The 71,225-nt window shown below is 33.3% G+C and overlaps 7 protein-coding genes across 10 annotated transcripts; 4 read left to right on the top strand and 3 right to left on the bottom strand.

Annotated features, from left to right (window-relative positions):
• The first annotated feature begins 1,770 nt into the window (after positions 1–1,770).
• LOC122604202 lies at positions 1,771–10,500 on the top strand. The gene is made up of 7 exons (XM_043777097.1): positions 1,771–4,437; positions 4,510–5,019; positions 5,467–6,057; positions 6,610–7,284; positions 7,393–8,166; positions 8,272–8,332; positions 10,172–10,500. The coding sequence occupies exons 1-6, from the start codon at positions 1,771–1,773 to the stop codon at positions 8,299–8,301; spliced, it is 5,247 nt and encodes a 1,748-aa protein (XP_043633032.1). The 3' UTR covers positions 8,302–8,332; positions 10,172–10,500.
• A 3,619-nt stretch (positions 10,501–14,119) lies between these two features.
• LOC122606142 lies at positions 14,120–19,347 on the top strand. Of its 4 annotated transcripts, none has more exons than XR_006324810.1 (7): positions 14,120–14,260; positions 14,614–14,714; positions 15,309–15,386; positions 15,496–15,567; positions 15,820–15,917; positions 16,742–17,774; positions 18,802–19,347. XR_006324810.1 is itself a non-coding variant. In XM_043779103.1 (6 exons), the coding sequence occupies exons 1-6, from the start codon at positions 14,237–14,239 to the stop codon at positions 17,266–17,268; spliced, it is 900 nt and encodes a 299-aa protein (XP_043635038.1). In that variant the 5' UTR covers positions 14,120–14,236; the 3' UTR covers positions 17,269–17,949. The 4 variants fall into 4 exon arrangements, 2 of the variants coding, with proteins under 2 accessions (XP_043635038.1, XP_043635040.1); XR_006324809.1 differs by lacking the exon at positions 18,802–19,347 and adding an exon at positions 18,414–18,758; XM_043779103.1 differs by lacking the exon at positions 18,802–19,347 and having other exon boundaries at positions 16,742–17,949.
• A 119-nt stretch (positions 19,348–19,466) lies between these two features.
• On the bottom strand, positions 19,467–24,134 carry LOC122604201 (wall-associated receptor kinase-like 21). Its single transcript, XM_043777096.1, has 7 exons — positions 24,029–24,134; positions 22,318–22,914; positions 21,397–21,849; positions 20,930–21,045; positions 20,351–20,611; positions 19,646–19,846; positions 19,467–19,520 (listed from the first exon to the last, which is right to left on the bottom strand). The coding sequence occupies exons 1-7, from the start codon at positions 24,132–24,134 to the stop codon at positions 19,467–19,469; spliced, it is 1,788 nt and encodes a 595-aa protein (XP_043633031.1).
• A 10,680-nt stretch (positions 24,135–34,814) lies between these two features.
• On the bottom strand, positions 34,815–38,949 carry LOC122605145 (F-box protein PP2-B11-like). The gene is made up of 3 exons (XM_043778027.1): positions 38,438–38,949; positions 35,532–35,650; positions 34,815–35,445 (listed from the first exon to the last, which is right to left on the bottom strand). Exons 1-3 carry the CDS (start codon positions 38,756–38,758, stop codon positions 34,947–34,949), a joined length of 939 nt encoding a protein of 312 aa, XP_043633962.1. The 5' UTR covers positions 38,759–38,949; the 3' UTR covers positions 34,815–34,946.
• An 11,788-nt stretch (positions 38,950–50,737) lies between these two features.
• On the top strand, positions 50,738–53,761 carry LOC122604200 (probable serine/threonine-protein kinase PBL26). The gene is made up of 5 exons (XM_043777095.1): positions 50,738–50,903; positions 51,415–51,746; positions 51,850–52,039; positions 52,136–52,521; positions 52,653–53,761. The coding sequence occupies exons 1-5, from the start codon at positions 50,753–50,755 to the stop codon at positions 53,724–53,726; spliced, it is 2,133 nt and encodes a 710-aa protein (XP_043633030.1). The 5' UTR covers positions 50,738–50,752; the 3' UTR covers positions 53,727–53,761.
• Positions 53,762–56,845: 3,084 nt separating this feature from the next.
• LOC122604199 (inactive protein kinase SELMODRAFT_444075-like) lies at positions 56,846–61,031 on the top strand. Its single transcript, XM_043777094.1, has 10 exons — positions 56,846–57,041; positions 57,140–57,285; positions 57,957–58,051; positions 58,160–58,605; positions 58,832–59,422; positions 59,766–59,929; positions 60,008–60,084; positions 60,203–60,350; positions 60,476–60,628; positions 60,735–61,031. The coding sequence occupies exons 1-10, from the start codon at positions 56,846–56,848 to the stop codon at positions 61,029–61,031; spliced, it is 2,313 nt and encodes a 770-aa protein (XP_043633029.1).
• A 2,430-nt stretch (positions 61,032–63,461) lies between these two features.
• Positions 63,462–69,898, bottom strand: LOC122603508 (tryptophan--tRNA ligase, cytoplasmic). The gene is made up of 12 exons (XM_043776229.1): positions 69,613–69,898; positions 68,346–68,465; positions 67,686–67,871; positions 66,808–66,859; positions 66,623–66,688; positions 66,204–66,290; positions 65,564–65,656; positions 65,366–65,446; positions 65,082–65,153; positions 64,530–64,598; positions 64,327–64,437; positions 63,462–63,727 (listed from the first exon to the last, which is right to left on the bottom strand). Exons 1-12 carry the CDS (start codon positions 69,822–69,824, stop codon positions 63,677–63,679), a joined length of 1,200 nt encoding a protein of 399 aa, XP_043632164.1. The 5' UTR covers positions 69,825–69,898; the 3' UTR covers positions 63,462–63,676.
• Positions 69,899–71,225: the final 1,327 nt, after the last annotated feature.

The following is a 71,225-nucleotide window of genomic DNA, read 5'->3' as shown; positions in this document are numbered from 1 at the left end:
GCGATGGTACTGTCCTATTGGTCCATATTACATCTCGCATCACTATTTAGATTTTGTCATGTCAAATTCCGCCTGAGTCTTTTTTTTTCCAGTTTATTTGCTTTAGTGTTCTCAGCTAATATATTGCACGATGTGTTGTTCTATGGTCCATCTTACACCTCGCATCACTATTCATATTTTTTAATATCGGATCCCGTTTCAGATCTTTTTTCTTTCATTTTTTTTTTGTTTTTTTCACATTTTGTTTCTTTTAGGTTCTCAACTTATATATGAAAAATTTGATTCAGCATTTTGTTTTACTTCATTGATGATTTTGGTTTTCTTGCAAAAAAAAACAGACAAACTAAATGTATGAGTTTGATATTGCAAAAGTGTTTGATATTTTTTTTTTCATTTTTAGTTTTTGGTTATCTTTATATATGTATTCGATGATGCAAACTTTTCAACGCGTTTGTAGTATTACTCTTAAATAATTATCTATGTTTTATATCTATTGACTAAATGTTTTTTTATTTAAACTGCTATAAGTTCAACGCAAATACACTACCATAACGAACTGTATTAACACGAAAGTTTGAGCCCTGAAGCGTGGGACCAATCCCAAGTGCCCACTAGCTCAGAATTCAGATGATAATAATAAATTAATCAATATAATCACACAAAGCTATAACCTTTATTAGTTTACTATATAAATATTGAAAATATAGAAATCCTTTTAAATATTAGCTTAAATATCTTCTTAAAACATTTTAAAAAATGACATGTGTATTCATTATTTATTTTTTTTTAATTTTGTCTCATGTTATTATCTCATAATTAAAAGAAAATTAAGGTTATTTGGTTAAAAAAATTAATCATTTCACAACTTTATCATTAGAGTTTAAATATTATAAAATAAATATTAGAGTTTAAATATTATAAAATAAATATTAAAGTAAAAGTAACAAGAGAAAATCTTAACCTAATAAAACAAACAAGGGTCAAAATCTTGTCGACCTCAATGAGATGGATCAATATCATACAAATGTGACGGCAATGAACCGGATCTTGTCCCTAAGCCGCCCGGTTCACTTTCTCCTTATGCCTTTGCCGCCGCCGGTTTTAAGCTCTGCGAGCCGGAATCTCATTCTTTTCCCCCATGACCTCCCGCCGCGGAATTATCATAACTTATTGAGTCGACAATTCCACGTTTAAATTTAAAATAAATATATAAATCTTGGCTGATGATGACGTTGTTGGTGATGAAGAACATTTTCTTTTTCGGATCCTGTTGTAACACCCGTATACGACCCGGTTAGTTTGTCTTTTCATTACACATTATTGTTAGATTCAATCATAGGCTATTATTATTTTTCACAAGACATTTGTTGGAATTTTGAAGTTTTGAATTTTGGGTTTTTTTTAATGACATTTTGAAGTGATTTGTTGATAAGTTAAAGAAAGTAGTGTAACGAGAATATGCAAAAACTAAAATAAAAAACATTGATGGATGAATAGATGTAGGCAGATCTTCTGCTGGTTTTGAGCCCCAGTATCTCAACGGGACGGGAGGTAATAATGTAGGCAAACCTTATCCTTAAGAGAGACTGCTTCGGGCTTCCGGGTTCTATCTAAGTAGTCATGTGTCAATTACTATAGTAAACGACGCTAACTAATTATTATACACTGCTCAACCAACAGACTTGTAACTAATTATCTTCTGATTTCTTATTAATTTCTTCTAAATAATCTAGGCTGCAGAGAAAAGAAAACAAATTTACAGCTTTTGGAATGGAGTTTGTATCTCCATTTATCACTCCTGTTGTTGAATCGTTGCTGGTTCCTGTTAAGAGACACTTGGGATTCTTTTTTTCCTCCACAAAGTATGATAGGGATATGCGTACCAGATTAAGGGAATTGAATTCCACGGCAATTGATATGAAGAAAAGAATGGAAGAAAATGATGCAAGAAATTTAGTTGTACCTTACCTTGTTCCGAGTTGGTTGGAACGAGCTGAAGGGATTGATAGGGAAGTCGATGGTATTTCAGAGGATGGAAATGGATGTTTACATATGAAGAGAAGATACAAAACTGGCAAACGGTGCTCCAATTTCATCAAGCGTATCGACCGCCTTATGAGAGAAAAATCAAACATGGAATGGACTAATGAGCAAATACCTCTTGGTATGGTTAGTTCTGCCACTCCTCAAGTACTGCAAGATGTTACCCAAAACATTTTCAAGTCTAGACAATTGATTTTTCAAAGGGCATTGCAATTGCTTGAACCAGATAATCCGACCCAGATGGTGGCTTTATGTGGTATGGGTGGTATAGGCAAGACTACAATGATGGAAGAACTGAAGAAGGTTGTAGAGAATATGAAACTGTTTGATCGGGTTCAAAGGGTGGTTATGGGGAAAAGCACTGATCCAATTACATTTCAAGAAGCTATTGCACAGTATACAGGTGGAAATTTGTTAGAATCAACTAAAGAAGCAAGGGCTGACCGTCTCAAGGAAATATTTTTGGGGATGTCCCAAGATGGCAAGAAAAAGATTTTGATCATATTGGACGATCTTTGGAACATTGTTGACCTCAATGATATTGGACTAGCGAGTCCTTTGCCAAAGGGCTTCAAGTTATTTCTCACATCACGAGATGAAAGGCTTTGCAGTCAGATGGGTGTTGAAACTAGCTCAATTTTGAGAATGGTTAGTTTAGAAGAAGTAGAAGCAAAACAATTATTCTGGGATACCACGGGACTTTCAGATGGTGCTGTTGATCATCAGCTAATTAAGCTAGGAGAAGATATTGTGAAGAGGTGTGGTGGGTTGCCGATGGCCATAAAAACCATTGCCTTGGCTCTTAGAGGTGAGGTAAAGGATGCATGGAGAGTTACACTCATAGGATTACATCGGCATGACCTTCAAGACCTTTACGCTGTTGTATATCACATATTTGAGATAAGCTACAACTTTCTCAAAAAAGATGATGATAAGGAAATTTTCCTTCTTAGTGGCTTATATCCTGATGACTTTGATATTCCGTTGGAGGACTTGATGAGGTATGGATGGGGATTGAAGTTATTTAATAAAGTGTATAGTTTAGCTGAAGCAAGACAGCGGACTAACACTTCTGTTCACAACCTCATACGTGCAAATTTGTTGATTGAAAGTGATCTAATAGGATGTGTCAAAATGCACGATCTTGCACGTTCTTTCGTCTTATCGAATATTTCAAAATTCAAGCAAGCTTCCGTTGTTAATCATAGTGACCTGTCGGAATGGCCTACAGAAGATACATGGGAGTCTTGCGAAAGAATTTTATTGAAGTGCAAAGGCATGTCTGAATTTCCCCGATGCTTTGATTACCCCGACCTTAAACTTTTGAAGCTAATGATGAATGAGAAAGAGCCTCTCATGTTTCCAGAAGATTTCTATACCAAGATGAAAAATCTTCAAGTCATTTCATATCGTAGTATTCTATATCCACAGCTTCCAATATCACTTCAATGTTCAACTAGCCTTCGTATGCTATGTCTCCGTTCATGCTCGTTGATGGGTGATCTATCTTATCTTGGCAATCTTAGTAATTTGGAAATACTCAGCTTTGCTTACTGTCGCATCAAGATATTACCATCTGCCATGGGAAAATTGAGAAAGCTAAAATTACTAGATTTGATTGGATGTGTTGAGCTTTGTATTGGTGATGGTGTCTTTCAAAACTTAGACAAACTTGAAGAGCTTTATATGAGAAATCTGAGCTACAAAGTTATCAGCTTCACAGAAGACAACTGTGAAGGACTGGAGATGCTTAAACTCATTGCATTAGAGATCGAATTCTTTGAGAATATGATTCTGCCGAATAACGTGTCTTTTAAGAAACTTGAAAGGTTCAGAATATCTATAGGTTGTCAGTTGGATACTATATATGACAATGATGTGTATTCATATGAAAATACATTGAGACTAGTTGCTAGCTGCGAAGAGGTTCGTGCATTTGAAATAAGTGAGTTGTTTGAGAAAACAGAGAAGCTTCATTTGCAAGTGGAAGATATAAATCATATTGAAGATGTTTTGATGCATCCTTCTCAATATTCTTTTTGCAATTTAAAACATCTTTCTTTTGAAAAGTGCACAAACTTGAGTTACCTCTTCACTGTTAATGTGGCAAGTACTTTGACTAATCTTGAGAGACTTAAAGTTTCGTCCTGTCGTGTTCTGGGATTCTTGATACATGATGAGAATAATGGAGCCCAGGTGATTACATTTCATAAGTTAAAGCATTTGGTGTTGGAAGAGTTGCCCTCGTTTGTAGGTTTGTGTGACAATATTAATATTGTGATGAATTTACCACAACTGTTGGAGCTGAGACTTGCTTACCTTCCCAACTTTACTTGCATCTTTGCTTCGAGCAATGATATTTCTGCAACAACAATCCCACTGTTGAATAAAGAGGTATTTAACTACGTTTATTTCGATCTTAACATTTAATGTTTTGATCAGTTAATATAATTAGTTTTTTTACAGGTTGTGAGTCCAAAGTTAGAGGAATTGGAAATTTGTGGGATGAAGAAGTTGAAGGATATATGGGTGTGTGAGAAGGAATATGATAGAACTCCAGTGCTGAAAGAGATTGAAGTGGATGAATGTGATGATATTAAGAATCTTTTTCCAAATAATTCTATGCCATTGTTGAGTCATTTAGAAAAGATTCTAGTTCAAAATTGTGGTTCTATTCAAGCGTTATTCTACATAGACTTGGAATGTATTGGGCAAGTTAATAGCAGCTTGAAAAGCATTCGAGCGTCAGGTCTCCGAAAACTAAGGGAGGTGTGGAGGATAAAAGATGAAGATAACTCTGGTCTCCTCATTCGTAGTTTTCATGCCATGGAATTCATACAAATCAACCAGTGTGAGAACTTCAGAAATATAGTCACACCCAAGACCATCAAATTTGATATGGCAGCAATCATTGACATCACCATTGATTTGTCTGGAGAAAAATGGGGCACAAACTATAAATCGGTTGACAAAGAGGTATGGATTTTATTTCTTATATGAAGAAAAGAGATGATGGTAAAAACCTGAATACGTGAGTACGTAAATCATCTAAATTACATTGTAAAGCATTTGAGGGTAGGGTCTTAATATTTGAAATTTTCAAAAACTGTGATATTACTATACTACATACCATCGGTAACCTTCAAATTATTTTTGTGATTATCATTAAATATTCCACCAACAAAAAAATACAATTTTTAGATATAGCTGTGTGTTGGCCGCCGACCACTATCACCCTAAGTGCATGTACTAACTCATATATATGAATATTATCTGTAAATTTGATTTACACTAGACTTTAAATGCTTTTGAGAAACCATTAAAAATCGCGCATTTTACGGATACTATTTTATTTCATTCAATTACTTTTAGCAGATGAAAGTTGCTAATTACGTTTGTTTAAATTTGTCATATATATTGCAGAATGAGATATTAGAAGTGGACGATAATCCTATAGTTGCAGTTCCATCCTTTTCCATCCACACTTTACATCACCTATCCAACATTAAGTTGTGTAAGTATAAACAAATGGAGGTAATCTTTGATATTGAGATTCCAAGTGTAGGCATAGTAACACCGAACAATGATGAACAACCATTGCTACTTCCCCGCCTTACGAATATGACGTTGATTGGTATGAATAGTATGACTCATTTGTGGAAATGCAATTGGAGTAAGTTTTTAATGTTGCAAAACTACCAGCAAAAATTATCATTTCAGAATCTCACAACCATATACATGGAGAAATGTAAAACCATTGAGTACTTATTTTCCCCTCTCATGGCGAAACTGCTTTCCAACCTAAAGAAAGTCGACATACATAATTGTGGAAGAATCCAAGAAGTTGTCTCAAACAGAGATGATAAAAAAAGTACCACATCTACATCTACCTCTACACCCGTCATTTTGTTCCCTCATCTTGATTGTCTCACTCTTTATAACCTGGAAAGACTCAAGCATATTGGTGGTGGCATTCCCAAGGGTACAACTCATGTCTGGAATGATAATTTTGTGGTAAGCTTAGCTTTCAATTTGTTAAACAAGTGTTTTTTTAGAACTTTTTTCAGCTTTTGTTTTTTGAAGTTTAGGTTTGTAGAAGAATAGTGCGTGTAAGAGATCTTACGATTATTACATATGGACTTATAGTATAGTTCCAGAAAATTCAGGTTCAAACATAGTAGTGAACTAGTTATTTTAAATAACTAAAAAATAATTATTCATTTATTTTAACTAAAAGCAAGTAAATGAGAGGTTTTTATACATAAAAAAAAGTAACTAAAAACTAATTATGATTTCGTAAATTCGTCTATTTGACTTGTAAGAAATATATTAAAAAGCTCATCTACTTGAATTTTAGATCATTCAGTAGTTTATCTTGCGTATAGTTGAAATCAAGTTTATTTAATTGAAAACACTTCGGTGACTTTTATGAGGCAGCCACCTTAACAAAAACTCTTAATCGTTTAGCTTAATCACTCTATTTGTACGTAACAAGGTAAAAGTGTATGTTGAGTTAATTATCTTTGTTATTCAACTAATTTATTGTGAGTTTTAAATTCGTTGCAGTTTTCTGTTTCATGGTCCTTAGGCCAGTACTGTAGAGAGATAAAGATAAGGAGTTGTCAAGCTTTGTCAACTGTGATTCCATATTATGCAGCCAAACAACTGCTAAAGATTGAAGTGTTGGAAATTGATGAGTGCAGCTCTATGATGGAGGTATTTGAAACTAAAGAGTTGAAAGATAGTCTTACTTTTTCCCAAGGAAGTGGTGATAGGGATGATACTCCACTAGCAGCAATCCCTAGACTAAAAGGTATCACAATGCATAAAATGCCCAACCTAAAGATATTGGATCTCGAAACATGTCATCGATTGGTCGATATATTCACATTTTCCACACTTGCAAGCCTCAGGGTACTTGAAAAGTTGAACATAAGAGATTGCAGAGAACTGAAAGTAATTGTGAGGGAAGAACATGGAGAGCAAACAACGACATCGAAGGTTGTAACTTTTCCCTGTCTAAAATCAATAAAACTAACCAGGTTACCAAACCTTAAAGGTTTCTTCTTCGGGATGAATGAATTCCAAATGCCATTATTGGATGAAGTTTATATCAAAAGATGTCCCCAAATGATGGTATTTACATCCCTTCCACTAAGAGCTCCGAAGCTCAAGTACATAGACATAAATGCTGGCAAATATACGTCTACCTTTTTTTTGACGACCACCACTTTACCTCAGGTACATTTTCAGTTTTTATTTTTCACCATCTGATTAAGAGATGAGCTCCCTTGTACCTCTGATATATATGTATGTCTTGTGTTTTCTCTCTTCTTTTTGGCTATGCAGACCCCATCCCAGAGTTTAGACAACACAAACTCATCGACTCCTATTTCAGAAGAGTCTATGTTATACTCTCAGAGTTTGATCGAAATGGATGCAAACGATGACTGGGAACGCAAAGTAATTTTCTCATATGATGAGCTGCCACAACTGCTAAATCTTCAAAAGTTGAATGCAAGTCATTGTGAATCAGTACTGGAGGTATTTGATAATGGAACAGGAGTAAGATGTTCTAATTCATCACAAACTGCTGTAAAGCTTCCAAAGCTAAGAGATGTAAGCCTATGGGAGCTAAATAGTCTGAAGTCTATTTGGAGGAGTAATGGTCAGACAATATTGGAGTTTCCAAACCTGACTAAACTGTCTATCCATGATTGCAAACAGTTTGAACATGTTTTTACACGTTCGATGGTTGGTAGTGTATTGCAACTAAAAGAGCTAAGTATAAGTGTGTGTCCGGGTATGGAAGTAATCGTTAAGGAAGACCAAGAGGAAGAAGAAGGTTGTGATGGCAAAGTGAATGAGATGATCAGGTTACCTCGTCTAAAGGAGTTAAGACTTGAAAATCTTGCAAGTCTCAAGGGGTTTTGCTTAGGGAATGTGGATTTTTTATTGCCATCACTGAATAGCATGGAATTCGGGGGATGCAAATCTCTAACGATGTTCACGAAAGGAGGTTTGTTTGTTCCCGAGTTAAAACTCATAAAGACAAGTTTAGGCTATATTAATCTTGCAGAGGAACAAGACATCAACTCCTTTATAATCACCAAAAGACAAGAGGTAACTAATTAATTACTATTAGATATTTTATTATTGGGTGTTTTTTGTTTCAGATATATTTGAAAAAAAAATACTCCCTTAATTTTTATTTTTCTGAACCTTCAGGGATTTCATTTTGGATACCGAGAATATTAGTGTGGAACCAGGACAGCATAGAGAATTCAAGGTGAGTTCAATTTAGGGGTTGTGTAATCTATAATACATTATAAAATTTGTCCATGTTTTGTTGAATTATTTAAATTTTAGATATGTGAAGCTCAATGTATCAGTATAACTTATATCTTATTTAGTATATTGTAACTTATCTTTTTAAAACTCAAGTGTTAACATACCACATATGTTTTAGGAAAAATATATATATTTTTTCATAAGTTGAAATAGATATAAAATAACTATTTTATTAATTTTTTATTTTATTTTCTCAACTATGAAGTTGTATAGTGATGCACCTTAGCTAACACCCCATATTAAATCATAAAAAGAAGGTGTGAATTTAGATGGACAACCTACATTCGGGCGAAAGGTTGGGAAGTGTTCTAGGGTGTGTCCGGGGTCCAAAGCATGTCATGGATGCGTTTTAATTAACTTATATCTCCTCATTTTAAGAATTTTCCCCGTCTAAACTTACACCTATAATGAGTGTTAGATTGATTTTTATTAAACAAAAAAAACATGGACATTCTGGTCAAGAGTTCATAGGCATTCCAGTTACACATTCAGGTTACATAATAATACAAATCAAAGATTTAATCTGCCATTTTGACTTCTTTGTAAAAAACATCTTAGTCTTCATCTTCATTATAATAATAATATTATTATAGACTTCACCAATCTTCCTTCAATGATAAAAGCCTGCTCCGTTTCTGAAACCCACCATTTTCCTTGGCCTTCACTCTACCATCTGCACTTGAGGCTAATGGGCTTTTGGTGTTTAGATGCTTGATTGATGTTATTTAGTGAGGGGGCATATTGGCGAGTCAGGTGGTTTGTGTAGCTGGTTTAAATAAAAACCCGTACTCTTTGTACGAGTTGAAATGGGTTGGCTGCTTTGCTTGACCCGAAACTCTTTTAGTCCAAAACTGTTATTTGATATTATGAATAATTAGTGTTTTATAAGAAAACCTGTATAATATATTTCAATAATTAGTGCGTCTTTTAAAATCGGTACTCTTTGTACGACTTATTTCTTAAGCTTCTCAACTAAAACATAACTCTAGTCATCAATTTATAGGTCAATGCAGCATTGCCATTTTTGTTTTTTTTATAGCTTTACCATCTGTTAGTAGAGATAGACTAGCGTCTATTATCGAGCAAAATGACTTGTCTAAGAAGCTAGTTTCATTGAGCCAATTCAGAGTTTAAACTTTTGAATAGTCTACTTTCATCTCTCTTTTCAGAACAAGATTAATGATCACTGCCATCTTCAGTATCATATGATAGTTTCATTGAGCAAAATCTTTTTGTTCGTTTTTTTTTTGTTGGGTAAAAGGTTATCCCTGGTTTAAATTTTATATATCACCAAAAAGATAACGTTCTGGCATCTTATCTAATGAGATGACAATTACAACCTTGCATAAGCAAGAACTATTTTGTTTATGTCAGTTACAACTGAAGTGATTTATATTTCAGATTTGATTATATATAAAACCATTGATATACACAATGATCCAATTTTTTAATAAAATAATTCTAAAGGGTAGAATCATTTTTAGCTTTTACTATACTTTGAGCAACTTTTCAAGCCGCTTAACCTGTTTTGTTTTACTCATTTAAATTGTTAGTTATACGTAATTGACCTGTTATCAACCAAATATAGCTCACATTAGCCCTTTTTTCAGGTATCACAAAATTATTAGTTCTCATCTGTTTCTTTTCTGAAAAATCTTAGTTACGAAGTATATATAGTTCGTCATCCAATCTTCGATGGGTAATAAATAGCGGTCATATGTCTGTTCCTCCCACCTCTGTTCGTGTTAATTGAATCCACATGTTTGATTTGCAACAGGAGGGCATCATCAGTATTCAGTTTAAACGGAAACACGGTATTGAATTGGATCCATGTTGCTTGCTAGTTTCGTACAGCTACAGGAAAATGAATGACATAGCTAGGGCCGGCTGGCAGGGTTCAAACCTTCAGAAACTGACTAGGTTGGCCTGACATGCATACAGCTTTTGTTGTTATTGTTTTTCATTATCGAGTTTTATAAATGGGAAAAGTGAGACTACTTTATAAATACATGAATACATCAATACAAACATTATCGAGTTTCATTATAATAGAATATTTTACGAGGTTTATGCGTTTCAATTGAATCTTGGACAAGTTTCGACCCACTTTGACTATCTATATCGGGAAGGGTTACTTACTCTTATTAAATCCGTTATGGAAAGTCTCCAACTTATTATTTCTCTTTGTTCAAAGTCCCGGCTAAAGTTGTGAACGGTTTAGTTTATGACCAATTGGATTTTGACGTACCACTACCAGAGGAGATTGCTATGATCGTTACTGTATTCGTATCGAAGAGATGCGACAAAGTGTTCGGATCACTGTGCAAAGCCATTATTAGAAGGTTCCTTTGGGATGGTTCGTTGAGGAGCAAAGAGATCCACTGGGTCTCGTGGGAAAGAATTTGGAAATCAATTGTTGGCTTGATTAGTAAGGTCAATGTCGGTTGAGTGGAAATAAACCAATTGTTCAAGGGGATTCTTGGTAACGGAACTGATATAAGATTTTGTATTGATTGTTGGGCTTTTGATGTTCCTCTTAAAGTGCGATTTCCATTACTCTTTAGTTTAGAGAAAGAAAAAAAGTGTAAAGTCAGTGATAAATTCTGTCCTGTCACTAAACGTTTTGGCAGTGGGAGCTGGAAGCATGATTTGGTCTCGGTTGAGGAGATGGACGAGTGGGGCGCTCTGGTCAGGACTATGGTAGGGATTGAGATGAAAAATGAACATGATAAATGGCTGTGGATGGGGGAAATAGACTCTCAGTTAAAGGTGTCAAAGAATTTCTGAATTTCTTCGAAGCGGGGATGACTATAGTAATAGGTTTGTGTTTAAGTACCCTAAATGGGTCACCAAGAGATGCAACATCTTTATGTGGCGGGTGTCTTTGGATCATGTTCCAACAATGGCTGCACTCAGGATCAGGAATTGTGGTTTCAACAACTTGGATTGTGTTTTATGTCATGGATGGGAAGACACAATCGAACATATCTTATGCTCGTGTGACTTAGCCATGGCAATCTGGTACCGGATAAGCATATGGTGTAAGGTGTGTCCTCTGTTGGTTTAGAAAAGAAGGCGAGGAAGGAATTTAAAGGCATTGCTTTCATTACTTGCTAGTACTTATGGAGAACAAGGAAGGAGAAAAGGTTTGAAGAACTGACGTTTTGCATTGAGAAAGTGTTTCAAGATTTTAAAGCGACGAGTTATCTGTGGTTCAAGAATAGGACAAGGGGGTGTTCTACAAGTTGGTCCTATTGAAATTATTTTAATTTTTGAATGTAAATATATAGTGCCTTATATTGTACTTGGCCGGCTTTCACCCTTTTTTGGATGAATCGGTAGTTTGATGTGAATAAAAGTTACTTTAAAAAAAAAAATACTTAAACCATTAAAAAACAAAATCAGTACATTTACCTATCCATCGTCGGAAATCATCATCCCTGGCCAAATGTATAAACAAGATCCATATTAATTTGAGATGTTATCATTAAAGATGAGTCTCTAGGCTTAAACAATTGACCCTCTAAAAAGGACATATAATCGAAATAAAAATGTTTACCTTTCGATTGCTGGAAACTATACCACACCTATCATGTTCCAGATTTCAGTATTAAATTGTTAATCTTAAGGTGAGGTTATACCATGTAGTGATGTAGATAAATGGACATGTATATGTTTAAGAAAAACTTACGCAGTGAAAAATCCGATTCAATCCCACATGTTAGTCAACTTTTATTGGGTTTTCACAAAACTGAAGGGCTAAGCTTGATTGCATTTCTTTTGCTGCTAGTTGGTCCAAATCATTGAGTTTCACCTTCGATTTGGTGAACTTAGATATTTCGCCAGCTATTTGGTCAAATTTTGCATGTTTGCCAAAACATAAGGTTTATGATAGTTTCACTAACAAGTTTTCTTTTTTCACCATATGCGAAAACATTTTTGTTAATTTATCATCATCCAATTATGAGTCAAACTAACAATTTCCTTTTTACTCTAATTTCATCAATCATTATCATTTATCTCTTAATATATGTCGTAAAGGTACAAGGAAGGAAGACATCATTTAAACACTTAACGTCACTGTTTAAATATTTTTGTTGCAAAACTTTGAAATCAATAACTATTTATTCTAACTCGGATTGCTTATTTCTAAATTTGTGCATAATTTTTCAAGATCGATGCAATTTCTAAAAAAAAAAAAAGGAAAAAATGAAATTATGTCGCTTTGACTTATACATGTTGTGTTTCTCAATAATTTAACTAGAAATATTAGTTGATATTTGGATTTCTTTATTATAAAAAAATTCAATATAAGATCATAAAATAGAACGAAAATAAAAACAATCTTTTCTAGAAAAATTCAAAAAAAACCACAAACCTCGACTGGGGAACAATGTTGCACTAGTTAATACTTATCGTATGGCGTAAATCAAACAAAAAATAACAAAAGGGAAGAAATAAACTTAAGTTAATTACAAAGATCGCCTTTATGATTTTTCAAAAATTATAGGTTTCATTTTTACTTTTTATAAATTATAATTTTGATCTCTAACTTTAGATCCCCATCAACAATTTTGGGTCAAAAAACGTTGGCTTTTTGATCAAATGTGTTGACTTTTAGATTAAAATTGTGATTATTAGACCAAAACTATTGACGTGACTTCAAAATGAGTTGGTCAAACTACAGGACGATCTTTGTAATTAGATAAATTTACACTTTTAGTCCCTAAACTTGACACGTTTTTCACTTTCAGTCACTAAACTTCAAAAATTGTAATTTTTTTTTTTACTTTTGGTCATTGCGTCAATTTTGTACATTTTCTCCGTTAACTTGCTCAGATTTGCTAGTTTTTTTTTTATATATCTTTTCGTCCTTTCCATTTATTCCATTATTAAAAGTGATAATCGGCCTAACTTTAGGTCTTAGATATTATTTTTTTCGATTAGTGAAAATACATATTCATTTGTGAGGGGTTTTGAAACAATATTTTTTATGTTTACAATTTATTACTTTATTGATTATAAAATAGTGTGATAAGATAAAATAATTGATTTTCTTTTTGAATGACGATGAAATAATTGTTAGTTGAAAATTTTATTTATAAAGTTAGATTTTTTTAGTGCTTTGTTTGAATTTTTTAGTCTTTTTATATTTCTACTTTAATCGTAAATATTTTTGTTTGTGTTATATAAATTTATTTAATTTCCTTAATTCATTTTATTAACTATTGCTAAACTATAATAAAAATAAGATATTGTAACGGTTATCAAGAGTAACGTGTTCTAGATTTTTTTTTCTCTGAATAATCAATAGCGCCTTATGATTTAATCGTAAATATTTTTGTTTGTGTCATATAAGTTTTAATAAATCATGTAAATGGATTGAATTTTGAATATGCTTTTCATCGATTATCACTTTTAATAATAAAATAAATGAAAAGGAAGAAAATGGAAAAAAAAACTAACGAATCTAGGCAAATTAATGGAGGAAAGGTAACAAGGTAGGCGCGGTGACCAAAAGTGAAAAAAAAGTGGAAAATTTAGTGTATAATTTGTAATTTTTAAAGTTCAGTTACTGAAAGTAAAAACGTGTTAAGTTAAGGGACTAAAAGTATAATTTACCCTAATTCAATAAACTCAATAAACCTTCGACAAAACCTTTGACTGAATGAATTGGTCAAGCAGTCAACCTAACATATCCAAAGAAATCAAATCCTACGCAACCAATTACAGAAAAAAACACGTTTGAACTAAAACTTTCAATTCACCACGAATTAGGGTTTCACCAAAGAAAAAAGGGAATACAATTTCTAACCCCAATTTTGCTGCTTTCAAATTCAGCATGAGTCTCACTCAATTCTCAATGGTAATGTTTTTTCCTTATTAATTCACATAATTTACAATCATTATATGCCTTATAATATATCATATGTATACATATATACTATACATATATATTCTTATCTTATATAGATATGTATGTATGCTCATATCATAGTTATACATTAATTAATTTTGTCTTTATTTTTTTTATTTTTTATAAAAGTTTAAAAATTTATATACTATAAGCAACTGTATGAATGATGACATTTGGAAGAATCAAGTGATAAGATTCGGAAAGAGATTGAATGGAATCCACGTGTCAAATTCTAAATGCTTTAGATTGATTTTAGGCGTATGAGTTAGGTTGATTTATCGTTTTTCCTTTATAATATGCAGGTTGAAGAATTGGCATTTCTTGTAAAGGACAATCTTCCATGTAAGCATCTTGTTCTTTCTATGGAAGATATGTTTGTCGATTTCCTTAACGATCCATCGAGGTATTCTTTTTTCGCTTTCATTTTATGTCATATTTCAGACACAAATGTAAAAGTGTATTTAGGAAGTAAACAATGCAGAAAAGACTAATAAAGCAATCGACTTTAACTTCTCTTGTAAGTTTATATATGTCGATATAAGTTACCTGTTGGAGTAGCCTGTCGGATGGATATATTAATAAGTGGAAGAATGTTAATAGGAAGGAGAGTGTTGATTAAGGGATGAATTATGTCTGTATACATGATTTTTCTGCATAAGATTTATATACTTTTGTTAAATGTCTGTTTTGAAAATGTTTTTGGAGGATTTAACATGTTTAGCTACTAGTTTTTTTATCAGAAAATGCCCACTTCTGTTTTGAAGTTTGCGAGTAGCTTTCTTACTCTAGAAAGCTAATTCTAGATGCATGGACTGATATGTTATAAACTTCAAACAATAAGATTCCTTGACATTTTTTGTTATCTTTTATAATCTTGTTATTGTCAATGGTGGTTTATGTATACTAATTCCTGCGTAATCTTAGATTCTTATCAATTGTTCTATACTTATTTGGTATTAAACGGGACTATTAGAATTTATGTTCTGCTATGTTACAGCCTAGAAGATGTGCTGGAACTGGAGCCAATGAATCCCTACAATCGTCTTCTTGTACACCGCCTTGCTGACATATTTGGGTATCAACTTTTTGGCAATTTTCTATCTTCCATCGCCATAGCTCCCTTTCACAAAAAAATTTCCGCCTGTCTTAAAGTAACAAACTCTTTTTTTTTTTCTTTATGCAAGATTTTCTCATCATTCTATTGGTGAAGGAGATGAGCGGCATCTCGTGCTAAAACGTTGCGAGGACACATCAGTGTATGTGTAGTTATTTTGATGTTGTTTGTCCATAGATATGTCAAATAAATATTTCAACTTTTGTTATTCTATTATGAAGCTAAATTGATGACCAGTTGTCAAATAAATAATTTCAACCTTTGTTATCTGTTATCAAGTTAAACTGATGACCAGTTATGAAGATCTGGGAGTATATTTTTTTGCTATTGGGTATTATCTAAAATATGTTTTAGATTTTGATCAAGACTTATTTTATTCTTTCTTAAATTTCAGACCCTCCATTCTCGTTGCGGATATGTTATGGGAGCATGTCGACTACCAGTCTCCAATAACTTCACAGATTTTATCACGAAGAGAAGATGTATCCGCTGGTATTCTCTTTTTTTTTTTGCAAGTCAAGTATGTGATGGGATTATATATTTTGCTTCCATTTGTGGTAAAAGTCCAGGTCAGGGCTAGATACGGTGTCATAATAGTCCAGTTGGGTGGGGTGGGTTATGGGTGAAAATATGTATTGTTGGTACATGCTAAAAATAGTCAGAATGGGTTTGCCAGGAGCTCTTTATGCCTGAATTTTGATTAACCATGCGAGAGTAAAATAACTATAATATAATTCTATAATAAAATGATTATGGGGTTCTTTTTGTTACAATTACAATTTGGCCTACTTTTGACTTGTTTCACCCATTCAACCCATTTGACCTTTTTTTTTTGTTTTTATATGGCTATGCGTTCAATATATGTTAGCAATAAAATGTAGCCCAATTTACTCCAAATTGGAATATTGGATTGAAATTGCCTGCTCTAGGGTTTCTAATGCGTCAAAGTTGGTCTTTTTGGGCCGGCTTAACCTGACCCCACTTTAAATATTTATTTTGATAAATAACATCTGACGTACGATTACAGAAACTGTTGTTAAGATATTGATACGTTTATTATTTATATAAAGCAATTTATGAGTGACTAATTACTGTTCCGCAGTGTATGACCTTTTTTGCAAGAAAATATACACAAAACCGGTCTACATAGCAGTTAATAAAATGGGTTGAGTCTTACCCTTTTGCATTATTAACATCGGGGTTTCATCAGCCATTAGATATTTGTTTTTATATTAGTGAATGCAATACTGATGTTTCTCTTCTTAACGATTCTCAAATGTCTAGATATTGAAAATTGATTAATGTGATTTTCCCAGGGACGAAGATAGAAACATTATCTGCTCAACTCTCTTTAAAGGACAGAGAGGAAGCTTACATGGCAGCTCGAAAACGGATTTTTTCAACAGATGATGACATGGAATTGCCTGCAAAAGAGCGTCCTCGAAATAATCCAGTAGTTGCTCGTCGCATGATTGCCCATGCACTTGGCCAAAAAATCAAACAATCTAATCTAGATATAGGTGTCACAGATGCCATGGTGTGCCAGGAACCTGCGAATGAAGCAAAAGGTCAAAATATTAGTTCAAGCTTGAAAACTCATGCAAAGTCAAATAGTCAACAACATATCAGTGGAAACGAGGCTAACAAGACATATTCTAATAAGAAGATGCTTCCAAACCTAGGTGTTGAAGCATCAAGCACTGCAAATGCTCCTAAGTGTAATCTTAAAGAGGAACATATTGTAGCTGCAAAGCGTATGTTCGCTAACGCCTTAAGAATGCATCCAGGAAAAGAAATTGTTCTTTCAAAATGTGGTCAAACGAAGCAAATGGACAAGTCTTAGGGGTAGTTTGTTTTTACATGACGAGAACTTGAGGCTGAAATCTGAATCTGAAAATTGATTATGAATGCTCTGTGTGAATCTTTTGTGGCCCTCACATTTCTATTTCAACAAGCAAAATACAGATGGAATTTTTCGTTGTTTCAACCATTTCTGTTCTTAGAAGATGCATTACCTGAATAGAACCACAGTTTGACTGCGGTACGTCTCTTCATTAATAGTAAGTTTCCATGAGAAGAAGCTGAAGTTGTGGGGTTCATCTCTGGGTGTTCTGTAGGTGTGGGTTGGAAGTTTTTCAATGGTCATGTCTCATCTGTGGTGCCTCTGGATCGTAGAATGCTCACTTGCTCAGGTTATGAAGTATGCGTGCTTGATTTCCAATGGAACTATACTGCTATTGGGCACTTATACCAGAAAGTTATGTCAGATCTGTATCAACAAGTTTCACCATTTTCATCCCCGAACATTCAGGAATTACCACTGCAGGGTCATGTGTAATTATGTTGCAGGTATGTAGTTTTTAACTTCATTTCTGTATTTTAAGCCAAACTTTTACACTGTTACGGTGAATGAAGATGAAACTACCGCACATTGTGTACAATATTTGCATGTGTAGAATTTCCTTGGGTGTTTTAGTGCCATATATAGTATCTGTGATGCCACAAGTAATGTTTATTTGTTTGAGATCGGCTTTGGTAGTGATTTTGTTCATATGTTTCACGATTTGAAGTAAAAAGTTTTTTTGTTATATTCAAATATACTGTTGCAATGCAGTTTGTGCTGCTTTCGTTCTTTTTATACAACAGTGTTTAAAATACTTATACCTTTCACATTAATTATGTATTCTACATTTCTACCATCAGAAAACTTTTGATGCTATTGCTTAACATCTTAATGGATGGAAACTACGTGACCTAACAACCAATTATGGCTAGTCACCTTTGGGAAAATAGGGTATTCAGTGCCATGTATGGATAGTAAATATCTCTATTGGTTTTATAGAGAGGCCAGTTCACTTTTCTTCTTTATTTTTAGTTATACAATATTTAGAAAAGAAAAGCGTTTGGTCTTGCTTTGGAAATTATTTTGAAGAGTAACTAAAAGTATCAATATTTGCTAATAACTTTGTTAACTTAAACGCTGTGCAGCCTTTGATTCATAGGTGCCGAAAGGGGATAGAGTATTACCAAATTCATAGGTGCCGAAAGGGGATAGAGTATTACCAATATTTTGTAGTTATTACATTCTTCTTTTATTACATTTGTCATGTCATAAACCATGCTGTTATTATTTAACTACCCTAAAGCAATCTGACCAAGTAAAAAAGAATTTGCAATAAGCTGCGTGTTTTGTTATGGTTTTTATCAAAGTGTGACATTAAAGATTGGAATTGGATAAATGGCTGCTGCAGAGTTCCTTACCTGGACTACCAAATTACTTGTTTAAAAATGAGTTATTTGCAAGCTAATCATTACATTGCATATTCAAATATTAACATTCAGGTTTGGATCACATCTGATACAGCCGTTTATGTAGGTAAGTAAAAACAAAATTGCAAGTCTGCTTCTTCGTTGTTTCTCAATCCATTTAGGTATGCACTAAAACATGATCCTGGATCGTACTCATACATTATGTACAATAAAGATGTCTGTAGACCAAAAAAACTTTTATTCTTAGTGAGCACCCAGGAGATATTTCTGTAAAGCATACTTGGAAACAGAAGAACATTGGAACAATAGTCTTGATTTCTGCTAGAAGTATGTTCAAACGTCATAGACCAGTATTTCAGAGGGGAAGCACCTGCACATCAAGCGTTTTCGCCTGCTGTGTTGCTGTGAACGACTTCATCTCCCTTTTGGCCCTCTGTTTAGGATTAAAGAAGAGGTTAAGGGGTCTTTTTCAAACAAGAGAAAAGGAGAGGTTAAGTGGTCATCTGGTTCCGAATATGGATTAGATGTAGCAGTATGGGTTGGTCATGGTTGGCTAATGTGTTAAAATTTATTCATGTTGTGCAGAAAGAATTTTTGTTCAAATACTTGATTATATTTTACTTTATATATTATCAATAATTGGTCCATCAAATATGATCACAACAAAAAAGAAGGGTAATATTTCAAAAATAGTATGAACTTCAGATTATACTGATTAGGAAGTTTAACCCTGGTAATACCCTTTGGGAGTTTGGGTCACTTTTGGTAACTTCAACCCATTTGACCCTTATCCTTGTTACCTAGTTTTTCTAAGAGCATCTGCCCCTGAAATAAAGCATAATGTGAATCTATCCATTTATAAGTAATTGGTCAAACTTGCTACTTACTACCAAGTATTAGAATAGTTTTATGAAACCAGGTTACTCAAAAAAGGCTCTATTGAATCTTACCATATCCGCTAAAGTGTTTTGCCATGCTTTGTCCATCTCCCCAAACACAACATCTATTGTTGGCCGACCTTTGCTTGATTTGGCTACGCATAGCACTGCAACCTGTAGTATGGATTCAAAGTCTACAGTGTTTAAGTTCCCATTTAGTCTTGGATCTTCGATATCTGTGAGTGGGCGTCTTCCCATGCTCACATCCTTTGCCTACAAAGATTCAGAAAAGTTGGTATAGAACTGAAAACATGACAAACATGCAGGAAAATAGGCATAACTAGGCCTAGTATAAATAATTTCATATGGATGATCAACAATATTGTTACATTGTCTCCGATTTTCATTTTTGGTTTACAAATCAGCTTTCGAGTGGGGCAGTTTAAAAATTGTAATCAATTTCACAAGCTGCTCTCATGAAATTGGCCAGCCAATGTTTTGGCTTCCTTTGAATTCTGTAGATTCTTGTAATTATCTTTTCTTCCGCTTCTACTGTGAATAACATTGAATCCTGGATTTCTGATCAATGTGTGCTATCTAAATGACCTACTGTATTACTAGATCAGTATTTGCACAGAAAAGAATCTGTTGTTCAAAGTGTGTGTTTTCCTATGATTTGCTAAAGTGTATCTGGTCTTAAATGGTTTGTCTTGCATCACAAGGTCTGTTTCATGAATAACGTTTCGAGAACACCTACATATAGAAAGAGCGGTGTACCTTTCTTGTCAGTTGGTCTCTGGCTTCAAGATCGAGTTCAATGACTTTTTGACCTGAAAGAAGTTGAAGGGCAACAATGCCAAAACTGTAGATATCACTAGCACAAGTCAATTTGGCGTTGCTCATGTATTCAGGGTCCATATAGCCAATGGTTCCCCTAACATCTGTGAAAACTTTACTCTCTTCCATCCCTAGAACTTTTGCCAATCCAAAGTCAGAGAGCTTTGGTTCCATGTTCTCCGTAAGGAGAATGTTGGTGAGCTACAAAGGAAACAACTCACTTGATCAACTTCAGGTCACAGTTTGACATATATGGACATGCATTTGGAAGTAATTATGTGACATTGAATAGTCATAACAGATGATTCACTGTAATTGGACATTGTGAGGATGATAGTCTGCGGGTGTTGTACTGCTTTAAGTTTTAAGAATCACTATTGACAGTGTGGAGTCATAAGAATTCAAATTGCCAAGTGATAGATATGTAATTAGGGTCTATTGTGCGTATAAGTAGTTCTACTCTAATCTTCCAGAACTCTAATCTTCCATTTAGCAGGTCAGTCAAACTCTTAAAACTACCTTAATATCTCTGTGAACGATGCATCCATCTATGTAATGATGGAGAAATCGAATAGCAAGTGCACAATCTCTTAAAATCTTTACTCTTTTCTCCCAGGTTAAAACGCTGTCCCTTCCTGCAAGATTTGCATAGGAATCACAGTACATAAGGGTCCATGTTCGTGTATGAATGGGTAAATTAGAATAAATTAAAAAATTTGGGTAATGGTTTATCTCTAATGGGGAAAATGGGGTGGTAATAACTGCCTAAAAGGAGACAGGTCAAACTCAAATGGGTTTATCGAAAGTGGTCACAACTGCATTTTCAAAGTTAAATATTCTCTAAACTATTTATGTATATATACACATACCGAAGGTCCTTTCCACTGGACAAAAAATTTACCCAATTTGACCTGCTGCCCAACCCGTCCATTTTGTCACCTCTAATTGTGGGTACTAGTCTACTAGATGAGGTAAGAGATAGTTACTCAAGAGATGTTGGGCAAGATTTCCTGAAGGACAATACTCATACACCAAATACTGTTCACCATCTTCAACACAGCATCCGAACAAACATACAAGATTGGGATGGCGAATCCTAGAAAGACCTTCAACTTCCCTAGTGAAAGAGTCAGCGTTATTTTTATTACTTATTTGCTTGATAGCAACGGCTTGTCCACTTGGTAGAATCCCTTTATAAACCTCACCAGCACTTCCACGACCAAGGCATTTCTTTTCATCTGAGAAGTTCAAGGCGTGCTCTATTTCGGCCTTGGAGAAACTATACAAGCCAGACCAAGCTGTGGGAGTCTCTTTGGTGTAAGATTGATCAGATTTGTTTTCTTTCATTCTCTTTCTTGTGACGTATTTCACCAGCACAATCACGAGAATAAGCCCCATGCTAGCCAGAATGATCCCTAATAGCGTCTGAAATATGGAATCTGGTAGAACATACATAATAGTGTAAACCTATTTGGAAACTTGCAGTAAAAAAAAGTGTTAAATGCATAATGAGGTAACCAACTTTGGTTCTGTTTATATTTCATGCACATGTTGATATCCCAACTGCTATTATGTCTTAAATTGATAATCATTGAAATTTGTCATCATCTTTTTATTGATCAACCCTAATAAATATACTCTTAGCTTGGCTCACGAGTCGTAGGATACATAAATTATGAAGATAACTTACGTTTGACTTTGATGTAACCTGGATCTGTGACAAACAAAGACAACAAACAAACCCGAAATCAATAACAGATAGTTAGACTAGCTACAAATAAATTAAGGTGCATATCTTTGGTAACACCAGTATCAACTATTATTGACTTCAAGAAGCAGAACATCTGAGTGTTATTTATGATGCTTAAGGTATAAAGATTTGATCATTATAAAAAAAAAACTGTTACCATGCACATCCAAAACATGCAAACACTCGTAAAAATCATCAACAGCAGCAAAGGAGCTCTCGTTCCATAACTCAGAGGCAAGAGCAGTCACGACAGAAACTCCACAAACCTCACCATCTGTTTCAGTCCTATTTGTTTCGAATCCCTTCACCAATGAATTTTTAGCCTTCAACACCTTACGGCTGCATTCCCTACAGTGCTCATCATAAGAATCGTTAGATTGCTCAAATTTGCTGCATATTGCACTTGCTTCATTAAACTCTGGATACTTCTTCAAATCGTCTATGGTAAGCGCTGAACAAGAGGTGTATTCTTTGTAGAAGTTTTTGAAGTTACATTCACCAAAAGTCACAGATTTCTCTTGTTCTTGAAAGTTGTTATTACAATTTGACCATTGATTGGATTCGAGAAAGATTGAAAGGTTTGATGAATTAGTTGATATTAATCTTGCAAGAGATTTGGAGATTCGGGTTAGAGCAGGTTGACAACATAAGGTTGTGGTGAGAATTCCCCATGATCTGAGTTTGAGCTGGCTTTGACCGTCTATGCAATTTCCACTTGGTTGATAAGGCAGTGATGTGAAGTTCAATGGACATCCTGCAACAAGCAACAAATTTGAACATTGTAGTATAATCAATAACATGAGTGTATAATTTGTCAAAAGTCATTATTAGAAACATATTTGTTCCAATTAATACTAAGGTATTGGTTTATGTAAAAAAACTATCAAGTAAAACAGATAAAACGGTCATTATTCCTTTTTAACTGATAATCGTTATGCATTATGTTTTGGTACCAGTAAATCTTTGTGCATTGGTTTTATATACTTTTGCTATATTAATCTCCATGTATCAGTTTTATCATTTTCAATTGTTTTAGTTTATAGTTGATACATGATACATATATAAGTAATAAGTAATATAGATTATTTCCTATATATATGGTTCCTTTCGTAAGACATTTCGAAGTTGACACAACTCGGTTGAAACTGACAATAACAAGATAAAACAAAACACAATCGAATTATACTAGATCCGGCTCTATATTTTATTGTGACATAGTTTTACGTCAAGTTCTAGGTTAAGGATTTATTTTATCACCAAAAAAATTTGGTTTCAAATGCCACAAGCTTTTGTTGTTTTTCTACTAAAAAAACATTTATATATATATATATTTCTTTTTATAGTTTGGAACTTAAATATAACAAGTAATACAATCACTTCCTGTGAATCTAGCCTTATATCAGAGAGAATCATATACTGTCTTAACAACATGTTAGTTGTTGGTAGTTAATTTTTCTAAAGTTGGATCTGAACTCAAGACCTCTATAGAGACAAAATTTATCACCTTTTTCTTGAACCACTAGACCAAGGGTCCATCAACAAAACCATTTTAGTTTAAATAAACATATGCTATTCCAAGTGCATGTAAGGAGGAAGGTGAAATTTTTTTCAATACAAATAAGCAGCTTGTACATGTAATAACTTAATTAGAAAAGATCAATAAAATGATTTTTTAACTTTTGATAAATAATACAGATCCCATCATCCTGCCCAAAAAACATGACTTCATATCAAAGTAATTTTATTTTGGATGGTTATTAGAGAAGATTAGATAGTCTATAGCTTAAGCCTTGAATGAAGAAGAATATTAACTTAAAAGTATATATTTAGGCACATAGATGATATATATGAAGTTGAAAAAGGTGTACCTTGTTCATCTCCTTGTGTAGGTGAAACATAAAGTTGAAACAAGAACATTGATATATACAAGGTGAGGAAAGAGGACCTCTTCATACATTTCCATGTATTTTCCATCATGAGAGAAAAACAAATTTCTTTCAAGATGCATGGTTCAAATGGTTGTATATATAGAGGTGAAAGGGACCGGATATTCCTGATATTTAATTACTAAAATCTTTTATGAAAAAATAGCTTATATTCAAAAACATGTCATTAAAAAAAAAAAAATTTGTTATGAAGTTTATTTTATAATTAAGACGTGTCAAAGTTCTACTAAAATGATGTTGAGTTTTTTTTAACGGCAAATTTTACATTCTCCACCAACCAAAGGCGAGAGCTTGTTTCAGGGGCCTAGAAGAAGGACAAACCCGATTTTCGGTCGAGACATATTAGGAGTCATAAAATTTTAAAAATTATGTATTATATATTATATATTGGAGAGAGCTGATCAACCAAATTGTTATTAAGAATGTTATAAAAGTTTCACAAATCATAAGTTAACTAACCGCTAATAAAGTATATATTTCAAATATTATGATTTTTTTAAGTACAAAGAATATATAGTTTTATTTTTCTAACATTAGTTATAATTTATAAAAAAATATTAGTTTATATGTTTAAATTCGTTAGGAATTAAGGCATTTTTGTCTCTGTTCGACCAGATACTTAACTTTCAAGGGCCGTCACTGGCTTGTTCAAACTAGAGTAGTTGTGTTGAAATAATACAAGATCATTTAAACATGTTTATTATTTTAGTTATTTATGTTTGTTGGTTGAGTTATGCAGGTACAAGAGAAGTTGAGGGACTATTCTGGACAATAGAAGGAAGAAGATGTGTTTAGTGTTCAAGTCTAGAAGAAGAAGGTGTATTTGGAAAGTTGGTAATATATATTGAGCCATAACTCCAGATTAGAGAAATACTTCACATATTGATCGATCAATTTTTTCTGCTGCTGATATTTTTCTTTTCCATATTCATATTTCTGTATATATAGATCAATATATATCATTGATCTATTTTCTCATATCTATAATATCTAATCATAACCTATATGATTGGATAATTGTAATAATAAACTAATTCTTATTTCTCATCTATAATAATAAATCTCATCATATAATTTCTGGTGAATTAATTGTTTATCTGGTTGTTGATTCAAAATCGTTCATGGTATCAGAGCCAGGTTATCATCTAGTAGTGATTATTGACCGTGTTTTCTCTTTAGATCTAGGGCGGATTCCATTTGGAACCCTAGATTCTAATTTTTGGGGGTTTTCTTGTTCTAATTGATTCGGTTAGGGTTTTCTTAACAAGTATTCGATTAAATTCTTCCGCTGCTTAAATCTGGTGGTTACCCTAATTTCTAGGGTTTTTCTGTTCAGATCCTGATTATACTCTTGACTAAGTGAATCAAGAGATAATTAGGGTTCCACTACCATCAGCTCATAGCACTGTATTGTATTCTTGTTCCTTTTCAATTTTATTATCTGTTTCTGAATCTGCTTATATTTTCTTCTCAAATTAATTTTATATATATATCAAATTTTTCATTATCTTAATTCTCATAAAAACAATTGTGTTAATACTTGACCTGCCTCCATACGAAAGGTTAGGAATCCTGTCACTGACACTCTTGTGAGATTAAGATCTATTTTCTACACATTTTGTTGAGAAGAAATTATTTGTTAATTCTTATTTTTCTGTTGTGTTGTTATCTGGATAAATTGTTTGTTGTTGATTTACTTGCTATTTGTTTGTGTGTGTTATAATCTGTGGTTTATTTTGATTTGATTTGTTTTCTGTGTCTTTGTGATTAAAATTGATTAATAATGGTGAATACTCCACCTGGTTCTGTTCATACTGGTAATACTCCTCCTAATACACCACCTAAACATTCTAGAAATAGTTCAACTGATTCTGAATTTGATGATGTAACAAGAATAAGTAAACTTGATTTTGGAGATCCTCTTTACTTGCATGCTAGTGATACTGTAAGCACACCTTTGATTGGTTTTAAATTGTTAGGAACAGAAAACTATAAGGTATGGGCTTGTGCAATTGAATTGGCTTTGGAAACAAAAAATAAAACTGGTTTTATTGATGGTACATGTATTAAGTCTAAAGATGATCCAATACTTGCTAAATAGTGGGATAGGTGTAATGCAGTTGTATTGAATTGGATTCTTGGTTGTGTGTCTCAAGAGTTATATCTAGGACAAATACTTTCAAAAAAAGCTGCAATTGTATGGGAAGAATTGAAAGAAATCTATGATAAGATTGATGGTTCTGCTGTGTTTAATTTGCACCATAAAATTAACTCTTTATCTCAAAATGGTTCTGGATTGTCTGAGTATTATCATAAGCTTACTTCATTGTGGAAACAATATGATGCAATTGTTAAATTACCTGCTTGTAGTTGTGCTGCTGCTAAAGATATACAAAGTCATACTAATTTAATGAGACTTATGCAGTTCTTAATGGGTTTAGATGAATCTTATATGTCTATTAGAAGTAACATTTTAACCAGAGATCCTTTACCTTCTGTGAAAACTGCATTTGCAATTATATCTAGGGAAGAATCTCATAGAGGAGGTATATCTGATAAATCTGTGCATGGTAATGCTTCTGCTTTTGTTGCTAAAAGTAATTTTAATAGAAATAATAATAAAAGTTCTGGTTATAATAAGACTGTTGATAATAATTTTGAAGCCAGGAGAACTTTTGATAATAATGCTAGGACTTTTAGGCCACCTAATCCTAATTTACAATGTACTCACTGTCATAAAATTGGTCATACTATTGAAAGATGCTTTCAACTTGCTAATAAAAGATCAAATCAGTTGGGAAATAGAGTGGTTAATAATAATTCTAATATGCATTCTCAAGTTGCTAATTCTGATTCTTCTTCTTCTGATAATGTTCCCACTTTATCTCATGATCAAATTTCTAAGTTGCTTTCTTTACTTGAGTGCAAGTCTTCTGTTTCTTCTTCATCTTCTTCCATTCCTGCTTCTTCTGGTCTACATGCTAATATGGCAGGTAGTAGTATCTGGTCTAATCTTGTGTTTAATTTTAATAATTTTTTACTTAAAGCTATTATGTCTTGGATTGTTGATTCAGGAGCTAATCAACATATGACATACACTTCAAAAAATCTGACAAATGTGATTGATATTTCTGATTTGCAACTTAAAATAGGATATCCTAATGGAACTTGTGCTCTTGTAGAAAAAATTGGAAATTTACATCTTAAAAATGGTGTTGTGTTATTTGATGTGTTGGTAGTTCCTGAATATAATGTAAACTTGTTGTCTGTTCATAAGGTGTGTAGAGATAATAAAATTTCAATAGGGTTTGATGAGTCACATTGTTATTTCCAGGATTTGATACAAAAGAAGTTACTCGGGACTGGTAGTGAACAGGGTGGTTTGTATTTGTATGATGATTTGCCTGTGTGTTCTAATGTGGTATGTAATTCTACTAATCTTCCTTATGAGTCCAAACTGTTGTGGCATATGAGAATGGGACATCCTGCTGAACAAGCCTTGACAGTTTTTAGTAAAAAATTCAACTTACAAAATTCTTCTTTAGGTCCTTGTGATACTTGTCACAAGGCCAAACAAACTAGAGTTCCTTTTCCTCTCAGTGATCATAAGTCAAAAAGATTTGGTGATTTAGTACATTGTGATGTTTAGGGTCCTTATAAAGTAACAAGTAAAGAAGGATACAAGTATTTTTTGACTTTAGTTGATGATTTTTCTAGAGCTGTTTGGACTTTTTTAATGAAATCTAAATCTGAAGTTTATGATCACTTGTTTAAATTTATTCAACTTATTAAAACTCGATTTTCTGTTACAATAAAGGTTTTAAGAAGTGATAATGGGACAAAGTTTGTAAATAATAAAACTGCTACTTTGCTTACAAATGAAGGAATTATACATCAAACTTCTATGGCTTATACTCCACAACAGAATGGTATAGCTGAAAGGAAACATAGACACCTTCTTAATGTTGCTAGGTCTCTTATGTTTCAGGGGGGAATTCCTATATCTCTATGGAGTGAATATGTTTTAACTGCTACTTATCTTATTAATAGGACACCTTCCTCTGTTCTTCATGGCAAAACTCCTTATGAGAAAATCTTTGGTTTTGAACCTTCTTTAAAACATTTAAGGGTTTTTGGTTGTTTATGTTTTGCTTCTGTGTTAAATAACTTGGATAAGTTTTCATCTAGGGCTGAAAAATGTGTGTTTGTTGGTTATGTCAATTCAAAAAAGGGATATAAGTTGTATAGTCTTGAAAAAAGAGATTTTATATACACAAGAGATGTAAAATTTTATGAAAATTTCTTTCCTTTTAAAATGATTTCTGATAAAACTAAAACTGTTTTAACTCGTCCAAACATAAATCAACTCAATTTCTTTGATAACTTTGATCATGAGGATAATGCTGTGAATATAAGTCCCAATGATGAAAAGGAAGGTGAGAAACATAACTCTTTTGATGAAGGCATCCAACATTTAGCAGCTGGCAGTCCAACAATGGCTACCATAAATGATTTTTCATTAAGTGGCAGTCCAACAGTGACTACCAGAGATGCTAATAAGGATGCAACTTCAAATGAGAATATGAATGATAATAATAACTCTGAGGGCATTTCTGATACAGATGAAATTGGTTTAAAAAGATCTAATAGACAATCCTATCTTCCTAAAAGACTTGAAGATTTTCAAATTGAGGGTAAAGTGAAATATCCTCTTAAAAAAGTTGTGCATTATGCTCATCTTAAACCTGATATACATTGTTTTGCAACTAATCTAAATAAAAGTATAGAACCAAGGTCTTATTATGAAGCTGTTAAGGATAAGAATTGGGTAAATGCTATGAATGAAGAGATAGAAGCTTTAAATAGAAATAATACTTGGGAATTAACTACTCTTCCTAATGATAGAAATACAATTGGTTGCAAATGGATATTTAAAATAAAGTATAAGGCCAATGGGGAAATAGAAAGGTATAAAGCTAGGTTGGTAGCAAAAGGGTATAGTCAAGAAGCTGGTATAGATTTTGATGAAACTTTTTCACCTGTGGTGAAAATGGTTACTGTTAGATGTATGCTTAGTATTGTAGTTTCTAATAAATGGCCTTTATATCAACTAGATGTGAATAATGCTTTTCTATATGGTGATTTGTGTGAAGATATTTATATGGATGTTCCTCAAGGATATCCTAATAATAATCATGTTGTTTGTAAATTGAAAAAATCTTTGTATGGATTAAAGCAAGCACCTAGACAATGGATTTCTAAACTGTCTAGTGCATTGTTTGAATGTGGTTTTGTGCAAAGTAAATCTGATTATTCTTTGTTTACAAGAAATGTAAATGATAAGTTTGTGGCTCTTCTTGTGTATGTTGATGATATTGTTATCACTGGAAATTGTGAAACTGAAATTAGTATTGTTAAGGAATTCTTGAGTTCTAAATTCAAAATAAAAGATCTTGGTAGGCTAAAGTATTTTCTTGGTATTGAGGTTTTGGAAACTGATAATGGTTTATGTTTGTCTCAAAGAAAATATTGCTTGGAACTCTTAAATGATTTTGGTATGCTTGGAAGTAAACCAATGAAAACTCCATTAGAGGTTAATCTTACTATTAAACCTTGCACTGATAAAACAAAACTTCTTGATAATATTGTTGTGTATCAAAAACTTATTGGAAAGCTAATATATCTTACACTCACAAGACCAGATATAAGCTATTCTGTGCAGTATCTTTCTCAGTTTATGCATGCTCCTTCAAAGGACCATTTCAATCTTGGTCTGAGAATCTTGAGATACTTAAAAAAGTCTCCAGGTAAAGGCTTATTGATTACTTCAGGTAATACTCTGTCTCTAAAAGGTTTTGTTGATTCTGACTGGGCGAGATGTGTAACCTTTAGAAGGTCTGTTACTGGTTTTTCTGTGTTTTTTGGCAATAATCTGGTATCTTGGAAAAGTAAAAAACAAAATGTCGTTGCCAAATCCTCTGCTGAAGCAGAATATAGGGCTTTGGCAGCAATAACTTGTGAAATTATTTGGCTTTCTAAACTTTTAAGTGATTTTAACATTAAGTGTTCTATTCCTGTTGAAGTGCATTGTGATAGCAAAGCTGCTATTCAAATTGCAGCAAACCCTGTGTTTCATGAGAAAACCAAGCATTTTGAAATTGATTTGTATTTCATAAGGGAAAAAATCACTTCTGGGTTGTTAAAAACTGTTAAGATACAGTCTGATGATAATGTGGCTGATATCTTCACTAAAAGCTTAAGCATACATCAACACAATTTTTTAAGCAAAAAGTTGGGCTTGTTTGACATGTTTAACAGTGATCTTGAGGGGGGATGTTGAAATAATACAAGATCATTTAAACATGTTTATTATTTTAGTTATTTATGTTTGTTGGTTGAGTTATGCAGGTACAAGAGAAGTTGAGGGACTATTCTGGACAATAGAAGGAAGAAGATGTGTTTAGTGTTCAAGTCTAGAAGAAGAAGGTGTATTTGGAAAGTTGGTAATATATATTGAGCCATAACTCCAGATTAGAGAAATACTTCACATATTGATCGATCAATTTTTTCTGCTGCTGATATTTTTCTTTTCCATATTCATATTTCTGTATATATAGATCAATATATATCATTGATCTATTTTCTCATATCTGTAATATCTAATCATAACCTATATGATTGGATAATTGTAATAATAAACTAATTCTTATTTCTCATCTATAATAATAAATCTCATCATATAATTTCTGGTGAATTAATTTTTTATCTAGTTGTTGATTCAAAATCGTTCAAGTTGGTTGTTTACTTGTTTAAAACGAACTTCACTACATCCAACGCCGAGTAAGACTAAACCACTAAAATCCCCCATATATACACCATAAATGGTATTGGATCCTTAACGGGATTCGAGCTCCTGCCTTCCACGTAAAACCTGGTGATGCAACGAGCTGAGATACTTGCTAGCATATTTTCTAGAATGATGATGTTTTGGGTTCCAAGAGATTTCAATTTGACTTTATGACCCATACTTGAGCAAACTCATATGGATAAAAATCATGGTTCCATGATATTAACATTTTAGAAGTCTCAAATTACCCCAAGAACCCTTAAACTTGATCATAATTGAATTGGTTTAATTGTGACTGGAATATTTTTGATGCGGAATTGAATGACACAACGTAGGAAATCATGTAAATGTATCGGGTGTTATTAGTATCACAGCCATTGCCGAGCTATTCAGGGTGTAACCCTGGTTACCTATATGTTAAAACTTAATTGAAATGTTGGGTTGTAAGTGATAGCTAGCATGAAAGGATATATAATATATTGATGTATATATTATGAAAAATGATATTTGTACCACACAACTTGATTAATTTACCACAAAATATAAATATTACAGCATACTATATAAACTGTTAATGCATTATTGTAATAAATTAATCAAGTTATGTGGTATCAGTATCATTTCCCATATATATATATAGGGTGGCTTTCCGGTGAGAACATGTTTAAAATAAGAACAGTGAAAACAATTTCTGATTATTAGATGAAAAAATTAAGGGCTAAGATGATTAAGGGTATTTTTGAAATATCTAATGAAATTAATGGTTAATATGTCTTTTTACATGTATTTTAAAGGACATAATAGTAACTTTTTATAAGGAAAAAAAATCAAAAAGAAAAAAATGCATACCGAGATAAAACCACGTTCAAGGCTGTTTTCAATTTGCAAAAGAAGTTACGCACTCCACCACGTTCATGGTTTTATTCCAAAAGAAGTTTCAATTTGCACCCACTTTTGGGTTAAAATTGCATCCGATATACAGATTGAATATAACATTAAAATGCATCCTCTTTGAATGGGAATTCTGCATCCATTTTTAAGATGGCATGTGCATTCAATGTCTTTAAGAGAAGTTTTGCATCCTTTTTTTAATTTATAGCTCGGTTGTGCATCAATTTTCTAAAATGACTTGTGGATCCATTTATAACAAGATTTGGATGCATAAAAATAATTTGGATGCATTGAAATGGAATGCATAAAATTAATCTAACTTGGATGCATAAAAATGATTTGAATGCATAAAAACTAACATGACTTGGATGCATAAAATTTAGTTCACTTTGCTATATAAAAATGACTTGGATGCATAAAACTAATTTGACTTGGATTCGTTAATGACAAATGTCGGAAACAAATACAGGTGATGTTAAATAAACAAAGGCAAATATTCTTAAGAACTTTTGGAAATTAAATACGGAGTAATAAAGAAAGTAACGTATGGGGCTTGGTTTGATGAAATGGAAATTAATTAATTAATATGAAAGGATGTATAATTATGATATGGAAATTAATTATTAATTAATATGAAAATGGATGTACAATTATGATATGGAAACTCTAAACTAAAAACTAATTTGAATCACGGATTCACGGTTATTGTTTTTATGGGAATAAAAGAAAAAATACTAACAATTTTTCTATATTATCCTTTTTAATGGTTGATGATTTGGAAGTATCATATTGGTTCTTCATGTTCTTCTTTTTAATATGTTCTTGTTAGATGGTCTCCCTATATATATACGAGATGGGTATCCGTGCAATGCAGCGGCGGTGGCGGCAACCGATGGTGTTAGTGGCGGTGGTGGTAACAATATGGTTATTAATCTAAAAGTAATTGACGTAAATGGTAGTGTAATTATTTTATGGTTAAGGGATGTATCTTTTGTAAATAACTTTATTAAGAATATTATAGAGATATTAGGTAGAATTATTGAAATTTATTAACAAAGGAGATAGATAGTTTGGATAAATATGAGTATAAAATATTTTAGGGATATATTGGGTAGATTTAGTGTGTGAGTTAGGAATGTGTTAAAACGTAAGGATATTCTAAATATTTTAAAGGTAGAGGGTTGAAAAGAAGGAAGGATAATTTGTTCATTAGTATAGTATAGTATATATATATATATATATATATATTTGAAATATTTTGTAAGATTTCGTTAAGCTTATAAATAGCTTAGCAAGTTCAGCTTCAATAAATTTATTTCTTTTTAGGGGAAATGTTAGGTAAAACATACAGTTGTTATCTTAGGTAAAACAGAAGAGATTATGTAAAATTCAAGAGGGTTATGTAAAATTCAGGGGGGCTACGTATGTTTATCAAATTCAAAGGTTTAATTTGTAATTTTTTTTAAAGTGACAATACCTAAGCTTAGGACAGGTAAAGTCTGCACTACAGATCATTTTCCCTTTTTTTAACTAATCACAAAGTTAGTTATCCACTTATAACTTAGTCTGAAAATATATTTATGAGGTACGTTTGATATTTGATATATATGTTGACCGAAGTTGACCTAAACTACTTGTCCACCATAGTTTCGGCTTCTAGAATATGGCATTCTTGGGCTTTCTGTTTAATTGTAATTTTCTGTTCGATTGTAAGAAAGGCCCAATTTTTTGGGACTTCTCTATTGGCCTATTGATCTGTATACATAGTAAATGAGTAACATAGTAGGATTGTAGGAATAATATTTATGCCCAAAAAAAGGAAAGAAAATATAACTAATTATGACAGTATTTCAAAATATTTTTTTGAATTTGTCATTTGACTTTCTAAGAGACAAAAATGCCCTTTTTTTAATTACACCATTAGTGAGTTACTAGACATATACTACTATTGTATCATGAAAAAAAAACTAAAAAATTGATAGAGGGAACTGATTGAAATAAAAACAAATAATAGTGTGAAAAAATAAAGTTACTGCCATTATGGATGATAATGAGGTGATCACATTTCACATATATACAACCTATGATGAACGGGGACGCTTGATTGGTCAGGGTACCTGTCCCGGGGACGTTTAGGGGACGGGGACGGCTAGGAATCGGCATGGGGATGTATCAGATTTCGGGGACGGCGGGGGAAGGGTTATGGGGACGTTTTTCTAGCCCATTTAGGGTTTAGTGTTTGTATTCTGTTCAAATTAGAACCGGCCCATAAACAACTCTAACCGACCTGTGGACTTATGATTGATTTGATTGTTGATAATTATTATTTTTGGAACATGTAGTATGTTTTGAGTTTACACTTTACATCAATATCAATCTATTTTGAGTTTTCTTTAATATATTTTTTATGTTTTATATTTTTTATTGTCGTATACTTGCCGTCCCCGTATTTTTTAATTTTTTATTTTTGTCGTTTCCCGTACCCATATCGTCCCCGTACTTCGTCGCCGTACCCGTCTCGGTGCAACCTAGCATACAACTTATATGAACCAGACAGTGTAGAATCACCATAAGTGCTATCGATATCGGAAAATAAAAAACCACAGGTGACCTACAGACAGGTACTTATAAACGTCAAAGAAAGATCAAGTTGAATTCGGAACATGTGTCAAGGGTGTTTCCAGACTAGCTCATTTTGAGCAACTCTATGAACAGAACATAATGCGCTCGATAGCAGTCTACGACCATACTTCTTGTAAGGTTATCTTATCTCTAGGCTTGTTTGTGTTCATCTAGATGCAAAAATGAACTCTAAGCTCCATCACTTCTTTCATGCCGGTTGAAATAAGCATCATACTAGACTACTTGATCGCATTGATCCCAAGAATGATTCAAGGAATTGAATAGCAAAAGCAAAGAAAATATGTAAAAACAGATGATAAAAAAGAAGTTGCAAGTAAACACATGTTCTGCTAGGGTCAATAAAGTTTCATTCACTATCAAAGATACAGAACAGAAGATATCATTTTGTTTTATAAACGATCAACTCTTAGTACAAAACTAGAAGCATCACGTGCTTATTGTAGACAAAAGATTTATCATCTAACTTGCCTTTGGCCTAATCTCAATCCCTTGAACGATTAGACCACCTTTCCAATTTCCTCCTTTCACCTCCATCATGGTCATCTCGAGCTCCCCTACCTCCCCCTTCCGATTGAAAAACTCGCCCAATTCAATCTCGAGCCACCCATCTTGCCTGAGTTTGGGGCCATTTAAAGGAGGATCAGATTGATTTCTCACACGTCTAAAACGACCAAACATCCCCATACGTCTTCCTGGTTGTTGCTCATGGTCATCTCTTTGCCTCAGGCGGACTGCAGGGTCAAGATAAACTGTCTTGGTTTGGCCCTCGGTTTGACTCTCAACACCACCTAACCCAATATAAACTTCAGCAGGATAGTGTTCAAAGCCATAAGTGTTGGGTGTCGATTTGTAAACAAAGTAAGCTGCATAACGAGTGTCAATGGACAACATGGAAGTATTAATGGTACCATGAACTTCAAGCCAACAAACACTCTTAAGTTCAGCGACCTCAGCAAACCTGGCATTAGAGACCAATCTATAGTTTTAATAAACTTGTGTTGACCAGCAACAGAAAGTCAAATCTTAAATAGAGGAAGAAATAACCTTGATTCAGGAATTGAAATCCATCTCCAGTACCTAGGGGTGTCACCCCAAACGATTGAGAGGTCTCGCGCAGCCAACATGTAACATTTTTTCCCACTCAATTTATCCAACGAGAAGCTCTGCACAGACGTACCAGACTCAGATTCATGTAAAACACAGAGCTGGAAATTTTATCTTAAAACTTTACAGCTAATAATGGTTCGCATTGATGTTCTAGATGCAGAAATACATGTTAACACTGGTTATTAAGTGTACATTGCCAAAGAATCACATGAGTTCTATGCGGTGTGCGCTCTGAGTACCAAAAACGGTACATGGGACCAGAGGGTTCCCACCCATTTACCCTTTTATTTTAACATTCTGTTCATTCAACACTTCAAAATAAAAAATTTGTAAACGTAGAAAGTTGTCTTATGGGAAGGGCTTGAAGCCTTGAACATAATGCAAAAATTTCCATCTAGTGACGAATTTATGTAATAAATAATACATTTTACCATCTAACCACAACTTTAAGTAATTGATAATAAATAATCACATTTACGTAAACACCAGATATGGCATAATACTCATTTTCAATTACACCCAGACAGTTCAAAAGTACTTAAACACAAGTGTAAATGGCATTGTTCCTTCCTAGAAAATATGGTGATCAGGGAAGTCAAGAGCAGATGATGTAATAGGGTATCAAAATATCCCCTGGAGTAACATTATGCAATATTAAATACAAGCACATAATTTACTTTTATAAAATGTTGTCTATTATACCTCTCCAAACACAATTTAAATGTCTCAACAATTTACAAGAAATGTAACATAAATGATGAAAAGACATCAATAGTGACTACTAGAATTTTGACAACACAAAACCGAAGTGTAACTATTCAAGTAAAGCTGTAAGAGAACCCTACGTGAATAAATGTAACGCTAGGAAGGTGTTGTCATTAAACCATCAACCTAAATCAGCTGATCTTGCTTCCTTTATATTAATCCATCATGCATCCAGTTAATTAATAGTGTATGCTTCCTCTTTACCTATGATACTATCTTCAATATATCATGCAATATCTAACAACATGCAAGATTCTGTTATAAAAACATTATAGCCCAACTCATCTGCTTAATCATTCAAAGAAAGACGAGTGACGCCCAAATGAAAGTTAATAAAGGGGGACATAGTAGATCTCTCATAAACTCGCTTAATCCCCAATTTAAACCCATTACAGAACCTCAACCGTTGTGTGAAATGTAATAGAAATGTTATCTAGAAACTCGCTCCAAGTATATTTGGTTGATTATACATTCCAAAAGCATAAAAGATGAATTAAACACATCCACAAGTAGCAACCATTGCTACATCACTCCCTTAACTCGGAGATAACTTTTAACTACACAGTATATATTTCATTTCACTAATAAAACAAATCCCATTCGTATACTTGCAACATGGCTAGTGCCATACCGATATTCATCACTTTTTACAATATTCAATAAACTTCTATTTTATATAATTGAAATAATACTCCTTTATGTTGTACTTCAAATTAGCTAAAAACTATCAGGGATGTAGATTTAGGGCCCATTTCTTTTTTTGTCAGTAAGTGTTGTGTATTAAGTGACTGAATGTATAAATGATGTCTGTATGTATCAAGTCAAAAATAGGTAACTGACAATTATTTTTATTTATTAAGACAAAAAAAAACATGAAATTTGACTAAATGTATTAAGTTCTTAAGTATTAAGTCTATTAAGTAAAAAAGAAATGGGGCCTTAGCCCTTAGGATTTAACTTGTCCACTAGAACAAAACCTTCTTTAGTACAAGCATATTCTTAAAATATTCCTTGGTTTTCATCTATATTATGTAAACGTTTAATTAACACATTGGAGATGCAACACAAGAGAAACACTAGATATTCGCTCTTTTAATTTATATTGTAATATATTAATAATCATGTCAAATGACAAACTCCATACGTAAAGCACATCATGTATCTGTCCAAATGCAAACCCCACAATTAGCATATAAACAAAGGCAAGCACAAAGTGCTTTTAGTTGACACCAAACTTTATTTTAGAAAGTCAAACAAGTTGCTTTGTATCGTCCTACCAAAAATTGCAAATTCATTTTAATAAAAATAACATAATATTCAATGCTATTGTGTGTATATATATGTATCCCGCCTTTAATAACATGTAAACCACTATCCGTGGCACCAGTTGTGATAGCGTAACAATTAAACTACCGCATCATCAAAAAATAGAAATAAACTAACGACATGGCAGATGATAGGGGATATTATATAACTACCACATCATCAGGTATACACGTAACCAAATACACACAATGTACCAATTATATAAACCAACTCACTTAGGTGGGTTGACAACTGGTTTCTTTAAGGGCTACCACATGATCAGAAGTACCAATTATACAAATCAACTCACTTAGGTGGGTTGATAACTGGTTTGTCCAAGCGTGGGGCAGGGGGAGTTCTAGTCTCCAAGGTCTTCTCAGGGGTTTAAATGGGGATTTGCTCGTTGAATGGCGGTCTAGCAAACCCAGTTAAGACAATGTATGCTACACTACAGATATTTACGAGTAATTCACACATTTCGAAATAAATATATATAAATGATATGGCATCTTATTAACCACCACATCATCAAAAATACAAGTAAAATTACATGGCAGATTACATGACATCTTATATAACTTCCACATCATAAAAAACACTGGGAACCAGATGCATATAACAACAAATGTAAGGCATCTTACATAACTGCCACATCATCAAAAAAAATACACGTGTAAACTAACAGGTAAGGTAACTACACAATAAACAAAAAGTTCTAAAGATTACAATTAAATAAAAAAAATTTGGGATAAATAAAATTAATTAAAACTAACCTTATTACCACCATCAATAATAACAGGATGATCACATAACCATAGATATAACTCTTTTTTGGAACCGAACCGAACCGCCGAATCCGACACAATCTTATGATAATCTTCTGGAAGAAACTTCTCCCAAAGAACATCCCACTGAGCAGCGGATCTAAAAACCGAACTCACCAACGACAACCGACAAACATCTTTCGGTGTAAAAAGTGCCAACGCGTTTGCTACAAATCCTTCAGGCAATGCCTCAAAGAAATTATTATTATCATCATTATTATCATGATGGTGGTCATGTTGTTGTTCTAAATTTAATAACCCGTTACCCATCTTTAATTTCTTTTGGAATCTTGAGTGAAACTGTGTGTATGTAAATATGTATTTGTATATGTATATGTGAAGAAGATGTATATATAGAGAGAGTTATAAAAAAGATGGTTGTTAAGATTTGAAAGGGGCAGAGAGAGGGATAGCTTAGCGGTGAAGAATTTTTTGTTTTTATATTTTTGGATGATGGGTGTGAAGAAGTAAAAGGAAAAGGTGTTTTTTTTTATAGATGTCAAGATGTGTGAAAAGGTGTCTGTCTGTCGATAGAAAGCGGTTGTGAGAGAGTTTGTAGGATAAGAAGTGGATGATATTCTTTTTAATGTGGTGGAGGATGTTACTATTGGTTTAATTAAAATTTAAGTTATCTTACCCACATGTCTTAGTTTAATTTTTTCGAAGTTTAAGATCTACCAATATATATATTTTTTTTTTGAAAAGTAACTTTTGTATTCATATATACCCGGCAAGACACCGGCGGTCTAATATACAACTATTTACAAGAGTATGAAATTACCCCAATTACTTCAAGAGAACATTTGTTTTTCATTCTACTTTTATATCACAAAAAAACGAGTGATCTTATGTTCTGAATAATTCCTACCGTACTCGTTCTAATGTTCTCAAATTTTCTTTCGTTTCTCGCTTTTGAAATGCACCAACAACTAATCATGATCAATCCCTTCAGAGCTTTCTTTTCCTTTTTATTCTTTCTTGAAGTCGTGTGAAATTCCAATAGGTCTTTGATGTCGAAAATGAAAAAAGGTGCGGTTTTGCACCATCGACTGATAAAGTGCCAAACACGGGCAGCCGTTTCACATTTGCAAAAGAGGTGTTCCACAGTTTCGTCTTCTTCTCCACAAAGAACACAGACCGTTTCCATAGCAAAACAATTGCGAGCTTTCAGCGCAACCATGGTAGGTATTCGATCCATTGATACTCTCTACATAAATACATTACATTTCTTAGGAATCCAATTGATCCAATCAAAGACATACCTATTGCTAAAGTCGAAGACATACCTATTGCTAAAGTCCCTCTCACCCAGTAGAAAGTCTTTAACATTACGAGCAGTCAATGTGTTATCAATACCTCCCAACCATGCCCACTAATCCGGTTTGTTGACAGTCACTATCCCCTTTGAGTATGCTGATAAGACTAACCAGTTCACTAATTTCAGCCGGTTCAGAAGGCGTTTTCACCCAGTTCCATGACTCTGTCCATCCGCCGTCCCCCGCATTAAATCTTTCAACGACCCTAGCTTTTTTATCTCTTTCTAACTTGAACAATAGAGGAAATCTGAAGCGAAGTGGCTCGTTACAGACCCAGTTGTCGAGAACACAAATATCCTTACCATTGCCAACCTCTCCTTTAAAGAGGTTTACAATACCCACATTGTTAACTTCTACCGCAGTGACACCTTTAATGATGTTCTTCCAAGTTCCCGGCAAATATTCGTTCACCGGGAAACTGTTCCAACTTTTCTTCGTGTTATGCAAGCTCTCAATAACATTCCTCCATAGGCTGTTCGGTTCATTTTTGAACCTCCACAACCACTTAGATAATAGAGCAATATTTGTGTCTCTTAATCTACAAATACCCAAACCACCCATACTTTTAGGCGAGGCTACCTTCTCTCAAGAAACCCAATGAATTTTCCTTCCCGAGCCTGTACTTCCCCATAAGAATTTTCTCATTAGAGATTCCAAAACATCAATAACTTTTCCTGGAGCATAAAATATTGAGAAGGAGTAAGATGGAAGGCTTTCCATTACCGATTTAAGGAGAGTAATTCTTCCAACTAACGATAAGCTAGAGGCCTTCCATCGCGATAACCTGTTCTCAAATGTGTCTATCATGAAATAAATAAGGACCATTGGATAAGTTTCAATTTTAATTTTAAACCATTAGATTAAAATCATTGACTTTTAATTTGGTCAAATACAACATTAGCACTTACACTTTAGATCATTAGTCAAAATATATCCCTCTTATATGTATATTTTAAAAAGTTGTTAATTTAAATACAAAGATTTATAAAATTTGATAGTTCGTACTTGACCATTAAATTTTAACATATCCTAATAATAGTAACAATAATATAATATGTTAATATGTGATGGATACTTCCTACTTTGACGACAAAATATATGTTGATTTGTCGAGTTTCTCCAAATGCATATTTATATTTTCTATATAAAAATCCATGTCATAAATTTATTATCACTATTATGTTTTTCTACGATAATATAATTAAAGTATCTACCTTTTTTCCCCAGTATTCACATTGTATAATTATGGAAGCTTTTATTATACAAAATATATTTTTTCGAACATTCAGTTGGATACGAAATCAGGAAAACATCAGTGTATAATGTTGAAACTTTGTACGTACTCTATAATACAAGGGGTTGATCATGATCCGTTTCAATTATTCACATAGAAAAACCTGAAGGTGTACCATCTCTAAGGATCAAACTCAATACTATGGTAAAATCTGAAGTGTCTTTAACCAGTTGGCTGCCCAATATGACTATAATAGTATATCTATAACAAGGTTCTAAATTCATTCCTAAATAAATAAGAATCATTGGATAAATTTTATCTTTGATTTAAAATCATTAGATCAAATTTAATTATTTCATTTTTATTAAATGACAATATTAACACTTATACCTTATATGATTAGACAAAAAAACCCCTTAAATCATAAAGTGTAAATAGTTATTATAATAACAAATTAAACAAGTAGCCGTAAATAGTTATTATTACATGTAATAACATTAAATAAATTATTATATTTGGATTTTTTTTAACGATAATTATTATATTTGGATCTATTTTATATGTATTATAGAAACTTTTAAAATATAAATGTGTTTTTGTACCACATTTATACTATGGAAACTTTTAGATTTTCATAAAAATGTTATTAACTAAAATTTAATATAGCTTGCCAGTTTTATTTTATATATTTGGACAAATAATAAAGCATAAATATTTTAATAATTAACACAAACACATCGATCCATCTATATATGGTTGCAGTTAAGGTGCATTAAATAGTTGTATAGTTAATACAAAATTTCGGAGTGAGCTTTCGATATAAAGGGTACAAACTTTTTATAAATGTTAAATGAAGCCCAAAGGGTTGCGTTTAGTATTTTCCTATTTAACTTAATTAATCTATTACATGTAATGTAATTATATTTTATTATAATCATTTTGTGCGGTCATGAGGGTATGTTATCAAACAATGTCGCGCTCAATCATATATATATATATACTATAATATTTAATCCTTTATAAAAAGAACTATCCTTTTTCCCTTTTCAACTTTCTATCTTTAAAACATCCAAAATACCTTAACTTTTAACATATTCTCAACTCACACACTACATCTATCCAAAACATCTCTAAAATATTTTCCAACCCTCTATTCAAACTACCTCTTTCCTTAATTCACTAATTTAAATATTTAATATTCCTATATTATTCTATTTAAGACACACTTCCCTTAACCCATCAAATAACTACATTACCTCATTTTACATCAATTACTTTTACATTAATAACTGGATGAACTTCAAATATCGAATTACACTTTTTGGATTAGATTAATGATGTTATAAATTAAGATAAAACAATGGGGTTAGTGGTCGATTGATAAATTTTTTGACCTGGGGATCCACTTGGGTTCGAGTCCCACCTAACACATTTGTAAAGGTTGATTAATAGGAAGTCTTATTTTTGATTTCTTGATTTAAATTATTGGGTTAAAAGTGTAAATTTGTGATGGAAAACCAAAAAGTATAAATTAGATTTAAAGGGGTAGAGGAAAGTTAGTTTGAGAACCATAAAAAAAAAAGAAAGCGAGAACCAATCCTGGCCATTGATTTTGATCTTGATGATATTTAATTTTCTCTCTCCTCATTTTTACCCAATTCATTCAAATGGTTTTATCTCACAAACCGTACATCGTTAAACGAAAAAAAAGCATGGGTAGTCTTAAAATTTCGTGCTCTTTCATTAGAGATGCGACTTGATATACTTTTGACAAACTTTTAAATTTCGATTTTTATTTAATTTTTTTTTAGCGATAATCCTACACATGTGTAGGACGTCCTACACATGTGCAGGACATGTGTAGAGTATACATCATACACATCCTACACATGTGTAGGTTATACATCCTACACATGTGTAGGTATGTCCTACACATGTGCAGGTGAAAAAAAAAATTCGAAAAAAAAAAAATTTCGAAATTTAAAAGTTTGTCAAAAGTATATCAAGTCGCATCTCTAATGAAAAAGGACGAAATTTTAAAACTACCCATGGTTTTTTTTTCGTCTAACGATGCACGGTTTGTGAGATAAAACATTTTGAAAAATTTGGATGAAAGTGATGAGAGAGAAAAAAGAAGATGAGATGTGTGGCCCAGATTAGTTCTCGCGTTTTTTTTTTTTATGGTTCTCAAAATAACCCATCCCTAAAGGGGTATTTTTATATAATCATGAAAAGTATAAGTATTAATATTGTCAATTAAGAAAGATAAAATAATTGAATTTGATCTAATGACTCTAAATTAAAGATGGAATTCATCCAAGGGTCCAAAATACATATTGTACTTTAAAGTTAGTAATGCAACATTATTGCGATTTATATGGTGCTTTATTAGATGGATACATACGATAGTTTAAAGTTGGTTATCTAATATTTGATTTTGTGTAAAGAAAAAAGATTATGTTTTTTTTATAATTATATTTGTTACATTAAATAAAAATGTTTCATCAATATTTAATTTTACATCGTCATTATACAAAAATATATAAAATATACATCTACCGAACTATTTACGATAAAAATTATTTTCTAATAACAATATTATTGTTCTAAAACCATCAAAGTACGTGTAGCTAGGTCGGTTATTATATTTCAACACTTCTTAATCTTTAGCTACTAATTATAATATTATGAAAATTTATCATGTTTATCTCGCGTATTACGCGGGAAAATAATCTAGTTTTTAAATAAAACATCTTGAATATATATTATCAATCAATAATTTTAGTATTAATATTTTGCTGTGATAAGAAAAAAATGTTAATATTTTTAAAAGTCGGTTGAGCTAAATTAATCAAAACTCATTTGTTCATCTTTTTTAAGATAGAAAAAGTTGAGCCGGCCAACCAATTTTGTAATTCAACTTGTTTTAACATAAACCAGGTTTATCTTTATAAGTTACTTTTATATATATTAACTAGTGTTCAGGCTCGTCCAATGGACGGGTAGTCTCAAAATATATTAATCACAGCTAAAAATTGGAATTCAAATATATTAAATACATATACCGAAATCAATTTGAAAATTTGCTAGCTGAATAGCCACTCTATCGGTCAAAATACTCCTAAAATTTTCTGCCCATTCACCATTGACCGAGCCATGTATGATAGTGTCCTACAAATAGCAAAAAAAAAAAACCCATCGAAAAACTGGTAATTTCTCCTAGTGTGTTTATGTGTATTTAATCTAAATTTAAAAAATAAACTCCAAACAAATTAATCATAAGAATCAAATAAATATCTTTGTATACAGATCCAGGAAAATTATTCAGGATAAAAAAAGAACCCAACCAAGGACATTCCAAACGTGGATTAAATGATTTTATCGGCTAATGCAAGAAAAATAGGGAAACAAATTTTTGATAAAAAAAAAAGTCGAGCCAAAAACCTTGGAAAGTCATTTCTTGTTGTGTTAAATCCTAAACATAACGTGGTTCAAAGGGTTTTATCTAAAGGTATTATTTAAAATTGATATCATGTTTTTCATAAGATCCGAAGTATATCTGTCATACACAAACTAAGATGATGAATTGTTCCACCATGCTAAATAATCATACTAAAACATTCAACACCATCTCAATATGTAACATTTCCCCCTGATAGAATAACAGCGGCTAAAAAATTATACCATTAATGAGCTAGTTTCAAAATAGATTCAAAATAATCATAGTCGATATATTAAAGTAATCATAATCTTACTCTTAGCAAAATTTGACTTTTTATCTAAAAGCTTATAGAAAGATATAATCGTAAATCTTAAGTATACACCATTAATGAGCTACTTTCAAAACGATATCAAAATAATCAAAGTCAGTATATTAAAGTAATCAAAACCCTACTCATAGCAAATTTAGACTTTATATCTAAAAGGTTATAAAAAGATATAAGGGAAAAATGAATATAAGGTTATCCGACATCCAAGCTTAGGTGTAGAACCCCTCACATACAAATTTTTTAATATTTCTTGATTAATGAATGAATGCTTGGGCCCCATGAAATTTTACGGATTAAAAAAACAATATGTGAGTGTTTCACACCTAACCTTAGGTACCTAACAGCCTTATATTCCCATCCCCCAAGATATAATCGTAAATCCTAAGAGTTAATATAGGTTACAAATACAAAGTTTAATATATAATATTTAGATTAGTTAAGTCATATATCACAACTTAATCAATACGAAAACTAAAGAAGAAACATACGAAAATTAACTCCATATAAATATTGATTCCAGTTTATCTTTTGTTTTTCAACTTTAGTTAAATAAAAAATTTACAGTTTCTTATATTCTAAAAGTGTAAACTATATAATTTGAAAAATACATACCAATTCATCAACAAAGACCATCTCGAACGTTTTGATTTTTTTCAGGTTGTTCCACTCCGAAAAAGTATTGGTGATGGAAAATCAAAAATTGTAAGTTTAATATTTTTAGATTGGGTTAAAAAGTGTAAATTAGTGATGGAAGACCAAAAAGTGTAAATTGATTGTTTTAGATTGGGTTAAAGTGTAAATTGATGATAGAAGACTAAAAAGTGTAAATTAATTTAGATTGGTATTAAAAAATTAGAGGATTAATAAGGATGGAAGATTATGCTAAAGGAGGGGGATTAAGGGTGTCAAGTGTACCCCCAACCCCTCTTTTAGTTATATTATTATAGATAACTAGTTTTCAGGCTTATCCGATGATCGATAATGTCAAATTATATATCAAAAATAAGGGTTGTGATCATTTTAAAACTAAAATTTTCGTGAAAACTAGAAAAAAAAAACTGGTCAAAACACACTGTGATCCGAATCTAACACAATGTATTTTTTTTTTATTTTAAAAAGCACATTGTGTTAAGTTCATATCACAGTGTGTTTGAACAATTTTCTGATATTTCATGCGCTATAAAAACACATTGTGGTATGAAACTTAACTCAATGTGTTTTTAGATTACACAATACACATTGTGTTAGATTCAGATCACAATGTTTTGATCAGTATTTTAGTTTTCACATAAATTTTAGTTTTCAAATAAACATTTCGCTCAAAAGTAAATATTAAAATAATAAATAATAGAACAGGTGATTATTAAAAAATAAAAAACCTTGTAAAGATGAAAAAACAAACTTAAAAATAAAATTCAAATACATTAAATAAAACTTGAAGCAATACAAATAAGCAATGACCATCAACAATATAATATAATGATTAAATTTAACAAAAAATTTAAAAAAAAAACATATATCAACTCATCAACAAAACCATCTCAAGTGTTTTGATATTCTTCATATTGTTCTAATCCGACGTAGTCTATACATGCACAACACGGAGTCTTAGATGATGATTAATATCAGAGCCGTCTCTGAGAGTTTACAGACGTAGGACAAGCCTGTAAAAAGGCCCTTAAGTTAAACGAAATTAGACGCAACGACTTATGTTATATAAACTATTTTTATTAAATGACAAAAAAAAGTTATAGTATATTAAAAAACATAAGAAAAGTTATTTTTAAATTACATAATATGTGAAAAATAATTTAAAAAAAGAAAAGATTAAAAGGGAGCTTTAATAAAATCCACATGCCATTATTTTATAGTTTTAGGATGATTATTAAGATAATCTTCAAAACTATATATTATTTTACAGATTATATCTAACAGAACAAAAAAATATAATACAGGTTAATTAAATATATTCATATATATTAAGTTGGATAACACTTATACATTAGACACATCAAATTAAAAGATATAATACTATAATACTCTTATTCTACATTAGAGTAGCTTGCGGGTTGCGGCTACATTCCAAGATTGAAAAATATAACTTTATTTATCCGTAAAAGATATGTAAGCGCGTTTTTTGTGTAAGTTAAATTATAAGGTTAAATTTTCAGTTAATTGTTGGGATTTCTAATGAGCTAACATATATAATTTTTTTTATATAATACAAAAAAAAAATGGGCCGCTAAAAGATCGGGTCTCGGCCCGTCATCCACTTTGTCCCGCAACACCGGCCATGATTAATATGTGTTGAGTTCAAATTTACAACATGAACCAATCTAGTACAAAATAAATTTAAAAGAATAGCGAGCAAAATAAATTAATGAGCAAACATGAACAAAATAAATTTAAAAGAATAAAACCTTATTTTGTCTTTTATTGTGGAAATATTTGGCCATGCGCAATTTTACTAGTACACGACTATACATAAGCTATAACAATGAAATCAAATTGAATTGAATGTGACAAATAGGTTAGATCATTTCTTTTTGTTAACAGGCTAATCCAACGCAGCTTATTTTGCAAGTCTGGAGTCATAGCGGGTGAACTTTCGTAGCCACCAGTGGGTTTATGTAAAAGATACAAACTATATGTGTAACATTCGTGAAATTTGACCCGTTTGACTCTTATTAAACGTGATTTAACGTGATTATTTGATTATCGAACCATTGACCTAAACGTGTTGAATGACTAATTGTTTTAGTAGTTTAAGTAATTAATTCATTTAAAGTTGAATTAAAGACGTGCCTTTATGCTAAACGAGGTTATGTGAATGTATTGGTCGGGTTAGAACGTAAAACGATTTTTATGTTGATTAGAAACGTAATCGGGTGATCCATGGGTCGACCTATGACCCATGAACCACCCATGACCCAACTCTATCCTAAACCACCCAATCACACTCTTCCACTCTTTCCCTTCCACTCATTCTGTAACACCCCAACAAGGCGGAATCATGGGGTATCACAAGAAAAGCACAACACGACATGGAAATTATGTAGAGTAAAACTAAATGCATAAAAGGATCAAGTAAATCCATACGAACCATTCAGAGTTGCAAGTAACCGGGTCACATCTAAGCATAAACCCCAAATCGGGAATAATGAATCACGATCCAAGAAGTCCAAGTCCATATCCAATTCTAGCATATTCAAGCAATCAATCATCCAATACATCTTTAAGCTAACCTGTTCACCTGAAAAGTGTACTAAAACGGGTCAACATAAAGTTGGTGAGTTCGTAGGGACAAGTAACAGGAAATAAGTGTGTCGGGATAACAACCGTTAATGATACACGAGGATTAGGATACCTAATCACGTTCACACAAATCAACACAAGTTAACATTTACGTTTATAATAACGATAACCGGCACGACTTACATGATGAACAATGCATAAAATACGTTTCCTGGCACGACTTACATAATATATAATGCATAGTAAACCGGCACGACTTACATGATGAACAATGCGTAAAAATACGTTTCTGTCACGACTTACATAATAAATAATGCGTAATAAACCGACACGATTTACATATATTTCAAATGCGTAATATCAACGTTACGTTACAACTAAGCATTCATATTCAATATACCTGTTAAACAACATTGTTAACAACAAAATTATGCCACAAATCGTGGGCTTATCGTTATGCCATCAACATGGACTTAATCGTTATCACAATCACAAATCTATAATACGTTAAGGGGGAAAATGTTATCATGCGAGATATGTCCCGATCCTTATTAAAACGTTTTCCATCAATCAACAACACAATGCACATACACTTCTTACGATTCTAATTTCAAGGAATCATTGATGCTTATATATAGGGTCACCCGCAGCCTTCCCACCACATAAAAATGTGTTTTGGAGCTTCCTTTGTCGACCATGGAGTCAAAAACCTGCCCAGTAGGAGCACGGCCACTCAAACAGACGCTCAGTGCTTGTGGCCACAGTTTTCCCATAATACAAACGCTCACACAGCCGACCGTGCGAGCGGCCGCAATTCTTCTGTTCTTTCCCCAACTTTTTCGTTTGGTTATCGGTCGACTTTTAATGATCCAAAACTTGTTTAATGGTCTTATATTAACATCCTAAGATAAACAAAAATTGATTAAACACATTTCTAAACACTTTGATTTTCATGACAAATTTTGGTGCTAAGTCATTGAACCGCTTTTGACCAAATCCCTTCCTTTATCAATAAATGTTCTTGAATCACTTCTAAGACATCTCTGGGAGTTAAATTAAGTTACATGCCAACTATGAAACCCTAATTAGGGTTTAGCTTACCGCGTAATAATGCATATATTATATATAATGGTAGGTTGTGGATACGTGGCGGACATTGAACATCTATAAACTCACCTTAGCTCGATCTTAACTACTTTTGCCGACCAAGGTGAGTTTCATAGCCTCTATGTTTACATTATTTGGGGTGGAAAGTGTAATTGGTCGTTTAAACGTTGTCGGTTGATATACTTTGTTATGATATGGAACGAGGCGTTAGTTATCTAATTGTTTACTTGTAGTATGTGTTAATGGACGTATATGTGTGATGATGGTCGTTGTTGTATATTATATAAGACGTTATGTTATTCATATATATATATGGACGTGGACGTGGACGGTGGATTGACGAATCCACACCCGGTATGATCATTACCGTGGATATGGGTTGTTTAACCTAAATGTGGACGATATTGCATGTATATGGACGGTTATTGGACGTTGATCATGACTTGTGTTGACTTTTGATAACGTGAAACCCTTTTAGGGTTCCTTGGACGTGATTAGGTATCCTAATCCTCGTATATTGTTAACGGTTGTTATCCCGAAACTTGATTTTTATTATTTAAACCTACGAACTCACCAACTTTATGTTAACCCGTTTTAGTACACTTTTCAGGTGAATAGGTGAATCAAAGACGTGTTGGATGATGATTGATTGTTTGCATGCTAGGATTGAACTTGGACTTTATCATGGATCCGTGATTTATAGTTCCCGCTTATGGGTTATGCTTAGGATCATATGTCATCTTTTGTGCTATCTTTTGTAAACGTTTGATCGTCATGCTCCTTATGCATTTTTGTATGATCTCGGGATTGTAATTGAATGATTGTATGGATTTCCAATCCTATTAAATGCATCTAGACTTGTCTCTACTTAATTTCCATGTCGTGCTGTGCTTAGTACGTAACCCTCATGATTCCGCCTTGTTGGGGTGTTACAATATGACTTCTACATTGAGAGGGCAGACTTGCCAATGTCACACCACACCACATTGACAATTAGATACTCGTGCCTGCATGAAATGCCACATTCGTAGAATCCAAGTACATGGAAAATATTACCTCCATTGAAAAAGGAAAGACATCTAATTAGAGAATGTCCACACAATCTCCATAAATTTCTCCATTCAAAAAGCTTTGTCAAAGCCATGCATGACACTTTTCTCCTCTCCTAATCTTTTATCATTATAGACTCTTGTACGCTTCATTTTGGTGCAGTACGGGTCCTTCAAGTCCCCGTATTCGGAGCCTGGAGGACCCTTTTCATCCTCTTTTCTTTCTTCCCCCTTCGTTTTCTGGAAATACGTCGCGTTTTTACTAGCTACGTTGTCTTTCACAATCTCATGTTTTTTCTCTCCCTGTAAAACTTTCCTTGAAACAAATTATGTTTCAAGGGAGTTATATAGGAGTGGATAAAACAGTGATGTTGTTCGTGCTTAGGACATCCAAAATATTCTAGTTTGGTATTTTTCATTTTGGAACTTCAAGATTAATTATTTGTTGTTCGTGCATTTTTTCTCTTTTTGTTTGTGTTTTCCTTTTTCGTCTGCCATAACTTATCATACAAATATATCATATAGCAAAAAGAATGAATTGTTTGCCATGCCTTAGAAAGAATTCAGAAGAAAATAAATCAGATGAAAAGAAGGATGATAAGAAGGAAGAAGAGGAAGAGGAGTTGCCACAGGATGTACCTGTGGCACAACCTAAAGAAGATCCCCTTTCGAAACAACCTTCTGGTAATTTTTCCTTGTCAAATAATACATTTATAATTGTCAACAAATTTATATATATCTACCTTCCTTATTATACATATTCATTGCAACAGAACGGTAAACAAAGGAACAAACGGGTCATTGCCCAAAGCATGTTTATTAATGCATACAACCTACTGCCATAAGCTATTCAAGATTATTAATAATCTAACTTACTAAAATGAACTAAAGGTATTTCAGGTCAACCCGACTCAGTCCATTTCAAGTCCGGATAATAGATCCCTCTGTCACAATTGAAGAGCCAACATTTCTGTTTAGTATGCCCCAAATTAAATGTTCACCCCCGAAAGTAACATATGGATCTTACCATTTTTTAATGTAATTAATGTAATCAATATGTTTCTAAAGATGGACATTTAATATGGGACTGAACAAGTATCACATTTTTATCGGTTTTGCCCAATCTGCCTGACTGCCTGGCCAAATCATTTGTCACTCTCTACTTAAACTAAACATTTAACTATCTTTGTTGCAGTAAAAAATGCCGCTTCACTTAAAAATGTTAAGTCAGTGAAAAATGTCAAATCAGTGAAAACTGCTGATTCAAAGAAAAAAGATAAAGATAGTGACAATGAAGGTGATGGTGGTAGTGACGCAGCTGCTCCTGCTTCTGTTCCTGTTGCAGTTTCCAATGCCGCTACCGCTACAACAACTACTACTACTGCAGTAGATGAACCTCCAACAGGCTCATCCCGTACATTCAAATTCCGTGATTTGGCCTCAGCCACCAAAAATTTCAAGCGAGAATGTTTATTAGGTGAAAGTGGTTTTGGAAGGGTTTATAAAGGAACTCTAGACGACGGCAAGGTTAGTATACATTTTAATGCTTCATGTTTAGGTTTTCAATTGATTACAGGATGTGTATGACAATAATAATTGAAATGAGTTTTTTGTACATGAATGAATGAAGGTTGTGGCTGTGAAAAAACTAGACAAAATTGGAACAAAAGCAAATAAGGAGTTCATAGAAGAAGTGATGAAATTGAGTGATCTTCATCATCCAAATCTTGTTGAACTTATCGGATATTGTGCTGATGGTGATCAAAGACTCTTGGTATACGAACATATGCCGATGGGTTCAGTTAAAGATCATTTACATGGTACTTTTTGCTTTTCTTATGCTAGTTTGTAAATCAATCTCTTTAACCATACTCTTAACTTATTTTAATCTTTTTTTTTTAAAACTTGGACGACAGATCTTCCTTCGGGCAAGAAACCATTAGACTGGATCACAAGGATGAAAGCTGCAGCAGGAGCTGCACAAGCTATGGAGTACTTACATGAGAAGGTTAAACCACCAATTCTATGTCGCAATGTGAAGTCAACAAATATTTTGTTGGACGAAAACTTTGAACCGAAGGTCACAGATTACGGGCTTGTCAACCTAGAAAGTTCTTCTGGTAGTAGTGTGCAGCAAAGGGTGGTCGGAACTGTTGGTTGTGCTCCAGAATATGAGTATACCGGTGAACTCACCCTCAAATCTGACGTTTATAGCTTTGGAGTTATTCTTTTAGAACTTATCACCGGTAGAAAAGCAATGGATACTTCCCGCCCCAAAAACGAGCAAAATCTTGTGTCTTGGGTAATCTTCTTCATGCCTTCCCTAGCTAGAAAAACTTCAGATAAACTTTGAAAACCTGTTTTAAGTTTTAAACAAATGATGTTTTAAAGCCTACATATAACTTCTAATTTTTTATACTTTGAATAATACAGGCACAACCATATTTTAAAGATCCAAAGAGATTTCAAGAATTAGCTGACCCTATATTCAAAGGAGTAATTCCAGAAAAGAATTTAAATCAAGCGGTTGGGGTGGCAGCAATGTGCCTACAAGAGGAGTCAGGTGTTCGTCCATTGATATCCGACATTGTAGGAGCTCTTAACTTCCTTACTATAGCTCCACCCGAAGGACTTACGCCATCACCAGCACCTGCTGAGCCAATCAGTGGTCCACCTAAGCAATACTCATCATTGTCATCGTCATCCTCATCATCAGACTCTGACTCTGACGGAGACCTAGGTATAACGATAGAGCCATTTACCCTGCCTGGAATGCCCGAGCCTATGGATGATCCTGAGCATAAGCCCGAGTCTGAGTCAGAGCCCGAGCCAGAACTGGAGGATGAGTGGGAGCAGGAGCATGAGTCGGAGTCAGATCCAGAGACCGATCCTGAACCTGAGCCTGAACCAGAACCAGAACCAGAACCCGAGCCTGAGCCAGAACCTGATTTTACAGACTCAGATTTGAGTTCAGACTCAGACTCGGGTCCAGAACCAGTGTACAAGCCCGAACCAGTAGCTGAGCCACAAGTATTATCTAGTCATGATGTTCAACCTGATTCAGACAGTGATTCCAACAGTTCCTCAGGAAGCATATATGAGGAAGATGATTACAGTGAAGAGGAATTCTCAGATGAAGAGAAACCGAGCACATCAATTCTCATAAACTCTAAATCAAAAGCAAGAATGAGAGTGAAATCAAGCAAAAAGAGGGTCATGTTCAAAACTGAAGGAACCGACTCGATTAAGCCTGTCAAGAAAAGCACTAAAAAATCTAGTCCGGGATATAACAAGCCACCATTACATAGCAACACCAAAAACATGCGTAAATCTAATTCAAGGGGAGATGATAACAGCGATATAGAGTTAACAGACGAAAGTGACGATGAAATTGGGCCTCAAAGATTTAAAAGTACAATTTCAAGGTTCAATACAAAGTCAAGAACTTACAGTACATACCAGGATGAGAGTGCCCATGATTCAAGTTCGGAGAGCGAAGAATACTGAAGTAAAATTTGCAGCCTATTTTTATTCAAAGCTTTCGTTGATCAAACATAAGCATAACTCAAAATGCGGTCAAATTTCTTCTATCATATTAACACAATGAACAATCTTTCCCTCAAACAGTAAACTAGATTACTAGACCCGTTTTTTTTTTTTTTTTTTTGCACAATTCTAAGTTATTTTTTACTGATTTTTAAGACTTTGTACCTAGCAGAGACTTAGTAACTACCTTAGAAGTAAACAATGAGATTTTCTTGTTTAAATTACCCAGGAAGGTCGAGTCTTTGACTTGGATGTACACGGGCTAATTAACAAGGTATCTCCATGACCATTTCAGAATCCTTTCCCTGAGCATCTCGGAGATATATGCAAAGGAAGTTTCAAACGTAAGACATCTCGCGAAAACACCAGCGCCTGACCAAATATGGTGATGATTGGTAAGCACCTTAGATGTCATGGGTCCTGATTAACATGAAAACCGGTAAAATAAGAAACATACGTTGCAAAGGTATCTTGAGGAGAGTGAACAGTTTGGATTTAACCGTTTTTCAGCAGTTAGATTGTAAATTTACTTAATGAGGTATGTTTTATCTGTGCTTAGTTGGAAAATGTCTAGGACGAAAAAATGAAGGGGATTCCATCCGTGCTGCAAGTTTTTTAGTGAAAAAATTCTGATTGTCCCTTGAAGTTTATTAACATACAATCGAATCCATTGTTGCTACTGCAGCACCTATGATTTCCCCAAAAATGAATTAGATAAAAGGCAAGAGTTATAAATACAATTAAACTGTTTATCTCCTTATTTTAGTAGAATTAAGCATTTTTTTATGCTTATTTTCTCAAAGAAAAATACGTTTATATAAAAGCAATCCCAACCACCCGGAAACTTGAAGACATAACAAAGTTGGGGTAAACTGGAAATTGTTGGACAATCCATCATATTATAGTAAACTGTATTTTTATATGGAGTATGTAAATTATTGTGAGGTCAGCTGGAGCCCTCTTTGAGGAAAATGGCGGAGGGCATGTTGGCTTGAAGACCTGGGATTGACTTTTGATTCCCCATGGTTTCGGGCATTTACTTCTTTAGCATGTGTGCACACTTGTTATCACTCCTGTTCTGTAGGAATGTGCGGTTCCAACTTCCAGCATACTGTCCACCTTGGATGTCACTGTTGGGGTTCGAATCATTAACATATAACACTTGTCATTATAAAAATAAAAAACTTAGCCTGGTTTGTTGCTAACCTCCAAAACTATTCGACAGTTAAAGATCGAGATTATGGTTGACACATAAAATTGATAACTAAAAATCCTTGTTGTAACAAGGAGTACATGAGTAATACAATAATCATGATTATCAAAATTAGTTACCGATCACGCATAGTGCATGGACTAACCTTCAAAAATAACAAAATTAATTACCAACCCTAATTCGGTCTTATTATCAAACCAATTGATACCAAAACCGAAACGTCTCAAACTCAAAACTGAAACCCAAGCTGAAAATCAAATCCAGGGCTTCCGATTTGAGTTCTATTGTGCAACAATTGATTCCTGTAATTTATTAAAAGAGTATTACTGATAGATTGCATAAAATAAAAGTAATTAAAAAACGTATTCTGTACTTTAGTTCTTGGTTAATTAACATAATCTTATCTTAATAAAGGAAATGATAAACATAGTCTAAGCCTCTAAGGCTATGTTTAAATTGTTTGTAAATATGTTTAAGTGCAAATCATTGATGCATATACTATTTTTAATCAATTCCCTTAAAACAAATATAAACTGAATACCTAGCTAGGAAGAATATTTATTGTCTAAAAATATTTCTTCAATTATATTGCAAATATATTGTTTGTTGCCGTACACGGTCTTTGCCGTATGATGACTAATTCAAACACTAAGTCAATCAATTTCATAAACCTTAATTAAAGGACAGTAATATCTAATCATTTTTTTATATTGATTAAATATTTCTATCTTATCTTATCTCATCTATTCTTTGACGGAAAATGATTGATCATAAAACTTTAGTATAATAATCCTCCTAATATCACAACATTTTGATATGTGTAATACACTCATTATCTTTCATACATCATCCCCTTGATTTTTTTATGTGGCTTCATCTTATGATTAGGAAAATAATTAGGTTGATCTATTAGGAGGATGTTAATTTTAGCTTTGTGACGATATCAAACAATATTACTCGTATAAATTTAAACCTCGTACATGACAATTGTGTATTAAAGGTCGTTGTGATGGGTGTTTATATGTAAAAAAAAAAAAAATACAGTAGTTGTGAATTTGTCAAATAGATATGCTATTATGAACTCAATAAGTCAATATCCCAAGTAAATTGTTTTGTTGCAAAATGTATTTGCAGTTTAACCCAACTTTCTGGAGTTGACTTAGTAGCAAACTTGAAATGGTTTCCCATTTTTTCTAAGTGCAAACAATTTATGGAGGTACATGTTAACGGTTTCATGCAAGCAACTATCCGCCTACTTGCATAAACCCATAGATTAGTGGCCCGTCAAAGATAGAGTCGATATCAGTACTAGAAGTAAAGCAACACCCAATACCGTTTTCCACTCCTGTACAGAACTTGGTGCAAGAAGTAAAGATCGAACCCTTGACCTCTTCTTCACTTGATCCAAACCTTGTTTGGTATCAGTACCAATGTACCATCACCACTAAATATAACAAAAAAAATGGAAACCAATTCAAATGTTTTTAAGATTTGATAGTGCAGGACTGCCAAGTTAGAAAAAGTCAACACAAAGAATACTGAATGTTATGCAGTATTTTCTTATTGCATTTAGAATTGATAGCTGGAAATGAAGTATTAAAAAAGTCCACAAACTAGAAAACAAACACAAAACCACAACTTTCGTTTGTTCATACAGCCTGCTTGTCTTCAGTTTTTGCCATTTGTACCCTTCAGTTGAGTCTATCTCATCTTAAAGAATAAACACGAAAAGAACAGAAAAGCTAAACAAAAATCTTAAAGAATCTTGTAGAAGGAGCCAGATTGGCAGATTCTATATTTAAAAGCTTCATGGATTGATGTTGTCAAAGACCTTCTGCTTCGTGAGGCAATATTAGTGACGTACAATATGGGTGGCCAAATAATACTAGTGAGCATAGAGGCTGATAAAGAGATTACGGATTATGCACTTGAATGGGCAGTTCAAAATGTAATCAAGCCTATGGATTCACTAGTATTACTAGCGATTCTCCCTTCTCATGAATCTAATTCGTTTTCTGTCAAGACTGCTCAACCCCGTCACACTTCCAAGGGATTCTTTTCTCGTAAGGAGATCACATTATAATGATTTGACGTTTCATGTGATCATGCGTGATGAGTATGCTGCTTTTTCGCTTTATAACTTTGTTTGCATTCTAAATAGGCTTATTGAAGAAACGAAGTGCTGCAAAAAACAACGTGCTTGACAAGGTCGGATTTGTAGATGATGGACGTGATATTCCACAACGAGTTTATAATGTGTGTACACAAATGATACACCATCTGTTCTCCCTTCACAAAGTTGTCAAGGTACGAGTTCTTTAATGGAATGCATTTAATACAATTAACTGACACAGATTAGAACAGACACTACATTCAAGAAAATAAAAAACCTCATATTTCAGATTTAATACCCTCGGTATACGATGAATGATTGTCATGTTGGAAGGTTGGCTGGAAATCAAAAATAAAAAAACATATATTCTGAAATAGTAAAATTCCCTACCTTATGTAAACAAAGAATGATTAGAGGAACTCGATTTCAAAGTGTTTGGGTTCTACTTTTGGAGCCAAACAACAAAGCTCTTTGGCCCGGGCGTGTGACTAGTCAAGCTATTTTAGTGTGCTAGGTGTTGGCTTTGTAACTATTTAAAATAGATGGCAATTTCAACCCATTTAAGTATAATTAGGTTTATTTGTTTTGTGATTTATCACAAACGGGCTACAGAAAAAAGTTAGCTAACAGGGGAACATGTCAAGTGGCTCAAACGGGGCGCAACTCTCCCAGAAACTACTTCACATACTACCTTCCATTTGTTTCATTCCAAGATCTAAACTACCTTCAGTATTGACACATTTCAACCAAACTCATTTTGACCCGTTACCCGTCTTACCATTTCTGCTCCTCTAGGATCAAATGTTCAATTTATTCCAAGAAGGCATCGATTAAATCCTAACATTGTTGCACATTTTAAATCCAGGTTCACACTGAAGTGAAAGTCGTGGCGTATACCCCAGTTGGGTCAGTTGCAATGATAGCCACTGAGCTTCATGCAAGATGGGTGATACTTGATCAGTATGTTTGCTTATCTAAATCAACTAAAAGACTAAAAAATTTTTATATAAATTCCTCAATTTGTAACAAACTCTGCAACTTTTAATATGCTCTATATGAATGTGGCAGACGATTAAATGATGAAGCAAATTGTTGCTTAGAGCAGTACTTGAATAGCAATGTTGCACTCATAGACGGTCCCTTTCACAAGATCCTTAGATCAGTGACTTTCCCACTTACCATGAATGATCAAGAGAAAGTCTCTATGGGCGATATGCTAGGCTCTTTTCCATCCTACAATCAAGTTAACAACACAAGTCTTACAGTGTCAGATTTCACTCCAAGCTCAATTAACACACAAAACGCTTCATCGTTTTATTCGACTTCATCATCCACTTCAGCGGGATATGTTCACCAGAAAACCATGCCTCCCCTACCAAAGTATACGCCTTCTCGTTTAAAGCAGTATCCGACATCACAACACTTAAGTCAGACTCATGGGTTCAGGAATAAGGTCCCTCTTAGATCGGTATCTGGCCCTATACAAAACGGCAATTTCATGACAGAAAAAGATGGTGAGCTACCTAACCATTCAATGCTTCATTTTCAATGCTGGACAAAAGTTTGTTAGATTCATCATAATGATTAAGAAGAACTATTTATAGAGCAATAAATAAATGGGAGTATGTTACATATTTTGCATATTCACATTGTTCTATAATTAACTCTGCCAAATCTAATAGGTTGTTTTGAATTAGTAAGTTAAATGGTTACATTTTTTGTCATATTTCTTTTCCGTAGATGGAGCAGATACAACAAGAAAGGTAGACATGAAGACGGATACCTCAACAAATCCATATGCAGCAAGGCAATCGGTAGACTTTAGACAGTTGGGCCAAAAGGGAAGGGATCAAAATGATTCGGGCCAAAAAACATTAAGAAGGGTATCATTCAGTCATGAAATATCACCAACCATTGACAGAACCTCGAGCGTAAGAAGAGACATATCTCTCGCACGAAAAAAGCCAGCCATACCTCCGCCTCTTTGTTCGATTTGCAAGCATAGTGCTCCTGATTTAGGTAGATCACCAAGAAGGTTCAGCCATGAAGAGATTGAGAGCGCGACAGATGGATTTTCAGAAAGTAACTTCTTGGCAGAAGGTGGATTTGGTAAGGTATATAGAGGTGTTTTGAGCGATGGACAAGTTGTTGCAGTGAAACAACGGAAGATGGTAAGTGCACAAGGTGCAGCTGAGTTTTGTTCGGAAGTTGAAGTGTTGAGTTGTGCACAACACAAGAATCTGGTCATGTTGATTGGTTATTGCATTGAGAAGGAATGGCTCCTTGTATACGAATTTGCTTGTAACGGATCTTTAGACAGACATTTATATGGTAAGATCTATGTCTTTTTATCTCTCTAACTCCATTATTCATCCACATAAAGTATGTTAGTATAGAGAAGCTCAAAACTTGTGAATGGGTGGGTCGGGAAGGTTTGGTGTCAGGTGAAATTTGGTTTGTCAAAACGAGTGATCTCTTGATACATGTTAGTCTGAGCAAAAACATAGAGGGGTATTCATGGTGGTGGACCTAAATGGTCCGTGTAAAAGAAATTTGAAGATGTGGTGTTCAAAAGAAAGAACAGATATGTTGTTCTTGTGCATTCTCTGACAGATGTCTGCAATGCTAATGCATGCCCTCGGAATAACATTTAGGAAAACCATTTCATGTATAGGAAAAGAGGAAGGTGAGGTGTTGACATGGGATAACAGAATGAAGGTCGCATGTGGTGCAGCAAGAGCGTTGAGATATCTTCATGAAGATTGTCGTGTCGGCTGCATAATTCATAGAGACTTCAGACCAAACAATATACTCTTAACTCATGATTTTAAGCCAATGGTCAGTCATCAAGACTCCTGTTGCTTTCTTCCTTTGTTCTCCCATTTATTAATGAAATGATGCATGTGCCCTACATAGGTAGGAGACTTTGGACTGGCTCGATGGCAAGCAGATGGACAAACAGAGGAAGAAACACGTGTTGTTGGCGCATTTGGGTATTTTACCAGCTTATCTTATAAATTTTCGAATAAAGATATTCAATTCATAACAATTTGGTAAGCAGTTAGATGTTTTAAGGAAAACAAAATTAAGCATTGTTTTTAAGTTTTCCAGGTACTTGGCTCCTGAGTATACACAAACTGGTTTGGTAACTGAGAAAGCCGACGTTTATGCATTTGGGAAAGTCCTTTTGGAGATCCTAACTGGGATCAAAGCAATCGAATTCTCAAGAACTACTAAGCAGCGGTATTTTGTTGAATGGGTAAAAATCTTTCTTACTGTGCTTTGCCAAACTTTTTGCAAAAACAGTACTCCGAATTAATAATACTGTCAACATGCATCAGCAATACCGATCAACCAATTAACTTGAATACTTGAAGTTTTCAGGGACGGAATTTTTGTGTAGATAGTGAAGTAAACATAGAAATGATTGATCCTAAGCTAGGAAACAAGTATGACGTGAAAGAAGTGAAGAATATGATGTATGCAGCCAGTTTATGTATAATACCTCAACCTGACAATAGGCCAAGGATGTCTAAGGTTAATCTCTTAGCTATTATTAGAAACTCAAAATCAACATTTCTTGTAAAGTGATCTACTGTTTCTATATGATACTTGAACTTTAGCAAAGATGCGATTTTTACAGGTTTTAAGAATATTGGAAGGGAATTTTCTTCCTGAAAAGCTTGATCATCGTCAAGAAGCAAGTTTAGAAAGCTACGATTCAAGCAGAAATATATTTCCAAAGAATCAAGAAAGAGGTCAACATCAGAAAAAACTGATACATACTGTAACAAAACTAAGTTCAATTACACCCAAATTGGATAATCTTCAAGATGCCATCTTTAAACCGAAAACACCTCCACATATGAGAACCGACAAATATGAAGAATACTTACAAGGATCACTGCACAAGCATATCCAGAGCTTCAGCAAGAAGTAGTAAATTTGTAAAAAGTGTTATTTGAGGTTCATACATTCTTATTCTTTTCATCAATAAATCATTCATTCATTTCTTATCTACATAATCGCACGAGTACAAAGGATTGCCAAGATCAAACTGTCAGTTTTTGAAATATCTATGGACAAGTACTAATAGCAAGTATATTAATAAGTATATGTATTATACAGGGAGCAAGATATTTTGTGTAATCTCACATCATGAATCTTGAACTCACAAGTAACCTCCATATGGAGATAAATGTGACTCAAAACATTATTCATTGTGTGAAATTTTGCAAACTAGACTATTTCACAACATTATTACATATGCATATGAGTATCTGTATGTATGTTATAGATATATCCAAGATTTTAACCCTTCCGTGGTACTTAACTAGCAAACCAGATCATGAGGATTATAGGGTTTGGTCAAGGGAGTTGAACGCGCTGGAACAATTAATGATTAGTCAAAACTCGGAAAAATCATCACCGTTCCATTTCTCATCATGTTCTGGTAACATGAATCTTACCCTTGGACCTTGTTGGGCTCGTAGATTCTTGTTTCGGTTCTGTTTCAAACATGGCTTTAAACAGCTGTTTCTAGTAGTTGAATCCTTGATAGTCTCCGCCAATCCACCACCTTTTCTTCGTGTAGGAAAACAACCAGAAGCAAGAGCTTCTGGAGAATCATAAACTCCATCATTGGAAACAATACTGTCCCTTCTTGCCTCCATATAAATATTAGCAACTTGTGGATTTCTTTGTTTTTTGTTACTAATACTTTGAACAGATATGTGGTGGAAGAAAGAAGTATCAAACGCCTCCATCTGTTGCATGTTTTCAAGATTTTGTTTGTTGATGGATTCACTGGGATCACGGTGGCGACAATCTCTAGATTTAAGTAAACGATAGATGGTATGATAAGGAACAAGGTAAAACACTTGTCCAGGTTTCAGAATTGACTCGGGCTTGACCACGATATTTGGGAACTTGAAAAAATCTGGTCTGGTGACACAATGTCGGGGGTATCTTTCCATGACGTGAACTGCTTTTATTGGATGTGTGTATAGTTCAACTATACCACCGGCACGTACAAGTTTTAGCACGCCGTTTTCTTTACTAACTTTACCCATTTCTTACTTGCTGATATGCACGAGACTAGAAGATCGAGAAGAAGAAGAAGAATAGTTCAACTCTTTCTATATTCAAACTGCTCTTTTATTAAGACAAAGGTGGGTGACTGATTTTACTATGTTGTAGATCATTGAACTAATCGAAGGTTGTTTTGTCTTGTAAGGGTCTGTCTTGTTAAAATGATGCTAGCCGGCATTTAAACGGGCAAGACAAGTTGGATATAAGTTTAAAATGGTTAAGTGGCCGGGTAATTGTATAGGATTAGTCGAAACCTGCCAAGATTTTTTCTCCTACAATTTTTTAAAGCACGGTCTATTTCGAAAGGGAGGTGATATACTAATCATATACCACTAATTGTGGTAATGTAAATCAAAATTTTTGGTAAATATATCATTTCTCATTACAAAAACTATAATCGTTACAGTAATGACAAAAAATTTAGGAAAAATTTATACATTTGGATACACTTCATATAACTTTCAACCTTTTGAAGTATTTACATAACCCACGAAATTAGACAAATTTATCAAATACCGATAGTAGTACAAACACTTGCAACATGAAATCTGCTGCCAAGTCAAACCGGTTGGTTCAACTCAATTAAGGAATAAGTTGCCTTGTCCTGGTTATATGTTTCAAATTTGCTATCTTCTAGTATTGAAAGGATATGTTTGTATTATTTGTGATTAAAAAGGTCTCAGTGAGCCACGATGGCATGCGGCTAATTCTTTGTAATCTTTCTATTGCCAAAAGTAGATTATATTGTACTATATTGTCCTGACAAAAAAAACAAAAAATAAAAATGAAATGATCAGAATTGTACAAGCTCTAACTGTGGACGAGATATATATTTGAAACGGAGTGGAATCCAAAATGGATCCGAGTCCGCCATCAAATCCTGTTTCTAAACTTATGGAAAGTTTTAATGGATTTCACAAGTTCATTATAATACAGTTTTCTTTGAGCTTTTTTCTATGTAAATAGTCCTGTATGAAGAATTATTATTCACAAATTACTATATTATTTTTAGATATTTGTAGGCATTAATAATTTCCTAGATTATAATCGTGTCATAGAAGTGGACGGGAGGCGTGAAAGAAGGGGGCTATACTGCATCTTAGGCATTCGCATTCGTGTAGTTTAACACCAAGCTTAAGAAAGTACTTCCTTCCCTATTTAAACGAACACAAAAGAAACACACACACACACACTTGATTTGAGTGGCAAGATGACCCACCCGTTTTGCCACCTATGCTTATGTGACAGTACAGGAAACCCAAGGCTTTGGCACCCTCAATTTCATACAAGAAACTATAAAACTAAATTAAATCCAAATATCCATATATTCCTGAGGTTTCCCAGCACCAGTTCCATTTCTGCTATTTGGATTTTGGAACCACAAAGTTACAGAAGACTAAGCTGTCTTACAAAATCAGCAAAACTCGGTTTAAATTTCAAGATTCTATGATAAAAATTCAGTAAGCTTTGAATCATGTGTGACGAGAAGCGTACTCAGTTAAACATATTAGGCATCGGTCTTACTGCCATAAAAGCATCAACCATCTGCATCAAAACATCATGTAATATGTTAGCTCACAAGTAAAATTTACATTTTATAAAAATAGATACATGCTGATAATAATAATAATGTCCTAGAGCAGAGCATACTGGCATGCATTTGCATATTTTAAACAGCATTATTCAAGTATACTCAAAACACAAAAATGTTCAATAACATTTAAGGAAACACTTCTGTGAAATTGAAATTTATTCTCTTATTATTACCGACTTGAAGTTGCAAAGTAACCAATTACTAGTTTCTGGATGAGATGTTTCTCGTCATCCAACTATTTTGAGTTGCAACAGACTAAAACTTAAATTAAGAAAGAGACAAATATACCCTGTATTATCTATTATTCAACCCCGGTAATGTAGTTATAAAAACTCACACATCCGCACAATATGTTCTTATCATCCAATATCATAGAATCACTTTAAAATGTTTATCCAAACACAGCCCTTAATACCCCTATCAATTTGGTACTTCAAAATTTGCCTATTTGAGAGTTGCATCTAGAGCAAACATTAGTAATTTGTGTCAATCACTATAACTGTTGCAAGACTAAACTAAATATAACTAACACGAGTGCATGTAAAAATACCTCCTCGGTTACTGCCGCCCTAGCCGTACGATGTCTTTCAACAATTTCGCTTAATACATCAATTAGTTTCTTCTTAATTTCACCTGTTAACATACGTCCCGAACCATATTCCTAAAAGGTAAATAGTAAATGTTAGTTCTCCAGGGTTAGATAAAATTTGCAACTTTACAAAATCTGGAAGTATCTGCTAATAGTGTTCTTACTGTCCTGATATGTTCAAGCTCCTCATCATCCTCCAAGAAGAAACTGAGGTATTTAAAAGGAATATCCACCTACATAATATATACAAACTCAGATACAGAGACCACCGCACATGCAAAAAGTTGATATAGCATTAATAACGCAAATGAAAATAACTGCCAAATATGTAATCACTCCGTCCCAATTTAAATATCCAAATTTGACTAGCTGAGTCTTTCTTCTCTAACTTTGACCTTAAGTATTTTTGTTTGTATTATATAATACCTAATGAAAGTTATATCAATGAAGAATACATCTAAAGCTTAATCTATCCACATATTTTACATCAACTAATGTATAACACACACGAAACAATTTACGGTCAAAGTTGCAAAAGAAAGACTTCAAAAGTCAAAATAGGACATTTAAAATTTTTTTAAGTTAAACTGTCAATAAAAGACATGTTGCACTATATCTCTGAATATTGCAAACTTAAATCTTTTTGCGTATTGCAAGGAATCAATGGATTTTATTCTTATATGGTCTCAACATATGTTTTTCCTGGAAATAATTACCTCAAGGTTAGCTCCATACTTTCTATGATTCTCAACAGAATCTTGCCCCCCAGAGAAAGCATATTTATTAACCTGCAGAATACATTTATAAAATGACCTTACATTATTAGTAAGTGAAGAAAGATGAGATAGAGATATGAGTATGCCAACCATACAAGTATCAATATACCACTGGACAATTCTATACAAATAACCGAAGCCTATATGTACATTAGCATTGCATGGAACTCCATATATAAACTTTTACAATTGAACAGAAGTTCAGAGCAGGGAAGTTTACATACCTTGTTCTTGATATCTTTCTGTGTGTCTGTCACGTATATTGCTGAATTAGCATCACTGGCGGACATTTTGCCTGTCTCTCCCTGCATAATTTAGCAAACAATATAAACATAATTAAAATTGCAAAGCAATGCTAGTTACGATCGTTTAAATGAAACAACTTTCTGAATAAAATAGTTTCATGACTATGACATGAGAACCTGAAGGGCCGGAAAAAATAATGATTCGATTAATGCAGGCTTGTTATAGCCTAACCGAGGAGCAACATCCCGGGTCATCCTGAAATAAGGGTCCTGAAGCAAAACACATATTCATAATAATAAGAACTATTATATACATAGTAAAAAATAGTTGCTTTCGTAAACTAAAACTTTACTTATTTCACCCTCTATCAATAAACTAGATCAAGTATCGCTAGTTTCACAATGATATATACCTGCTACACTTAAAATGACATTTAACATATTTGTTAACAAATTGCAAAACCCCAGGTTTATATGAGAATGACTGGTCAGTATTTGCAAACAACTATTATCATTAAAGTACCAATGACTTAATTGTTTATAAAAGAATCCAAGAAACAAGCATGCAGCAAAGAAAAGTTCAGTAAAATATACCATTTATTATATCAAAATTTCAGTTGCCTAAGCAATATGTCATCTAATTCTTATAACTGTTGTCACAATCCTCTAGTGGTAAACATTAAACGACATTCATGCTTGAAGACTAAGTTTAAAAGATCCAAGAAAATTAAATTTATTGGATGAAATGCGACTTTGAGGCAAACACTATAAAAATAAAATTGATAGGAGACAGATAATGCCAAAAGAAAAAACCAACCTGATCGATTGCACAAGGAATCAAGCAACGGAGATTATCTTTTCCAGAAAACAGGTGTGGAAATGAACTGGGGAATGATGGAACAGCCTGGAAAAACAAAACATGTTAATATACCTTTCAAAAAAACTTCAATATTTTCCAAAAATTAAGAAACATCAAGCAAATGCATATAATCACATAACCAAACAAAGACCATAAAGGTTTGTTCGTTAATATTTATCATACTAATACTGAATTTCATTTTATAATGTAAAAGTTCTTTACAAAACAAAAGCAACATTAATATTAGTAGTACAATACTGTTTTGATTTTATAGCCTTTTGATTATCACAAACTAACAAACTTTAAAAGTCGTAATACAATGAGAAAATGGTAATCAAAGATAAAACGAAGGTGGACTTTGGAGAATAGATACTAACCTGCACTGGTGGGAAACTAACTTTCGTGATATGATCTTCACCAGTAAAACCAAATATGCCAACAACCTGTGCAACAACAGTAATGAACCTTATTATATTAAAGCATAGCATTTAAACAATTATCTGAAGAAAACGATAAATTAATAATTATAGGAGCTTTATCACTTTAATAATATAGTACTCACCTTGTTGTATGTGACACAGTTTCCAACCCTAATCATGTTCTCATAGAAGGCCCTGCACCAGAGTTTCTCAAATTAGTGGCATAAGAGAATAAAAGAAGCCTATCAAAGCATTAAAAGACACAGAACATAGTGCATTTTTTCCTCTTTTTGTGACACATGAAATATACACACCCTGTTAGAACCGCGTCTTGATCCCACAACCACTGAATTAAGAGACTTGGTTAATAGCAGTTGGACTTAGGGCACCAGTTACAGAAACCCATCCATTCGTTCTACACAGGCAATTTTTATAATTCAATCCGACAAACAATCGGGGTTATGTGTTTCTCTAATGTGTCAAACGGATAGCTTAAAAGGGAACTGGTAGAGAGTCAACCAACTTAAAGCATGCACGTATAAAACCATTCCTCCCATTTTGACAACTCTAATTAGTTCTGTAAGTAGCCAAGCAGCCAACCAGTCAACTAGATTGATTTCGATGATTTGCCATCTAATCTAATACAATATGTAGTTTTCTTAATTTTTCAGTCCTGTCAATTAGAAACTTGAAATTTAAAATTCTCAATGCAAAGAATTTAAAAGAACCTTAAAGTTACCACAGTGGAATGCTTGGGCTTTAATTTTATTTTCTCTATATGATTCCTGTAGGGAGCCTAATTATTAACCTAATGTTGACTTTTCTCTATGTAATCAAGATCAAGAACTAGACTCAACTTTATCTGAGTGTCACGCTTCACATTAAATTATTGCAATAAATATAAAGACCTCACATATTGACACAACTATTTATTTACAACGACTGAATACTATCACGTATGCTACCATCAACATAGAAAGTGAATGTTAATCGTAAACATCATGATGCATACACTACTTACCCGCCTACGAAATTAAAATCTGAAAAAATAAAGGTCCTTGAGACATCAAATCCACATGCAATAATATCTTTCGCATTTTCTCGAGCAAGCCTCTTGCTTTCTTCCACCGTAAGATTTTTCCAGATGCACTTTTCATCGTCCGTTAGTTGAATGACTAGCGGAACTTTGAAAGCATCCTGCAGATATCTGCAAGCCACCAAAAGTTAGGTCATAAGAAAATAACACGAGTACGACAAACCATGTGAAAATCACCCAAAGTTTACTTTCAACTCTGAATAATGTTATTCAAAAATAATGATGATGATGATGATGATGATGATGATGATAATAATAATATAATAATAATAATAATAATAATAATAATAATAATAATAATAATAATAATAATAATGATGATGATGATGATAATAGTAACAACAACAATTACAATAATGATGATATATTGTAGACACATATATATACAGATCATATTTGACACACTATACCAACACTAATTCTTTATAGGAGAAAAAATTTGATATCAACCGGCCCAACCAGATTTGAATCACACTGAAAGATAACATGTTTTGACTGGTGACCCAGCCCGTCCATAGTGACACCTCACAATATAACTGCAATTGCATAAATGGCATCTAGAAAAATAAAAGTAAATGAACTTACTTTGTAAACATGAAGGGAACAAGATGCCCCAGATGCAATGATTCAGAAGAGGGGCCTCTGCCTGTGTACAAATAGAATTTTTCACCACGTTCATACGCATCTAATATCTCATTGAAGTCCCTGTTCAATAACATGATACATATACATTAAGTAAAGTTGTGAATAGATAGTCAACACACCATTAAATAAATTCCAAAAAACCCAATTCAAATTCCAATAAACTTAATTGTAAATTAAGCAAAACTAATTAAAAAGGTGAAGACTCGATTAAATTCTTTAGATTCTCAAACCGGCATAACATTAACTTTTACCCTTAAAAAACCTATTCAACTTCCAAAAAACACGCATCCTTATGGTAGAAAGTGAAGGAAGACTTCTGGTGCTGATACATGTCTAAACGAATGAGGTTTTCATGGGGACAGCAAGCCATTTTTGACTATGCAGCGCCCTACCCGGATTTTTAGCCCGTAGCCTGTTCTAACCATTTCCCCAAGATGTTTAATAAAGCAAGATTAGAAACCTCTTGTGAGGAAACAAGATTCCTAACCACTAGGCCACCATTGGTGCGGATACATATTTGACGCGCCTTTTTCACACCTAGATATGCACCAAAAACGTATCAAGGTGTTTAAAATATGCATCAAACACACGTGTCAGCACAAGAATCCCAGTTTCTAACATAAACATACTTTTCTCCTAAGCCTTCGTCCAGTGGCGGATCCAGAATTGAAAGTAACTAATTAACTATAGGACAAGTTTGTTATTGCTAGCACTGTATTGCTGTAAAGTAAGAATAACGAATGGATTCTTACGATTTTTAGCAAATTCTAATGACGTTTGGCTATTTTAAATGATTTTTATGAATTTTTGGCACTTTTTTTAATTTTTATTCCTCATTTAACTGCACAAGCACGTCTTTATAACTTTATTTGTTAGAAAAATCATTCAATTGTTTAAAGTTAGTTACATTGACGAGTATCCAATTTTTAGTCGACCCGTAGCACCAATAAAGTATACATCACTTTTTCCTAAAACCTAAACTACATGAATCTAGCAGACCCCTAAGTCCATTATAGTTCCGCCTATGTCTTCGTCCAACAACCGATACAAAAACCGATAAAAAGCATAAAACTTGCAACAATATCTCACTATACATTGTTCTAAATAACACACAAACTACTACAATAAATCAGTCTTGACACATTATAATTTCAACTGTATAAACTAAAAAGAACAAAACCAACCAAGTTCAATGTTATAGGTTTACCTATGAGCAAAAAACACGTTTCGGCGAAGAAAAACATGTGGGGGACGATTAGTTAGAGCTTTAACACGGTCAACATGAGATTGATCGAGTCTTTGACAACCAAATTGATCGATTAATTTGTCATAATCGATCTTTTTGGTTGACGACACTTCCCAAGGATTCACTACCTGAGAATCTTCTTCATTGTCAGTTGTTTTCTTGTCATTCTCCATTATGTGTTATGATTGTGTTTGAGTGATTTTAGGGCAGGGGGATGGAGGCTAAATGGGGAAAAGGAAAAACCCTGGTTTGGTGGGTTTTTGGATTTTTTTTGGGAGATAGATATATTTAAGGTGTGTTTGGTTTTGTGCGTTATCATGGTTTATCAGTAGTAAATAACTTTGCCTCTGGATACAGAGATCATGAGTTCGATCCTCATCTCATGCAAAGGTTGGAGGGCATTTTCTACCATTTAGGTAGAAACCGGAAGCAGCTTCTCTAATTAGGTAGAGGTAAGGTCTGTCTACATCTTAACATCCCCAATACACCGTCGAGGTATTGGGGCTCAAAACCCGCAGAAGGCGGCACTGAGCAGTTACTTACTTACTTGGTTTTGTGAAATGGGAATAGGCGAACCGTATGAAACCGATTTTAGTCAAATAGTTAGACCGGTTTTTTTGGTTTTTTTCCCAAAAAAATAAAAATCGAACCGCTATCAAACTAATAAGAAACCGATTTTAAAAACAAAAAACCAAACCAGTTTGGAACTGGCGTTTTTCTGAAAAACCGAACCGATTTGAAATAAACCGGTTTTTTGAGTTCGATTTTCGATTTTTGAAACCGGTTATGGGAAACCTGATATTTGGACATCTCTAGTTTCAATAGTTGATTAGAAGTTTAGAATAAATTTTATTTTTTAAAAAAATATTAGAATAATGATTTTATAACCCATGTTTTTTTCGTGTTTTTGTTTTTTTTTTTATATAAATTAACTATGCTATAACTTTTTTGATTTTATATATTAAAAGTTGTCTCTTTTAAAAAAAGTACATAGCATGTAAATATGTATATTTTAGTGAGTTGTATTCCCTTGTACCTTTAAAAATCGGTGAAATCCAAGGGCCACATCTTAGCCCTTGGATCAAAAACTATCAATGGTCAGTTTAAAATTTTTGTAATTTGGCATGTTCCCTGCTAACTCTTCCTAGCTCTACACACACACATACAAACATACATGTCTCCCCCCCCCCCCCCCTTGGAAACTCACCAGAAGCAACAACACCATTACCACCACTTAGGGCTGTAAACGAACCGAACGAACACAAACGGGACTTTGTTCATGTTTGTTCGTTTAACTTAACGAATGGTTCACGAACAGATAAACGAACAAAATGACTTGTTCATGTTCTTTCGTTTATGTTCATAAATGCCTGTTCACGAACACAAACGAAGGAACACTAATGAACGAACACAAACGAACGATATATTTGTAATTTAAGTATTTTTATTTAAAATTTTTCTTAAATAGTTAGGTATTAATAATATATATGTCATATAAAGCAAATATTTATATTTTGTAAATGAACATAACGAACAAATGTTCACGAACATAAACAAATTATTGTTCACGAACG

Source organism: Erigeron canadensis, chromosome 6 (genome assembly GCF_010389155.1).
Source record: "Erigeron canadensis isolate Cc75 chromosome 6, C_canadensis_v1, whole genome shotgun sequence".
Lineage (NCBI taxonomy): Eukaryota > Viridiplantae > Streptophyta > Magnoliopsida > Asterales > Asteraceae > Erigeron > Erigeron canadensis.
Note: the sequence above shows the minus strand (reverse complement) of the source record. Positions and strands in the feature narration are given on the sequence as shown.

Excerpts from the sequence above, each read along its gene's own strand:
- LOC122604202 (XM_043777097.1), top strand. The coding sequence starts at position 1,771 with ATGGAGTTTGTATCTCCATTTATCACTCCTGTTGTTGAATCGTTGCTG. Across the intron at positions 4,438-4,509 it reads TCCCACTGTTGAATAAAGAG|GTTGTGAGTCCAAAGTTAGA; the intron begins GTATTTAACTAC and ends GTTTTTTTACAG. Across the intron at positions 8,167-8,271 it reads TAATCACCAAAAGACAAGAG|GGATTTCATTTTGGATACCG; the intron begins GTAACTAATTAA and ends CTGAACCTTCAG.
- LOC122606142 (XM_043779103.1), top strand. The coding sequence starts at position 14,237 with ATGAGTCTCACTCAATTCTCAATG. Across the intron at positions 14,261-14,613 it reads GTCTCACTCAATTCTCAATG|GTTGAAGAATTGGCATTTCT; the intron begins GTAATGTTTTTT and ends TATAATATGCAG. Across the intron at positions 15,568-15,819 it reads CGTTGCGAGGACACATCAGT|ACCCTCCATTCTCGTTGCGG; the intron begins GTATGTGTAGTT and ends CTTAAATTTCAG.
- LOC122604201 (XM_043777096.1), bottom strand. The coding sequence starts at position 24,134 with ATGGAAAATACATGGAAATGTATGAAGAGGTCCTCTTTCCTCACCTTG. Across the intron at positions 21,850-22,317 it reads GCATGTTTTGGATGTGCATG|ATTCCATATTTCAGACGCTA; the intron begins GTAACAGTTTTT and ends ATGTTCTACCAG. Across the intron at positions 21,046-21,396 it reads TCTTGCCCAACATCTCTTGA|GAAGGGACAGCGTTTTAACC; the intron begins GTAACTATCTCT and ends CAAATCTTGCAG.
- LOC122605145 (XM_043778027.1), bottom strand. The coding sequence starts at position 38,758 with ATGGGTAACGGGTTATTAAATTTAGAACAACAACATGACCACCATCAT. Across the intron at positions 35,651-38,437 it reads TTATTGATGGTGGTAATAAG|AGCTTCTCGTTGGATAAATT; the intron begins GTTAGTTTTAAT and ends ACGTCTGTGCAG. Across the intron at positions 35,446-35,531 it reads ATTTCAATTCCTGAATCAAG|GTTTGCTGAGGTCGCTGAAC; the intron begins GTTATTTCTTCC and ends CTCTAATGCCAG.
- LOC122604200 (XM_043777095.1), top strand. The coding sequence starts at position 50,753 with ATGAATTGTTTGCCATGCCTTAGAAAGAATTCAGAAGAAAATAAATCA. Across the intron at positions 52,040-52,135 it reads AGTTAAAGATCATTTACATG|ATCTTCCTTCGGGCAAGAAA; the intron begins GTACTTTTTGCT and ends CTTGGACGACAG. Across the intron at positions 52,522-52,652 it reads AGCAAAATCTTGTGTCTTGG|GCACAACCATATTTTAAAGA; the intron begins GTAATCTTCTTC and ends TGAATAATACAG.
- LOC122604199 (XM_043777094.1), top strand. The coding sequence starts at position 56,846 with ATGGGTGGCCAAATAATACTAGTGAGCATAGAGGCTGATAAAGAGATT. Across the intron at positions 57,042-57,139 it reads TTCCAAGGGATTCTTTTCTC|GCTTATTGAAGAAACGAAGT; the intron begins GTAAGGAGATCA and ends CATTCTAAATAG. Across the intron at positions 58,606-58,831 it reads TTTCATGACAGAAAAAGATG|ATGGAGCAGATACAACAAGA; the intron begins GTGAGCTACCTA and ends TCTTTTCCGTAG.
- LOC122603508 (XM_043776229.1), bottom strand. The coding sequence starts at position 69,824 with ATGGAGAATGACAAGAAAACAACTGACAATGAAGAAGATTCTCAGGTA. Across the intron at positions 68,466-69,612 it reads AACGTGTTTTTTGCTCATAG|GGACTTCAATGAGATATTAG; the intron begins GTAAACCTATAA and ends GTTATTGAACAG. Across the intron at positions 67,872-68,345 it reads GTTCCCTTCATGTTTACAAA|ATATCTGCAGGATGCTTTCA; the intron begins GTAAGTTCATTT and ends GGTGGCTTGCAG.